Source organism: Oreochromis niloticus, linkage group LG13, assembly GCF_001858045.2.
Source record: "Oreochromis niloticus isolate F11D_XX linkage group LG13, O_niloticus_UMD_NMBU, whole genome shotgun sequence".
In the NCBI taxonomy this organism is placed as follows: Eukaryota; Metazoa; Chordata; class Actinopteri; order Cichliformes; family Cichlidae; genus Oreochromis; species Oreochromis niloticus.
The window spans coordinates 9775434-9846253 of NC_031978.2; the positions used below are offsets into that span (position 1 = coordinate 9775434).

A 70820-nucleotide genomic window follows, 5' to 3' on the forward strand; every position below is an offset into this window, starting at 1 on the left:
CAACTCAATGCTGAGTCACCCAGTGCTGGCTATTAGAAACAATTGACCGCTGGCTTCACTTTTTTGACCCAAAACCTCAGACGTTACTGAATGTAGCTTCCAGGTTACTAAGCCAATACATAAGCAGCAACCTTTTTTACATCAGTTTTAAGGGGTTTTTTTGTTTTGTTGGGGGGGGGGTTGCAACCAAGATGACAACAGTTCAAAGCAAAGCTCTCACCGAGTCTTTCAGTTGTTCTTATCAATACCTGGACCAAAAGAGAGCTCAGACTTCTATCAGAGCAGCTACCAAAGAACCATGTGCTCCAGGTGAGGCTTGAACTCACAACCTCGGCATTGCTCTACAAAGTACTGTCTTATAAGTACCGCGCGCTGACCGATTGCGCCACTGGAGCTTGTTCGCGAAGCTTGCTATTCATGTTATGACATTCTTACCAGAGGATTCAACGCTGGCTACTAGAGACAGTTACCAACAACAACAACAACAAATATGCCCATACATGAGCGCCCATCCTTGTAACATCAGTTTTTTTTTGTTTTGTTTTGTTTTTTCTTGCAACCAAGATGACAACAGCAAAAACCAAAGCTCTCACAGGTGTCCATCTTTTACACTGATAATGTCACTGGCTTCACTTAGTAATGAACATTGGAAAAGCCAATACAATTTGCCCTCCCTTGTCATAGACATCTTTTTACAACCAAGATTGCAAAAAATGAAACACTGCCTGATTCCACCACCGGAACTTGAGTGTGAGGTCTTTTAGTCAAGTTAAGACATTCTGACTTCTTTTTGCCACCAAATGAGTTGCCAGTGCTGATCTTTGGAGAGAGATATCAATCATGTCTTGATTTTTTAGGCCCTAAAACACAGACAGAATCTGACTGTTGACATAGCTTCTGTGTTGGAAAAGCTAATGCTGTAGCACATCCTGTTTTTCCTCAACTAAGATGACAACATCGACAACCAATGGGTGATGTCACAGTATCTTTTATACAGTTAATCTCTAAATGCTGGGTTAATGATTTGAAGAGTTGGACCTTGAAAGGTCTCACTCTCAAAGTAGAGTGAGCTCAGACATGCTCCAGTTAAATCTTGAACTCACTACCTCAGCATTGCTGTACAGTGTACTGCTTTATACTGTATTTTTCGAAATATAAGGCGCACTTAAAATCCTTTAATTTTCTCAAAAACCGACAGTGCGCCTTATATATGAATTCTGGTTGTGCTTACTGACCTCAAACCAATTTTATGTGGTACGCAGCACTCAAAAATCTGTCAAAAAATTATTTAGTACGACTTCGGTAAGCTACGGAGCCGCACTGCTTGATGGATTGCCAGAGCATTACGGCTACTGTAGTCAGGAGCCTCACAGACTCGGAGTAATCTGGGTCCAAAACTCCGTCTGCTTCAGGATGAACACTGCAGTATCACTGAGAGTTAAGAACTGTCTAAATTCTTTCATCTTTGTTAAAAATTATCAGCGTTGCTGCTTTACCAGGTGTAACAACCGGGTGTAACAATTAAGTACATCCAGACATCAATGAAAACAGAATTTATGAAATTTAACAGAGTTAGAAATAAGCAGGAAGTTAGCTCGCTAGTTTCCACCTAAACATGATATAGCATGTTCTGACTGAGAGATTTCTGAAAAAAATAAAACGTACATCTCTGCTATCACTTCCAACATACATTAAGACAGAAAACTAAACAGCAGTGACTTTTGTAGGGTTACTGAAGTTGGACTAGCTGGTATATAATGATGTGCTATGTCATTGCTAGTGACACAGCTTTGTTAACATAACATAAACAGTGAAGCTGGAGGATGAATGCTAATTTTTTTCCACTCCATAATAGTTAACGTGAGGATTCCCGATGGTTAGGGACAAATGCAATCGCATGGCAGGATGCTGTAAACGGATCAAACTTCAGTCAGGAGAACAACTGAGATAATCTATCCACAATATGAGGTTAGTAATTAATATACTGCAACAACATGGAACAACATGGCTTATAATCCAGTTGCACCTTATGGTCCGAAAAATATGGTAAGCCATGTGCACTGAGCCTGTAGATCAAGATAAGCCAACCTGATCAACACTAGACTGATTAAGGGTGCTGGTACAATTACTATGCCTTACTACACACTGCAGACCATTGATGCCCCACCTGGAGGAGTTGCACACTTATGTTAAGGTAATACATTCTTTCATTTAGATGACTGAAATGGACCTTTTTTAAATGTTGGGTGTATTGGTGCCTTTTGGTTTATTATACAGCAAATATCTGTTAAATAATTTCGCTTATTACTGTTGCATGTCATAAAAACATCCACAAAAGTCTGTCTCTGATTTCAATTTGAAAAATTCAGAACTTAGAGATGTTTACATTTGCTCATTAAAATCCAATTAGAGAAGCAGTTAATACTAATGAGGTTCACATGTTAAATCACAGCTGCTCTGTGGCTCTGAGTCTATTAACAACCAAAGGGGGAAAAAGACAAGGCATGCATAATAAGTTATAAAAATGTTTTTTACTAAAACCAGTGTGTCTGGAGTAAAGACTTTTTTTAATGGGGTCAATGATTTGCAAACTGAAAAGGTTATATTCTTGGAACTACAGATATAGGTACTGATAACTAGGTGATATAAACTGAGCTGCAAAGCTTGAACTAGAGTTAGATTGAACAAAATAATTCCAGAAATCCTGACTCATTTTGCAAACAGAGAAGTCGCCTACAGCTGGCTGGGAGATAATTTATCATTGGTTTCACTTTTTACACCTTCAGGCACAAACAGTCATGGATGTAGCTGTCAAGGCAGGAAAGCCAGTGCAGTAATGCTAATCCTGGTAACATTAGGTCTTTTACAACCAAGATGAAAAAAACAGAAAGAAGTACTTTCTCAGTAGTCCATCTTTTACACTAGTGATGCCTGAATGCAAGTTTCATCTTTTATAAAGCTGGACCATAAATGGTCTGTGCCTCAGCAATTCAAAGACATTCATATTATTGTGTTTTACATCTGATTGCCTCAAGGCCTTATGACATCCTCCACACTATGCACTTGAACATACAAAACTGATGAAGACCTCTTTCATTAACTTTTGAGTGTTTTAATCAACTTCGTTACCAGTGTTGGGTGTAATGCGTTACTAAGTAACGCGTTACTGTAATTAAATTACTTTTTCACTGAAAAAGTAGAGTAACTAATTACTGTTCATTTTTAGGTATTTTAATTAGAGTTACTTACAATGTACTTGCGTTACATTGTCAAATAATTAAACTTGCTGAATATCATTATTTAATTTCAATAATTTATCTTCTAAACGTAGAAGTAAACTCTGCCGCTTTAACATCGCTGTAGTGCAGGTGCACATCATTTCACGCCAGTTTGCTGCATAGTCGTATTCTAAAGCGGAAGATGTCGGACTCGGCTGAAGCGTGTGGCTGTTTTATGAAGTGGACATATTCCCGTCTCTTCACTTTTCTGAAACAAGCAGACAAGAATATTACAGTAATATGTAAGCTATGTCCTGGGGAGAAAAAACTATCGGCTGCTGTTAATAGCACGAGTAATCTACTGAAGCGCCTGACGCGAGAGCATAGACGAACACTTCTGAGTGATCCTTGTTCATCATCCATGGATAACACCGCGGCAACTCCTGCTAAGCAGACAAAACTTGATTTTACTTCAGCAGCACAGAAAGCGTCTGAAAGTGAGCTTAAAAAATGATTGCAGGCTACATTGTGGAAGACATGCTACCGCTGCGTACTGTAGAGTCTCCATCTTTAAAAAAAAATTATTTATTATTTAAAGAGTTTAATTTCTATTGTTTGTCCACTCAAGGTTTATAGGGATTTTAAGAAGTATTTAGTTAAATTACTTATTTAGTAATTAAGTTACTTTTCTGACACAGTAATTAGTAATTAATTACTTTTTTAAAGTAACTTACCCAACACTGTTCGTTACAATCCCCCCCCACATCCCCTTTGGCCTCTGGCTTTAAGTTATAAAGTTGTTTTGTGGCCTAATAATTATCCTTATTGCTGTTTTAGAGAGGAGCGGTGCTTCAAAGGATAGTTGCAGATTTCTGTCAGAATCTGCAGATTATACAGTACAAATAAAATGTTCACGTTTCTCCAACGTTGTCTTCCCAACAGTTTCACTAACATCTACACTGGATGGCCAGGAAGCGTTCACGATGTCTTCTCCGGCGCTTCTCCGGCGCTGATAATTGGCATCTGTCTTGTGTCAGTGACATAAAAGACGGATTTAATGCGACATGACCATTCAAACAGCAGCCGCTTTCTAAAACATCAGCTATGTATCGAATTCAGTACCACATAAGAAAGTGACCTAGATCGGATTTGAAAATATCGGATTTGTGCTGTTCAAACAAGCAACCAAGATGAAAACAGTTCAAAGTAAAGCTCCTACTGAGTCTTTCTTTAACACTGGTGATGCCTGTTGTTCTTATCAATACCTGGACCTAAGACTTCCATCCGAGGAGCTACCAAAGAACACATTTGCTCCAGGTGAGGCTTGAACTCACAACCTCGGCATTGCTCTACAAAGTACTGTCTTATAAGTACCGCGCGCTGACCGATTGCGCCACTGGAGCTTGTGTGTTTGGTGTGCTAGTTATGTCAAGACAGTCTTACCAGAGGATTCAACACTGGCTATTAGAGACAGTTACCAACAACAACAACAACCAAAATGCCCATACATGAGCGCCCATCCTTGTAACATCAGGGTTTTTTTGTCTAGTTTTTTTTTCTTGCAACCAAGATGACAACAGCAAAAACCAAAGCTCTCACAGGTGTCCATCTTTTAACACTGATAATGTCACTGGCTTCACTTTTTAAACCCTAAACCAAAAAATAAAAAATAAATAAACATTGGAAAAGCCAATACAATTTGCCCTCCCTTGTCATATACGTGTTTTACAACCAAGATTGGAAAAAATGAAAGCAGTGCCGTCTCAGTATTCCTTCTTTAACAGTGGTGATGCCTAAATGCAAGTTTAATCTTTTATATAACTCAGCCTTGAAAGGTCTCTGCCCTGGTGTTTCAAGATGAACTGAGGACATCTGCTCCAGATGAGACTTAAACTCACAACCTCAACATTGATCTGCAGTGTACTGTCTCAGAAATACAACACATTGCCTTATTCTACCACCGGAGGTGGGGGTGCACACATCCACAGGGTTTATACTGGCAATGCCGAAAAAGTTGTTCTTATCAATACCTGGACCGAAAACAGTCTCAGAGAAAGCAACCCTCAAGAGAACAGGTGACGTGCCGCAGTTGAATTGTTTGTTTTGAATTCTCAACTTCAGCATTGCTCTACAATCTACTGTCTTATAAGTACTGCGTGCTGACTACCCACATAGCAAGCAGGTCTGGCCCGGATCTGGTATCAAGCCGGCACTGCTGGCTGACTTCTGGCATGATAAGACGTATATCATCCAGATATGGGCCAGGCCTTGCATAGATGGCACTGTCTATGTGATGGCATGCCATATCTGGCCCGATTGTGGTTTGGTGTATGTGGCCCAGGCCCATAGAAAACAGGTCTTCCCCGGATCCGGCATCGAGCTGGCACTTCTGACTGGCTGGTGTCATGGCAGGGTGTATGTCAACCAGATGTGGGCCAGGTCTGGCTATGATGGCGCTATTTATGTTCCTATTTTCCTATTTGAGTTAGAAGACCCAAATGCCATGTTGCAATACTATATTGCTATGGTAGCCAACATTTCAAATGCAGGTTTGACAGATTTGTGGGTGTACTCTTTATCCAAAACCTAGTAACAGTTTACTCATTGTTACCAGTGTGTGACTGTCGCTCAGGAGTTAGAGCAGGTCACCTACTGATTGAAAGGTTAGTGGTTCGATCCCTGGCTTCTCCAGTCTGCATGTCAAGAGTGTGAATGTGATGCACTCAGTTTAGAGAAAGTGTGTGTGAATGTGGCATGTTGTGTAGAGCACTTTGAGTAATCCGGGAGACTAGAAAAGTGCTATTTAAGAGTCAGTCCATTCACTGTCTGAATAGAGTTTTGTCATGTTGGTTTTGCAGTTTTGCATGTTCTGGCACATGTTGTTATTACATGGCTTGATTAAGGTACACATTAGGCTGACATCTGGGACCAGAGCTGAAACTGTTCTGGGCCAGGACAGGGCCAGCAGTGTGTCTACAACTGGCCCGTGGCTGCACACAACTTACACATGGCCCACATACCGCAAAGAATGAGGGCCCTTTGGTGGCCCAGATCAGGTTTGCCAGAAGTAGTCCACATATGGGCCAGCACAGGACCACCAGTGTGTCTGCAACTGGCCTTGTGCTGGCCCATGTGTGGGCCACATCTGGCAAACCAGATCTGGGCCATGTGTAAGCACATTGTGTGGGCCAGATCCGGGCCATACCAATTTTGCTATGTGGGTAATTGCACCATTGGAACTTGTGTGCAACACATGCTCGTCAAGACGTCCTTACCTCCGGATTCAATGACGATACATTCATGATGCCTGAATGCAAATTTAAACTTCTGTATAACTCAGTTGTTATTTTATGTGAAGACAAGTAGTTGTTTGATATTTCATTCTTGTGATCCCCCATGACTAGAGTATTTTAAACACAGTGAAATCTCTTATTCTTCTTTTAATTTTAATGTGCATGGTTTTGCAATAAAAGGAAAGCTAGTATTCGAAACATCAAATTATGTTTGATGTTGGTACTGAACATCAGCTCTGAAGAAGAATGAGGATAACAGCAATTAAACCAAACTCCAATGAGTGCAAATGCCTCTCACAAGTAACTCAAAGATTCTTTTGATGTTTTATAGAGAAAATGGAGCACATAACGAAAGAATACAGACGAGTATAGTTCATTTTCTTATTTTAATAATCTTCAGAATACAAAACTATAAAAATTTAATTCAGCAACATTAACTCTGTTCGTCACCTCCTCTTATTTTGTCTTCTACTCTTTGCTTTTTATTTTTTTTTAATTACATGCATATATTTGATTTCTTTAATAAATCCAGTTATATTATTAATATTTCAACACAGATAATACAAAGGGAGAAACATAAAATATAAGAATGCATTTAATGTATTTAATGCAACTAGCTTTGTATGTTTGTGATGAATTTCATTCTACAATAACAGCATTGACACCATATTCTCTAAACTGTTGAAAAAAATGACCCATTCTTTTTGTGAAGATATAATCACTGGCTTGACAACATTATTCTGAGGTTTGAGGTTAAAAGAATATGACTTTTGTCTAGTTGATCACTTACTCTTTGAATTTTAAATTGTGTTTATAGAATATAAGTTTTAATTTGTTTATGTTTTTCCTCTGCTTTAAAATCTATAGCTCTCCTTTACAAAGTCGTAACTAATTTCACAATATACTGTATTAATGCAAAAAAAAGAGGAAGGGATACAGTTTTTCACTGTGACCTCAGGTATGTGCTGTGTGAGTTTTTGTATGTCAAAGTATTTGGTATTTTGATAATGTTGCAAAGCAAGAAAGTCATGCTCTCACATACAGTCAAGACCAATTCTGACCAATCTAATGTGACATAAATGCATTATCCAACAGACAAAGACACACATAGACAGTCAGGGACATAGATGTGCACAGCAGATGGAGTGTACTACTTTCTTGCAGGTCTGCTATTCACTCTTCAGAAATATTTCCATCGGATGGCTGACAGAATGGCATGGATGAAGTACAGGAGTGTGGCCACGAAGGCGAACACCTGAAGCACAAACAAACACAACCAAAGAACATACTTAAAGCCAAGTCTATCCTTTGCACTATTATTGGTGTTTCAGTTTGCTTTTTAATCCAATTCTGGGAAATCCATATTTGCTTTATTGCCAAGAATTACATGGAATAGGTATAAACGCCAGTTAGCTTAGCTTAGCATAATAAGTGAAAGGAAATTCACATGAAGTTTCCACCTCTTTAAGCTAATAATCAATGTGTGTTTGCAAGTACCCTTGGCTCCATCCATACTAACTAGGTCAATGATTAATGTTGTTCTGCATGTCCTGTTTGAAGTGAGCAGGCTCATGGGATTTGGGTCATGTTGAATTAAAAAAAAAAAAATTTTAATCTACTTCTACCTGCTGTAGTTTGGTTCTTTTTAGATAATATACTGTTTATAGTGGGGGTGGGCAACCCCAGGCCTCGAGGGCTGGTGTCCTGCAGGTTTTAGATGTGTTCTTGATCCAACACAGCTGATTCAAATGGCTAAATGACCTCCTCAACATGTCTTGAAGTTCTTCGGAGGCCTGGTAACGAACTAATGTGTGTTGACCCAGGGTGATATCTAAACCCCGCAGGACACCGGCCCTCGAGGCCTGGAGTTGCCCACCCCTGGTTTATAGTTTATTGTGCAATTTCTGATCACTTTATCTCAACATTATTATACTGTTCAAAAGAATTAAAGGAACATTTTTAAAACAAATCAGATTTCAATGGGGAAAAAAATCATTCTGGATATCTGTATTGATATGACCTAGGTTATGTGTTAGAAATGAAAATTATTCTCAACCCAAAGATGGCTGAATTCAAAAATTAATGTAGCAGCCTAGTCCACTTTACTGAAATTTCATTGCAACAACTCAAAATGGAACTCAGTATTTTGTGTGGCCCCCTCGTGCAGACGCATGTGCTCAAGATCAGCCTTTTTTCATCTGTGACAAGCACAGGGCACCAGTGGCGGACCTGCCAATTCTAGTGTTCTATGGCAATTTGCACTCGGCTCCACGGTGCTGGGGGGACACGGTGTTGTAAAGTCTGTTTCTGATTATTTGGTAAGAGATATTCACACCAGTGACATGTTGGAGGTTGTTTTTTAGGGCTCTGGTCATGCTCGTTCCTCCATGCACAAAGGAGCACAAATGCCAGTCCTGCTGATGGGCTGGGGGCCTTCTACAGCCCTGTCCAGCTCTTCCAGGATAATTGCCTGTCTCCTGGAATTTCCTCCATGCTCTTTGACTGTGTCTCCCAGACTTTGCTGGAAGACAGTAAACCTCTGACTATGGCATATATTGATATGCCATGCTGGAGGAATTGTTCTACTTTGCAAATTTGGTAGGGTCCAGGTATATTTCCTGAGTATTCAAAAGAAGTCAAAATAGTTTTAAATAAGTTGGTTAATTAAATATACTGTATTAAATAAAAATAAATTTTATTTTGGACAGCTCATATTGTACTTACCACAGCAGAAATGTAAGTCCGGTAGAATTTAAGGTCAATGTCTTTCATCAAGACGGTGATGTAAGCCAAATCCACCCCTGCACTTAAAAAAAAGAGCGCTGCCAGGCCATGGTAAGCAAAATCCTTCAGAAACAGAGATTAAAAAAATATTACAACATGGTCATAACCCATTAATTTTTGTAAATTTTATTCCCTGTCTGATTATTGCGTCTCTCTTACAGCAGCAGCCCAGTGAGAACTGTTTTTATGACCTCCCGCAGCGAAGATGATCATCCAGAGGAAGGTCATGACAAAGCAGAAAACAGAGACGAACATCACCCACCCCAGAGGGTTCGGTGGGGCCACATGTGTCGATGCAACAAGAATCCAAACCAAACCACCAAATACCTGCAGAGGTGAAGAAGAGAGAGCGTGAATGGAGATGGCACATTGAATTCTAGGATTTATGAGAACTAATGGGACTCCATCACATTCTTTTTCTGGTGAAGAGTTGGACATATTCAGTGAACAGGAATCTACAACCAGCACATTTAACCTTAGTTTACCTAAGCTTAGCTCAGCTGGGCTTAGGTAAGCAAGAAGACTAGAAACAGTAGCAGTGGTAGCAAAATGTGAGCTTTCTAAAAAAGATAAAATATGTAAAAAAAAAAAATACACATTTAAGATTAACTTGAATTGAATTAATAACAACTAAATTGATTAGTTTGCTAATTTATTAAACATTACGTGGTAAATTATAAGAAGGCTCTGTAAAAGCCATTTCAATTTTATTAAACTAAAAATAACCACAAATATGACCTAACTGCATAATGCAAAACACATAAAATACGTTAATCTTGCATAAAAAGCAATCAGTAATTAAAGTCTTTAAAACAGGTGGTCGTGTGGGATTTAAAATATAACACTGTTACTCTAAAAGAGCTTTATCCTGTGCTTACTGTGCAATATGGATTGTTCTGTACAAGTTGTCCTATTAGCCAAACTTGCCATAAAAAGAGAAATTACATCCATCATTTAAGGATTTCTGTAAATTATCTGAGTATGAAGAAGGGCCACAGTGCTCAATAGCTTCAGTGATGTAATTTATTAACTCACAATGTTGGCATTGCTCTGCAGTGTACTGACTTTTAAGTACCACACGCTGACCGATTGTGCCACTGGAGCTTGACTGATGTGGAATTTATAACCAAGCTAACTCATAACTTGCAGTTATTTCAGATTGCAATCTAAAATCTTAAAAGAACATGTTTCCATGTGTTCATTAAAACCCACAAAAGCCACAACTGGGACATCACAGAACAATGACGTCAACAACTGAAATTCAGGGGAAATCTAAAAATTGCTGCTTTTTCCAGTGTGATTTTTTAATTTAATAAACAGATGTAGCTAGCAGATGGTGGAAGCTGGAATGGATATACTTTCTGATATTACAACATCATATATAAAGCAATCACCAAATTAGCTTCAACTTTAGTGTACTTCAGAGCAATGCTAAGGTTAGGAGTTCACGCCTTACTGGGAAAATGTTTGTTCCTCTATTCAGACAAAACACCTCAAAAGAAATCTCCCACATGTGGGACTAATAAAGGTTATCTTATCTTATCTTATCTTATTATGCAAATGTACTGTTTATAAGATTGGGGAAACCTGCAGTCAGCTGAGACTGAAGAAGTCACTTGGATGAGTGACAAAACGTTTCTCCCACAAAACGCTACGTCCAGATGAACAGAATCAACTTTTGGAGATTTACTTACCTGGATGATTGAAGATGCATCAAGAACTCAAAAGAAACGTTTTTTCATACAGGGATCAATTTTTCAATTTTGGGCTTATCTAAGACTAGTGGAAAAAAATATCTGAAATACACACTTAAGCCCTGCGACAGACTGGCGACCTGTCCAGGGTGTACCCCGCCTCTCGCCCTATGACAGCTGGGATAGGCTCCAGCGCCCCCCGCGACCCTGGAAAGGATAAGCGGAAGCGAATGGATGGATGGATACACACTTAAGGGTTTATTTTACCACACTTAATAAACATTGATGTAATGTTGATTTTCAACAGCCCATTCAAACACTAATCTCTGTCTCTACTGTTTCTGTACAATGTGTTCACCTTATCAGTCAAGCTTGCCATCGTTAGCTAAGCTTAACGTTCATATATGATCATTTTTATTTACCGGTAGTCTAAACTTAATTAAAGTTCCTTCATAAGTCAAGAGCTCTCTTTTACATTCTAATATCATAACCAGGAAATAAAAATAGGCAACAGTGCATGAATATAAATATCAAAAATATTCATTTGACTCATCGAATATAAAATAGTGGCGTTCAAAGTTTGTCAAAGTACTTTCAACGAAAAGCAAATCAGCTGCAAAGGAAGTCATACCTTTATGTTGATTAAACAAATATTTCTGTTTACATGTGTGGGTGGAGGAGTTTCAGCTTACCCAAGCATTAACCCTGTTTTTTTCTAATCTCTAATCTCTCTGGAATTTTTTTGAGTTTTTTGTAGCGTTTTTCTCCATCAAGTGTACATTTAACTAAGTTAAAAAAATGTTGGTAAAGGCGCTGTCACTGTATTTTGAATACCATCAGCCCGTTCTGAATCATACATCACAAAGCCTAAAAACAGTGCCAACAGCAGTACACTCTCTACATTCAATACAGAGTCCAATGAACAATGTGTTTTTAGTCTTTTTCATTGAAAAAGATGTGAAAAAGAGCCAAACATGCAACATATTGCAAGTGTAGTAAATCAACAAGTGTCATGAAACACAAGGACATTTCGCTGACAGCTTAAAAAAGGGAGGCGAATATTATGAGTGTAGTCTCTCTGTTTATTGTGCCAGCAGGTCACAATAAACAGAGGTATCCATAAATGTATGGACATGTTCAGCAACAAAATTAGAAAATTGTGGTATTTTAACTATTTTGAATTGGTACTACATGTGCTAAGAAACTATCACGAGACTTTTACACCACCAGGAACCTGAACTGTTAAAATAATGCAAAATGTATCCATGTTTTCACACTGTTTCGGCCAGATTCAAAGCTTACAATAAATTCAAGGCTCCTTGGGACGCACAGTGCTTTTGCCATCTTCTATTGTCCAATTTTGGTGAGCCTAGCCTGGGTTGACACCGAGTGTGGTACTCTGGTGCTTGTCACCCGTACTTTACTTCGATGTTAGGCATTTAGAGATGGCTGAACAAATGGTTATTTTACTTACTGTTCCTTCAGCATGAAAGAGTTCTCTGGCATTTATGTTTTTCTGGCCATTCTCTATAAACCCTACACATGGTTTGGTGGGAAAATAGCAGCAGATTAGCAACTTTTAAAATACTCAGAGGAGCCTATCTGGTGCCAACAACCATTCCGCTTTCAAAGTCACTTAAATCGCCTTTCTTCCCCATACTGATACTTTATTTAAATTTCAGCGGGTCATCTTGACCATATCTGCGTGCTTAAATCCATTACATTCCAGCCACAAAACTGGCTAATTAGTTCGTTAATTGTTAAATGAACTGTACACTTTGGAACAGGTAAAATAACTTGTTAATACAGCAAGTTTTTCCAGTGCAGTTTAGTCACCGGTGGACTGAAACCGCTCATAAAGGGCTTCTTACTGCATTCACATTTTGTGGCAACGTTAGAAACTCGTCAGTCTTCAAGATATTAAAATGTTTGTGTGTTTTTTTAACTGTTCTCATACATTATGAGAGCATGACTGGCTGAGCGGAGCCAAAATAAACAAACTAAAACTTTAGCGAGGGTATTGGTTGTGAGAATAAAACATCTTTATCTGTGCAGTTTCGTTTTTTTCAGTTGTTATACGAGTGTCCTTTGTAATCAGTCAGGGTGAAGAAGAGTCGGCCGCATTCTTTCTTATTAACAGAGACACAATATAAGTGAAATGTGAGATGTGAAGAGAGATGATGCTCCTCCCACATGAAGAATTTTCTCCACTGACTCTCTATCGCCAAAGTGTGCATTTTTATCCTAAAGAAATATGGCTACTATATGGAGATATAGGCCCACTGAGATATAGGACCACTAAATTATCAGAAATACCAGCAGCTAATTTAAGTCCTAAAATCAGAATTTGTATTTTGGTGAAAAGCAGTTTGAGTTTTGTTCATTCTTAAACTCACACCCAATACATAGTACTGTTACCAATTGTCGTTTTTCCTGTAAAAATAGTTTAGGCATCAATTTTAGGCTTATTTAATATGAACTGGTTGCCATGGCACACCTTAATGAAATATTAGTCGTACTTTAAATACTTTAAAATGAGAACTATAATATTATAACTGCATCCTGAAGAGAATACTTAATGACCTGAAGATCATAGTCATTGTTGTCTGTCATTGCCCACTTACCAGTTCAGGTATGTAAAATATATCCGGCGCTGTGGTGCATATTCCCAGTCCACTGGGCAGGCTCCCCATAGGCTGAGCAGTTGTTGCAGCCATCTCTGCCTCTTCCTTCTCCCAGTGCTGATTTAACAGTGAGCACCTTGCTCTTTCCTCTGGACTAACGGTGCGGCGGAATGACCCTTTTAAGAAAGTCAGGTGAGCAGTCAAACCCGTTCTGCTATTGTGGGGGAGAGATCCCTTCCCACAACAGCAAACCAGACACACCCTTCACCTTACAGCACTGAACGCTGCCTGGAATTTAATGTGAACTGGTGACTTGTGACGGGGCTTTCAAAAAACTTGATGAGAGATCTTGTGGTCACAGGCTAAGTTGAGTCTATTGATTCAATATCTTTGCTGTTGCTATTGAGTAAAGACACACTTCACTGACTTTTCAGTTTCCACTAACTTTAAACCCTTTCTTTGTGTTAGATAAATGCCTCAAGCCTCTATTTGTATTGCACACAGTGAATTTAACAGGTTTCTTTTCAAAATATAGATTCTAATGATTATGGGTTAAGATAGTCTACTTTGATCTCACAGACACAAGGCTTCATTTTAAGCTGCACTAATCAATAATTTATTTCAACAATGGATCAAATGAGCATGCCCAGTGTGAGGGCTGACAGACCTCGCATCTCCCTTTAGCATTTATAGCATTTCACCATGTTTCTAGTTGCTGTTTTGGCTTATGGGCTCAAAGTTTTAGTGTTCTACCTCGTTACCACCCCTGGTATTGGTTCCCAACAACAGTAGGCAAACAAAAAACTTTGTTTGCAACTAGCTGGTGGTGGAGCATTTAACTGCTAACATTGGATATTTTTCTAGGAATTGAGTTTCTGTTACATCAGCTCAAAGCAGTCCGGCTGTTCTTCTCTGACCTCTGGAAAATCCCAACAGGTCAGCAGTTTCTGAGATACTCAGACCAAGCCATCTGGCACCAACAGCCCTCAAAGTCAGTTAAATAACCTTTTGTCCCCATTTCTGATGCTCAGTGTGAACTTCAGCAGGTCGTTGCCTATAGATACGATCCTGAATGCACTGAGATGCTGCCATGTGACAGATTGATTGGTTATTTATGTTCACCCACAGTAACAAAGAGGCCAATAACATTATAGCAGTCCCACGCAAGGGACCATTTTTAAATAGAGCAAAATGTAATATTGGAATACAGTGTTAGTTAAATTACAACATCCAGTGTCTCTTTATCAGGCACCATTTTACTGCTAACTTCAAAAGCATATTTCCCGATGGTGTGTAATACTAAAAACACTCACCTTACTCTATTTTATTATGTAGGTGAGTCATAAAGGGAGAACAATAAACCAATGGGATGGTTCACTGACTCCTTATTATATTTTATAAAGGGTACAACTGGTATAAATTTTCTTAGAACATTTACATCTGTATTAAATCTGTATTTTACACCATTTGATTGGACAATCTTCACCGGCCTGTAGTTTTAATCAGTCAAGTCAAATTGGGATTGTATAAGTTTTTGTTTGTTTTTTAGAGAGATAATTTGTTATCTTCTTTATCACTGTGCAATTAGAAGATTTACCTGACAGCTCATGTCTGTTGTTACATAGTATTTCATTGTTCAAAACAATGAAAACAATGAAACTGACGCTGCTTATTTTCTCCCACAACATGTGATCTCTGATTCACTGCATGACATGCTGTCAGTCTTTGCTAATGTTGACACCCTCAACAAACAAAACACATAATGTTCCAATGTCCAATTCCTTTATTTCACAATGGAGATTCCAATACAAAAGTGTGAAGTGAATCATCTAGACATTTACATTATCATATTTCAAATAGCCAGCCATGCCATGCATAAACACCAAGCCTTTGAAAAAGGCACTAAATCTAGTGTATTAAAGTTGGTTTAAAAGGCTGTCAGCAAGGAGTTTTCTTCATTCATTCTAAAACCACGGAGTGAAACATGGAGGGAATTGAAGGATATTCCAATCACAAATCAAGTGTTTGGCATAGTCTGAGTTTCAGGTTTCAGGTACAAAGCTTTAAAAAATACATTTAAAGTAAATTTGTTAAAAGTAAAATTCCTCTTGAGACCATTTCAAATATGGACTAAGTTAAAGATGAATTTATACTTTAATTAACTCATTGGTCATGCCAGTTAGGTTACAGTTAGGAACAGTTAGCTGCGTAGCTATGTAGATAAAGATCAGAAGTGAAAAATGAATGGACAGCTATATTGTTCGTATTTTGCTGTAAATGTTTTAATGCCTGTGGAAGTGTTACCTCCTTTACAGAAATGAAGCTCTAATAGTGGTTACACTGCAAAGCTACACTGCAGGTAACTGCTACATCACTCTATGACTGAAAGAAATAAGAACACAGCAAAGAAAAAAAATTAATATATCTATCTAAATAAAACTCAAGTGTTGCTGATCCCTGTATCACAAAAGAGAATGTAACATTGTAAACACAGTCAACTATAGACAACAACACATGCATCTGTCAGCAGGTGAAATGTGGCCCTGACGATGCCTCTAGTGTCAGTCCAATCATACCCTTGTAGCGGCTCTCACTTTAGCTGAATAAGAGGGTAGATCACCATCAATGTGATCATTATTTTAGCTTGGGCCATCAAGTCGCAACAGATGAAATATAGGACCCATTCCATTTATCGTTGAGCTTGTCTTCTGTAGGAACTAAAGTCACAATCCTCCTGCTTTTCCTGCTTCCATTTTTAGTGAGAACAAACTAAAAGTCTAACTGTGTCAAGTTGTAGAAGTAAGTCGTGTGATAAACGTTGGAAATATTTAAATGCTGTGGTGCTGGTTTAGCTCACACGATGAACAGGTGACTGTATGCCACAAGGTTAAATGCAGTTCTATTAAACTCTAGCCTAAGGCTGTATGTCTTTCCCCTTTTGTCCCTTCCTCTCTCTACTATCTAATTTAGGCAAAACAGATATATAGCAAATATTGAAATGTCAGCTATCATATTAGGTCATCCTACTAGAAAGATGTGGTTTACTTACAGAAACATCTTTTTTTCTTGAAATGTCTCAAAAATATATTTAAAGAAACTTAGGACATTTCTTGAGTTTTAAAAAATGCATTTGTGTTTTTTTGTGTGTGTGTAATAAAATTTGTGAACTGAGCTTTTAAATCATATACGATTGAAAGTTACAGTGAAAATACATCAAACGTTATGATAATATCATTCCTGCTTCTGTTTAGATTAGTAATTTCATTAGTTATTTATACTCACCCATCTTCTTTAAACAACATTTAATTCTGAAAACTAGAAAGCAAATTCTCACTTCTGGATGGATTCTCAAAAACAACATTGAAAATTCTGAGGTAGGCTAATGTGATAATGCAATTTTTGTTTTAGTGTGTTTTCCACTTTTTCATGAATTTGATGTTTGGGCATATTGATTCATAAGAAATGCACAAAAAGTAACATGAAAGTAAAAATAATTTTGCTAAAAAACTCAATGTGTTTGTGAAAGCTATGTGATTATTCGTTTTTGCTTGCTGGCGACTTTTTTAGGACCTCTTCCATCGAATGGCAGAGAATATGGCATGGAGGAAGTAGAGAAGAGTGGCCACATAGGACATCACCTAAAAAACACACAGAAACACAGATGGATGATGCAGATGGTCACTTTGAGGTACAAGACTTTGGACCACTTTAGAGATTTTAATTTAGCAGTATCATTAAAATTTGCGACACATATACTTTACTTGCATATTTTCAGTATCTTCTATAATTACATTTTCAATTCCTTGACATAAGAGAAATGTTTACACATGTACATTTGTACTGCTTAACAATTTGCATCGTTAAAACATTTTAAAGCTGTATTCTTTTACAACTACTTTTAAAACTACCAAAAGAGTTGGATAATTTCAACATGTTGTGCTAAAATTGTCAAGAATTACGTGATATTATCAGAAATACAAGAACAAGATTCGTATAAGCTATTTCCACTTATTTTAGTAAATAATGATATAATATTACCATCAAGCAATTAATTTATTATAGAAGAACTTTACTTATTTTATATGCTGCTCAAAAAACATACATAAATAAATAAATAAATTGGGGAACAATTTTACAAGTTTTAAATGACAAATTATAAAATGTATGTCAATACAGATTTTTAATTTGGATATCTCATTCTTCATGATCTGAGAGTTCCCTTAACGTTTTGAACAATAAATGTATGTGTTTTACCTACCACTGCAGAAATGTACAGTCGGTATATTTTGAGATATTCATCAATGTTTTGAACTGCCGGAAGTGGTATTAGAACTGGCGCAACTGGTACAAAGGATGGACCTGATAGACTTTTATACAATTCACCAATCCCATAGGTAACATAGGCCAGATCCACTGATGCACTGAGGAAGAAAACCACGGCCACAAAATGATAGCCTGCATCCTGCAAAATGAAATATAGAGAAAAAAGAAGAAGAAGGAAATTTAAAATGACACCTGCGGCAACAGTACTAACCACCGTGCCACCATGTTGCCCATTTACTTCATCTATCCACTATTAACTGTTTATCTAATTAGGCTATTAATCAGTCAGTGGGAGTGTCTAACCAGTGCTGGCCAGATGCTGCTCTGATTTTTTCCGCAGAGGAAGATGAAGAACCAGAGTGTCGTCATTATGAAGCAGAAGATAGACACAAACATCACCCAGCCCAGAGGGTTAGCCGGATCAACTTTAGCCGATGCCACCAGGATCCACACCAAACCACCAAACACCTGCAGGGTCACACAGAGGAGGGGAAAAGAGACAATGATTAATGATATTGCAATTCAGTGGCTTGATTTCCACAGAGAGGAAATTCTACACACCCACTTTGTAAAGTTTTTTATTAGAAATTTATAGTGTTGAGTGTAAGCTTTATGCTATTTTCCAGCCCTCTGAAAGGTTATTCAGAGCTTCATGTAAATTGGTACAGTGCCCTTTAAACTAAGGCTTGGTCGCACAAACACACATAATGGCCATGTTGTCACACTTGGGTGTATTGCCTCAGTCTTTATGTCTCCTCCTTTGGCAAACATTACGCTTGAAAGAGTGTTTGGTATTTAGATGGAGCATGAACCTCCCACCATTTGTTCCTTGATAAGAGGCACATTAAAATGCTTTACCATAGGTCACAGATAGTGTGCGCAGGTGAAACATTTTTATTCATTGTCATTCCTTTTTTTTAACATGCAACAGAAATTTTTGACTATGTCACGTTAGACCACCTTCACAGAAGGACGCTAATGTAGGAAAGCTCAGGTGTGAACAATAACATTTCTACATTTTATTTAGCACATTCAGTTTCAAGGTCCTGATGGCTTTCTGAGACACACTCCAAGACACTCTAGGAATAAACTTCTGCTTTCACACTAGGACAGGTGAACATGTTTGCTATGGGAAATATCTGTTTTTATCCTGTCTTTAAATTGAATTCAGTCTTCAAGCCAATCAGCATCAAACCTTCAAGTATCAGGTGCGCAGGAGCAGAGTTAGAGGAAACGGCAGCTGAGGCTCATTCAACTGGCATCTTGGTGTTCTAGTGAGGAAATTTTCCACAAGTGCCAACAACAAAAAAGCCCTTCTGCTTCTCAATAGCTCAGTAGCATATCATATCTTCTGGGAGATAAAACAAAAGTATTTTTCAGTTTTATACTTCTTCTCAGATGAGTATTTTGGGAGGATATCTGTAATAATTTTTACTATTTCATTAATAGTAGATACCCAAGAGAAATTTAGTCAATTTATTTTAGGTAAAAATCTAAAATGAACATTCTCCATCACTTATTTAATCTTCTGGTTTTTCAGCTAAAACGCTACTTAAAGGAATCTGAAACAGGTCTGTTTCTATTCAGAACTGGTCAAGTCTCCTCAAGCTGTCTAGTTAGGTTAGTTAGGTATAACGTAATAAAAATAATAAGAACTAAAATAATAATGCTTCCCATAAAAAACAACAAAATCATGTTCAGTCAGCTGTGCAAACACAGGGAGTTATGAACAGTGTTATTCCTAATCAATGTATTTTTTTAGTCAATGCCCATGAAGAACATGCAATGTCCTGGATTAAAAACTGTGACAGGCAAACATTGCTCTACTCTGCTCATTCATCTCAAATGGTCCTTGTAAGTATATTAAAAGTGAGAAATGTCTCCTCCAAGTAAAATAAATAAAAATAACTGCATTTACTTCCATTTATGTAGCGCTTTTCTGGTCTTGGTGGCCACTTGAAGTATGTTAGAATGCTTCTTAGCTGTCATTGTCAGTTGTTGTTTAAAGGATCCACATCACAAAAAAGAGTAAAAAGATGAATAAAGAATACACAACATTCATGATTTCATTTTTTTAAATGCAGTTATTTTACTACTTGTCAATCTTATTTGTACAATGTCAGATTTTTTTTTTATTGTCAAATTGTGATGTAATAACTGCCTGTTTTTTTCTTTAAACCTTTAATAGGTGAAACTCTCTTTAAAGAAATTTCTGACAGTTAATCATGAAGGAAATGGAGAACAGAGAGTAGCAAACAATAGGAGCAGGAGTCTGTTACTGTGCTTCTACATACAAACATTGTTTTAATATATGGACAAATATTGCTTAAGCCTTATCGCAGCTTATCTCATCTAAAACCACACAGGGCAACCTTATCCTTTTCAGATCCATTCCAGGTAAAAGGGAACACACCATGAATATACAAATTTATGCAAAAATATATGCAAAAAAAACAGGTGGGTGGGGCTTCTGTGCTCACAATCAAAGCTTGACTGTTCACTCTGACTGAAAACAAACAAAACAAAACCAAAAACAACAAACAAACAAACCAAAATAGGAAAAATGTTTATAATAGAGCATTTAAGTCAGTGTGAAGACTAAACCTAGGTTCACTTGTCTGTACAGCGACCTCATAATTTTTATCAACTTTTTTCCATCTTTAATGTGATAAAATTGTTTGGTCGTACAGGGCGAGGTAGGTTTGGATAGATTTAGTCCCTTAATAAATGAAATCATTATTTCAAAACTTTGACTAATATTAAAATTTGTTTGATCATCTGAAGTCTTTAAGTGTGAAAAATGCTTTTTCACAGCACAGCATGCACACCTGAATGGGTGGCTGGCTAAACCTGGCTAAACCTAAATCAGGTATAGCATCTATATCTGTTGTGACAAATGTGTTGCCGTGACTGAATCGAAACTGAAATCCATTGTTGTCAGTCTAGACTCAATATAACTGCTGTTTCATGCCAACGAGGCTGTTGAAAGCGTTTGTGGAGTATACCTTTAAATCAGCTGGACATGGATCCTACAACAGGCCATGTGGTCTGAGTTTATGGTTTCAGTGATTAATTGAAATAACCAAGCTTCAAGCTGAAAACTATTGTTAAATATGTTTGTGCGTGATGGTAAGTTAGCTTTGAGTCTTTGAGGCACAATTTATCTGAATTTCAGTAACGGGACCACACCTCACACACTCCCCTTCCACTCATATATCGCCAAATGTCCTCCTGCCCTACTTGCAGTTTGTTCTTATTTCTGTGCCCCACCCTCCCAGTTCCTTACTTCTTACTTCTCACGTCGATACCAAGAGTATTCCCTGCCCAGAGGGCCCTGAGGCATTCACCAAATCGACAACTTTGCTTACTCTGTCCGCCATTTTCTATCAATAAACACTGTCCAGTGAAGTGTGATCCCTGCTTGTGAATGTAGGTTTAAGTACAGTTTCAATTCAAAAATGTTAAAAACATCAAGCATCTTAACTGTTGAGAAAATTTTCACTTCATTCCTTCACTTTATTGCCATTGCTTGCCTTGTGCAGGTGTTTTTTTCTCTAGCGTTTCTTTTTTTTCCCCACAGTCCCACACAGTACACAGTAATTCCAGGAAAATGACTTTGAATGGTTGCCAAAAACTAAGCCAAACTCACCCTCATTTGTCTTTTTGTATCCGTGATCAGTTTAATTTACACTGACAAGAAGAGTAGGTCAACTTTATCAGTAGATTTCCATTCCTGTGCAGCAGCAAAAATTTCTGGCACAACTTCAAATACTTCCAAGGTGCATAGAGAGGATGAGAAACTAACAACGCAGGAACTCCAGCAACACTTAAAAGTAAAAAGGTACAACTTTAATAACTGACCAACGCGTTACTGCTTGTGGCCTTCATCAGGCTTGTGAAGCATAATGTTTCATGAAAAGTGAAAGCTATCCAGTAATCCATGAGGGTTTATGACTGCTTTGATATACACTTCACTGCACTTAAATCTAAGGGTTACAGGGGCCTTTCCACTTGTGTCATGCAGATTTAATCTTGTGTGTTGTATGCATCAAAAGAAAACGTAAAGATAAAGTTTGGGTTTGGTATTTATAGCTTTAGTGCTATTTTAATGAGGGGCATGCATGCAGAAAAAAGGTGACAACTTGTTTGCTTTAATTCTAAAATGTCACAGAATACAATGTTTTTTCTTTGTGGTTTGAGCAATATAGAGAATGTTTTAGCTAACAAAACGTGTCTATATGACATTATGAACAAATAAGAAGTACTAATACCTACTGTATCCCTGCACTCTCACATTTAAAGTTAAAGCTGTTGCGCAGGTTTAAAGATATTGTGCAAACTTTTTTTTAGCATAAATTTAAGAGATACATATTTTTAAATATCAGTCCTTCTTCATTAACAGCTCAGAGTTAATACTGAAAAAAAAAAATTTGTGGATTGAAAAAGATCAAAGCTTAATAATGTTCACTTTTCACTTTTCAATATAATACAGTCCAGTCAATCATCACCTGTTATATCCATGATCATAGAGGAAAATCATGGTGAAAGTGAAAGTGAGGATGCCAGCGACAACTGAAGTATTGTGCAAACTGCACAAATATATTTTATTCATTTTGAGGATATAAAAGTAGAACTAATGGCTGATTAGTGTGCACTACAATTTCTAATAAATTGCTTTTGAGAGTACATATGTTATTGCAAAATGGCTACTGCATCACAGATGTTTTCTGACAAATAAAATGTATGTTTTATTTGATATTTAGGGTTTTTCTGTTGCTATGGAAACAAATTATTTTCACCAAAAGGGCTGCTTTTGATGCGTGAACTTCACTTATCAAACTCTGGTTCCAGCTGACCAGCAAAACAAGACAAGAGAAAAATTCTTATCAGAATGGAAACTTGCCTCAACAGAGAAATGAGGAGAACAAGATGTTACTTTTAATGATGTTGACCTGATTGAATAAGGAATGACATAAGGAAATTAAACAGACATATGAAAGAGAATAAGAGAAAAGGCTGTCAGTGCAAAAAGAAGACATGTCTGAACCAAGAAAGAGGGTAAAACTCAACATGGAAAAGTAACACATCCCTCCTAACAACACAAATTACAAAACAAGAAACTCACAAACTCGGGGATGAAGAATATGTCAGGAAAACTGGTGAAGATCCTTCCGCCTGATGGCAGAGCATCACCTGAGGTGGTGGAAGCCATAGTCCAAAACACAGTGTGCAAATACGTATGGGGTTTCTTAGAGAATGAGACGTGTAACCTGTTTTAAGGTCCCTTTAAACACTGTCTTTCTCTCTTGTTTTTCCTGCTGCACCTCCCTCTATTTCTCCTCTACTCCACCTCCCCATCCATTCCTACTGCTCAAACTACCAGTTTGACAGGAAGTTTTTTTTTTTTTTTTGGTTTTGTTTATGCAGCAGGATGATGTATTACGACCCTCTTTGCACGTGTGTGGTGCTCTGTGCAGTTTTTATGTGTGAGCCTCCATTTCTGTGGTATTTGTTGATGATTCTCTATTAATAGTTCCAATCTGTTTACATGCACACAAAAAGGGATGTTGAAGCAACTCTAAGCACTGTTCTGGATATAAAAGGAGATTCAGCTGAACGTTAGAGTAATGCCCGCTTTACTCCAGCTCTCACTGAAATATGATCACTTCATTTTAAAAAAAAAAACCACACAGTGGGAGCCAAATGCAAATGCTGAGGCTTCCCGAGCCAGTTGGTGACATGGTTGCTGCTTCTATCTATAATCACTTTATACTTGCAATACAATTTTTAACTGCTGTAGGTAATATTAAAATAAACTCTTATCCAGCTATCTGATCAGCCTCAAACCATCAAATGGGTTCCAAATTAATTCTGCAGCGTCACAACAACACCAAACATACAAACAAGACAATTCACTGTTTAAGAAGAAAAAGCTGTTCTGACCTCCACACAGTATAGGTGGAGGTCAAAATCTTGCAGCCAGACTGGGATTACAGAATATACATAAGCATAAAGCATTTGGGCATGATGCTTGGAAGCTCATTACCAAGTGCATTAGACATGAAAGTCAATCGACATGTGAGTTGATTTTTTATGTGAAAGATTTTTTAAGGCTCTGATGCCATTTTATATGCCTGCCCTGTTAATCATATAGTCACTGACAACCAAGTTAATGTTTGCTTTTGACTTTGTGTCTTAATGTGTTTGTGTAGGACTGAAATGCATTTCTCTTAAACTAGCGTCTTTTATTAGCTGTCTGCTGAAACTGCAGAAGTTTCGGTCTAAAAGACTGGGTGAGGAATGCACAGACTGAAGTTTTGTTTGGTTTGTTAACATAAAGTGCACATGAGTCTGAACAGGAAAGAATGGAGACTTAAAGGATCAAACGCACAGATAGATGAAGAGGTCTGAAATGAAACAAGAGAACAAGAGAACAAACATGAGAACAACCAGCAAGAAACAGGGAAGTTGGGAGTGGCAGGAGTTAAATTGATCAACTGTTACATCATATGTTTCCACTTAGCAACATTTCAGCACTTTGGAGTGCAGCACTTTTGTTCCTCTTCCTCTTTTTCCCCCCTTTAAAACAAGGTAATAATTATTTGCTGTAGGTTAAGTCTTAGAGGTTCTAGCAGGTGAATTTCATCACCTTTAACTCTTTAAAGTCATTAAACTTATATGAATCCTTTCAACTAACTCAAGTGACAACCACAAACTGTGAAGTTACAATATATTGAGAACAAATAGGTCTCCTTGTGCTTTCATTTCCGAGCGTGTCATCAAGTCAAACTGTCAAACACAGTGTGACGGTTTCCAGTATGAGGGATTAAAACACTTCACCATATGCAAAACATCTTGTGTGAGACAAGCTCAAGACCCTTCACCTTTTTTAATCACAGTCTGTAGTCACCAAACCTGTTTTGTTGCCACAAAATAACAAATAACAAGAATATTAACAGCATATGAATTTAAATTATTACTGCTACACGTGCATCACATGGGTGTTTCCATGAATTTTACTTCCTATCATAGATACATTGATTAACGGTGGATAATCTTTTTGAGTTGTAAAATCTGAAGCCTAAATATATCTGAAGAATTTTAAAAGAATTCTGATACACTGTGTTAGTAATAATTCAGATCAGGGTTGCAGGTGGGCTGGAGCCTATCCCAGCTACCATAGGGCAAGAGGCAGGGTATACCCTGAACAGATCACCAGTCTGTGACAAGGGTAAGCAACAGACAACCATTCACATATACATTCTCACCTATGGACTATTTAGAATCACAAATTGGGATAACCCGACTAACAGCATGTCTTTGGACTGTTGCAGGAAGCCGGCAAGAATGCACACGAGCACAGGGAGAACATGAGACCAGTCTCTGCCTAAGATTATGTGTAAAGAAAAATGTGTGGAGCAATACAAAAAAATTAGCATTTTTTAAAGATATAATCAAAGTGCAATTTAAAGGTGAGTTCAGATCAATCCATACACAAACAGCACATACCAAATTTCAAATTTCTGATCTACTGATCTTAAATGATAATTTAAGATTGACATTCTGCCTTCGCATTTTAATATTAGGATATATTAAGCAAAGTTTGCAAAGGATGTAAATTTTTGTATCTAAATCCATACAACTTATTTATAAACTTGTAAAAAACAAGCCTTTGATGATAGCATCATATTGCTGTAGGCAATCACATGAAAAGAGCAGTATGATTATTAAAAAGAAGGGGTCCTTAGATGGAACCCTGAGGTACCCCTCTGTGCTGACTAATCATACTTCACACCCTATTGCACAAATAGCAGGGAAAACATATCAATGCATTCTAGGAAAAGTTTATCCAAAAAAAGATCATGATTGACTGAATCAGAAGCATTTTTCATATGAATAAACACTGCCCCTCATACCTATACATTTGAAGTTAGCAGCATGCAAAAAAAGGACAGGTTTAAAATAGTGCCGTCAGCATTAATCTCGTTAAAATGACGTTAACCGCGTTTAACAACATTAATGCTGACAGCACTAGTTTAAAATAGAAATAAAGGTTTTCATAACTTGGCTCTAAACTGAACCACTACTGCTTCTCAAAAAAAGGAGACCTTTCTTAATAAATAAACAGCTAGTGGTTCAGGGTGTTGCTTGTTTTCATTGGAAACTGACAGCCTACAAATTTTCACAACAACAATAACGTGCCTAATATGTGCTTTGGAACTTTGGAAGATGAATTTCTGAGTTAAAGATTAGAAATTCCTGGAAAAAAAAAACATGGGTACAACTTCAAATTTCCTGTAATATTAACAGCATAAATTTCTCTCTCCTCAGTAACACGTTTTACTTGACTATACTTTGATTTACTACTTTCCAAACTAGTTGCATAGCAATGAATTAGAAAAAAAGCTTTGAAATTAATGTCTGTTTTCTTGTGACGTATCTTCTGTGATTCCTGTTTAAAATGTAATTTTAATATTGAATGGCGAGTCACTCTGTAAGAGTAGCTTTCAAACTTTCCACATGCATGTTCCCTCGTTCAGTGACAGATACTTGCTTTGTTCTGCTGATGCTGACACACCCTCTGTCAACCCATTTGTCCGTTACCCTCTGCTAAAGCTAATATGTGTGTGGAAACGCTCCTGTGTAACAACAAAACATAAGGTCAGGTACACTATCAAGTGAAACTGAAGCAAGGATTTTGCCATGGTGATGTGATCCTAGTCCAGCGGTGGGCAATCTCAGTCCACGAGGGCCGGTGTCCCTGCAGGTTTTAGATGTGTCCTCGAACCAACACAGCTGATTTAAATGGCTAAATTAGCTCCTCAAAATGTCCTGAAGTTCTCCAGAGGCCTGGTAACGAACTAATCATGTGATTCAGGTGTGTTGACCCAAGGTGAGATCTAAAACCTGCAGGGACACCGGCCCTCGTGGACTGAGATTGCCCACCCCTGTCCTAGTCAAACCGACATACAGAGAAAAATGCTGTTCTGTTTGTTTTGTCCAGGCAAGAACAAGAAGCAGAAACTTCTATTGTTTTTTTGGCGTCACCAACACTTCTTCATTTACAGAAAATATATTTTATTTAGTTTTATTTGGACAAATAATTCTGCTGAGGGTTAAATAATAACAATAATATTAAATAATATATTTAAATATATGACTATAGTATTAAAGTATACATATTAGTATTATCCACAGAAATTAACCCTTATTTAAAGTTTTCTAAATAAATCCCTCAAGCCTGAAAGGCACTTCACTCAAGGATAAACCAGTGTTGTGTTTACACATACCAACGAACCAGATTTTTTAACTGGCACTTTGCTACTAGCTGTGTATCATAAAAAATATCATTGGTTCCCATTTCTTTCTTTAATTAGAAAAAAAACTAGGATATAAATATGCTGTTTGACAAGCATAAAATTGTATTTTGGCACCAAGGTGATTCCCGAAGCACTATTAGCTCAAAAAACCTAGCCTGGCACAGTGTGTCACATGTCCTCAAATAAACTGAAGAAACTGAGCAAGTGGAGTACAAAAGAAGAAGTGGCAACATGAGAAGCTTGAGAAATACCAAGTACAACACTACCATATTCAGAACAATAGGTAGGAATTTAAATCCGACCAAGGGCATGCATCCAGTAAGGGCCCCCAGTCTAGGTCCACCCATGCTACCCAGGTTTACTCAAAATATAATTAAGAGACGCATAACTGAAGCCATGCTGCCCTTTGCCCATAAGCTGAGGAACCAGGGCACACTGATGAGAAGTGGGCTACTGGAACAAGCTATAAGTGGACAAGGCATCAGAATAGGGAATTGGTGGAGTGCTACTACGAATCTAACCCAGCAAAAGGTGATACATGTAAAAAGATGCGGAACCTATGGATTCTTTGACACCCAACATCTACACTAACATTGAAACAACTCGTACCTCAGTGTTCGAACATTCAGAATAAGCAAGTGCTGTCACAACTAGAGATTTTCAAGGTACAACACAAATGTTATGGCAGGGCAGAGGTATAATCATGCTCACACTCTCAGATTGGGTACCAAGTCCTCAAGAACAACTGGTGGTCCCTTTTAACAGCAAGGAACCTCCAGCAGAATCTGGCTCAGGGAGGGGCAGCTATCTGCTGCGACTGGTTTAAGGTGAGGGGAGAGGGGCAGTAACACAGAGAATGAAAAACATGAGTGAACTAGAAACAGTCAGTGCATCATGGGAAAGTCATAACAGCCCAGACTTATTGTACTGTAACCAGTGCAGGATTCAGGTTACCCTATATGCTTTATCAAAAAGGAAAGTTTTGAGGCTAATCTTGAAAGTAGAGAGGATGTCAGTCTCCCAAACTGGGAACAGAAGATGGGACTATCTCCGATGTGGTGATATTGTACTATGAGGTCTTTAAGATGTAAAGAGAAAGATTTTAAATTTGATTCTGCATTTAACAAGGAGCTAATGAATGGAAGCCAAAATGAAATATGCCCTCTCTTTCTAGTACCTGTCAGTACTTATGCTGCAGCATTTTGTATCCACTGAAGGCTTTTCAGGGAGTTTTTAGGACAGTCTGATAATAATGAATTACAGTAGTCCAGCCTAAAAGTAATCAATGCATGAAGTAGCTTTTCAACATCACTCTGAGAGAGGATGTTTTTTAATTTAGAGATATTGCACAAATGCAAGAAAGCAGTCCTACATATTTGTTCAATACATGAGCAGGTCTTGGCAGAAACACCAGAGGGGCAAAACACCCGCTGTTGGTATAAACCCAAACGTCATCGGGGTAAAAGCACATTAAAAACCTTAAACCGCATCCTTTTCATCTTTGTGCAAATAAATTTTTTCTTCATCTGATTAGTTTGATATTTAACCTGCACAAATATTGCATTTTAGATGTGACTTTGTGGCAAACATAATCTTAGAATAACTGTTTATGTTGTAGCTATCATATTGCAATATAAAACCCCCTCAATCTTTACCACAAGACAAACACACAAGACAGAATAAGCAGCCTTGAGAGAGACACACCTTGCACTAGATCCTCGATTCTGGATCTAGTTACAGGATACGCGCGCACACACACACACACACACACACACACACACACATACACATACACATACACACACACACACACACACACACACACAAATACACACAAAGACAATGACAAAAATGCACTGCATTTTGTGTCCTAAGCCTGGACAACAAACCCACTGCACGTCCCAGGACTCAGGACTCCCTCCATGCTGTGAACTCTAACTTCGAGGTAAGAAAGAAAGAAAAGTTGAACAAACTGCACCTATACATAGTAAACTTGACCTTTTTTAATTTACACGTTTGCTCTACTAAGCTTCATAGGATTCATTCTATAGCTGATAAATGACCTATACCCTCAAACATCATTGAATGCATTACAAGAATGTGTTAATCATAACTGGATGTTAAAGTTTAATAACTAGATATGTAGTAAACACTGTGTGCCTGAAAATGCCTGAAGCATTTTAATATCTTTCAGCTCTTTTAGTTTGCTAACTTTCCATTTCAAGCTGTGGCTACAACTGTAGCTTGCCTCCACCAGTGTGTGAATGTGTGTGTGAATGGGTGGATGACTGGGTATGTAAAGCGCTTTGGGGTCCTTAGGCGGGGCTAGTAAAAGCGCTATACAAATACAGGCCATTTACCATTTACCATTCCATTTGGTTAATGGTCCAAAACATCTAAAACTTGTAGTTTTTCGGGGGTTAATGGAAAGAAAGAAAGAAAGAAAGAAAGAAAGAAAGAAAGAAAGAAAGAAAGAAAGAAAGATTAGAAGAATGAAAAGAAACAAATTAAAACTACAGTAAAGATGTAAAACACACAGGCACACATATATATACATTCTAACCCATTCACCTAGAAATGTTGTGCACAAGCTCTAATTTCTAACCAAAATTTGTATTCATTTATCAAATCAGAATGGAAAAAACACAAGGCCATTTCAGCCATTAAAAGATAGTGAGTGTCCGTTTCAATTAAGTGAAAGCACATTGAAAACATGTCATATTCCAGCACATCATAAGGTACACAAAGTTTCTGTTTCACAAACTGAATCTGTGATCATGATAATTCTAGATCCTCCACCTTGAATCTAATTTTGTCTTTTTATAACACTGATAGGACATTAAATTTGTGTGTGCATATTCTAGCATTTAGCTACTTACTGTGTGAAATCCCCACCACTATCACATCTTCTACTTCTTCCTCCTTAGACAATAGTCCACCTGGGACACAAAGAGAACTGGGTGAGAACGTCTCAGTTTTTCCATGTGATAACAATCAGGTCTACAGGTTTACAGTTTTTTCAGTCTGCAGTCTAGTATCATTTATATCTACACAATGATGGTCAGTGTTGAGTGACCTGCAGTGGAGTTAATACATTGTCTTCACCTCTATAGTTAGCAAAGTGAGCTTGACATGGCAAAGATAAGATTTTTGTTTCCTGTTGACCACAAATTGAAAAAAGGAGCATCTGACAATACACCACTGCTTTCATACAAAGTCACATTTGACTGTTTTTTAAACAAACTCTTAATACCATGAGATTTGATAATGATGATGATGATAAGACATACTTTATTTATCCCATATTTGGCAGATTGGCTACAGGAGTTGAAATGATGATGAAATAATATTACACAAAATAGTCCAGTGACCTCCTCTCCACCACAGCATTAAAAAGTTCCAGTTTGCAGCCATTCACAGAGCCAGCCTCACTAATCGGTGTATTCAGTCTGTTTTTTTGTCTCAGATGCGGCTCCCTCATCTGAGTATCTTGCACTTGCCGCAACTGAGTGATGTTTGATCTCAATCACTGTGCTGCACACTTGAAAAGATCCAAAAGACCCCTTTCTGTATAAAGCCTCTGTGTTGGTTTGGTAGTTCAGCCAGTTGTCAATGTGGAAGCCCCGATACTTTTACTCCTCTACCACATCAAAATCCTGTCCCAGCATAGATACAGGTCATGTAGCCATCTTCTTCCATCTGAAGTCAATCATCATCTCTTTGGTCTTACTCTCATTCAGAAGCATATGATTTATTCCAGACCATTAGTCCCCTGTACTACTCCTCCTGCTCATCACTTATATATCCAACCACTGAAGAATCATCAGAGTATTTCTGTAGGAGTCCCCCATGGAGCCCCTCTACTGCCCACATACTGCCTTACATACCTGTCTGTGAGGTAGTCGGTAATCCATAAGATGGGGGACACGTTTACCGACATTGCTTGTAGTTTCTCTCTCAGTAGCAGCATTTACCAATGTCTGAATTTTTTTGTTATTATGAAACCATCATATATCAAGAAGAAACATTTGAGCAAACCCAGGAGCTAGATCATTTTTGCCTCGCACCCCTGTCAAACAATTTTATTAAAGTGACTGCAGGTTTTTTTTTTGTTGTTGTTGTTTTTTGCATGGGATGTTTATGTGGGGGTTTTTTTAATGGTTAAAGTCTGCCCCTTTCCCAACATATGGAAAAAAAGTATTCTATAGCAGCTAGTGACCATTAACTAAAACATACAAAGTGTCCACAATAGTTCAATATTGTTTCTCCCCCTGGTACTGGAAATGTACTCAAACGCATGTTAGATGATCCGACCCATGCTGACTAACTGTACGTTATGAGGTTTCAGAAACACTATTAAATGCCACCCTCTGGATTCTGTTTTTTTACAGTGTAGCCTCACTACCTCTCTATAGATACACAGTAAAATTATTTTCTGTTTAATCTGTAAGACTTCAATTTCATTAATTATTATTTTATTCTATTATTTTACCGTCTAGATACCATGGGAAAAACACATCTTGCTCATTGCTACTGCCAATCAAGGGATAATCTAAAAGCTGTAAATATAATTCAGGACCAAACACTTCTCTGTCCCTACTGGGCTTCACAGAGAGTTTCTTTTCCCTTTGTTTGACACAGCCCTGGGATATCTTACTACTATTACCCTGATGGTAATCCAGTTTTTTTTTTTCCCAAAGCTTAACAACGCTCCAGTCATCAGGGACAGCGTACAGCCACCACAGCAACTGCACTGGAATGTGGAAATACAGGATGTGGAATATGATTCACCTGCAAACAGTGAACCAACAAAAGGCTTGGTGTGTTTATACACATTTAGGAAGACCACTTTAGGTATTGGGCTGGGGACTTGGAGTATCACTTTGGGAGGGCATAAAGGCTTTATAGTCAGGCTTCAGCTGAACAAGACTGAAGTTCAAACAGAAGGTTAAATGTGTTTTAGTTTCAAGGTTAAGATCATGTTAGACGATGAGGGAATTTAATAAGAATTACTAACATGCTGATAGGTGTTTGCACTCTTTGTTATTTTGGAAATATTCTAACTGGCTTTGTTGCTTTTCTTGAGTAGCATGACATGGCTGATATATTCATGCCTTTAGGGTACAATTAAAGTTACCGTAGTGGGTTGTCAAATACACATGGAGAAATAAAATCTGCCCTTAAGGTCCTCCACTCACCAATTAACAGGCTACATATTATTCCTTTCTTTTTTATTCAGAATGTGTTGGGGGATATATGTGAAGAGTTTAAAGCAACATTTCCTACCATCTTTATATTACAAAGCCAACATTCTAAGTAATATCTATTTTTAAAGGTCTTATCTCACAAATTAAACCCTAATTTTCATATTTTAAAAGTCTGAACTGTGAACCATGATTACAGAAGCCTCAAATACCTTTCAAACAACTTTTTCAGATTTTATTCCTAATGAAATATGTTTACTGTGACAATAGATATTTTATCATAAAAAAGTATGTTGAATTGCTGTAATAAACGTTGCTTTAGATGTGAAGCCGTAACCGACTGCACCCAAACTGACCCAGCCTCCTAGTGCTCCTGGCCTTTTATACCAGGCTATAAAAAGAACACAGCGGGCCAATTATTAACTCCTGTAACCCTACACTACACACCCTCACAAACAAGCACACACACACACACAACTGATGTTGAAATAATGGGTGGGGCTCAGTACCCAGTGAGATGACAGGGGTTAAAAAGCACCTTTGTGGATGTAAGTAAGTGATACGAACACAACTTCTATCATGAAATTTAAATTAAAACATGCCAATAATGTTCACAATAATGTTACCATTACTGGCATTAGTGGCACTTTTTAAATCCTGTAACACATTTTTTATCTTTAAGAGGAGGAATGTTGATTCTGTTATTAAATACAAAATAAATAAAATATTTTATTTCACAGCTACACAGACTACGATCAGTGCCTCCGGTGAAAATACGGACATAAAGACGTGTATGCTCGGTAGTTTAGCAGAAGCAGAAAGGAGGTAAAGCGTGTTGGACAAGTGAGTTTTGTCTTGTTTTCAACAAATTCAGTGAAAAACTAATGAAGAATTGCCCCATCTTATCATAGGTTTTATCTTGGTGTATCTAAGATGTGATATATTATGATCGTCTGTGCCATGGACCTAAAGCTATAATAACTACATGAAAGACTAACTAGGTTATGGTATGTGATATATTGTAATGAAAAACAGCTACTAAAGAGGAAGCCAGGTCTTGCAAATTTCAACCATTGCTGGTTTTGGTTTTCTTCATTAAAATTTACTAAAAATAATAAACATATGGAATATTGCAAGCTCTAATCTTTAATTATTTTCAAAATATATGTAAAAATTAGGATAATTAACTTCAACCAAATAGCACCTTCAGCCAGAGGGAGATGACGTTATTGTCACCACGCCACACGGAGAAGGTCAAAAGTCAACTCTGTAACATCAAAAGCGAGATGCGTGTGAGCGCCATCAACAAAGACATCAGGACCTCCTGATTGGCCGGTGTTGTTGCGTTGGTTTTTCTCCAGCATTGTGTAGATGACTCTTGCGCGTTGCTCCTCAGAGAGCGGGTCCGCCCAACGATAACAGGGCAGCGATGGAGAGTGGAGCAGGAAATACACAGATGACATGTAGACTTTAACAAACTCCAGTTTTAGATAGGAGAGGTCCCTCTGTAAACACACAGGGAGAAAGCTTTATATTCACATTTCAGAGTAAGTCAACCAATCTATCATACTAACAGCATCCTCTACAGGTCTGTGCTGGTATTACGGATCCAAAGACGCACATCCACCATTTCAGAGACTGTTACTGACTTTAATTAAACCATTCTTCAAAGCTACCTTTTACCTAACCAAAACGTCCTATTTCCTCTTTGTTCCCAAAAAGAAAGCAGATCCCCAACATGAAACGGGATCTGTATCCCAAAACCCTGTTTCCAAAAGAGTTGTAATAATGTGTAAAATTGAAATAAATCCAAAGTGCTCTGACCTGCAAATCATTCAGTCCCTTATATTTGCCTAAACATGACAAAAAGACATATTAAAAAGCTGAAATGGAAAAATAGCTTAAATGTTTACATGTTTCAAAATAGATGGCACAGGCCTGATGAATATATTTACAGGTTTTGCATATGCTTCCATCCAGACACAGGGGACGCTAGACCACCAAGACAACTACACTTAAACTCAAACTCAGCAGATATTTAACAGAAAAATACAGTTTCTCAGTCATTTTATAATGACTGTCATTATACTATTTAAACAAATATGTAGTTCAAATAATTTGCATTCCATTTTTTTATATTTACACAGGGTCAAAATGTGTTTGGACACAGAGCTGTATAACTACACACCTACACACACACACACACACACCTTTTGTGCTCTGTTCATGTTAGTCTCAGCATCCAGCCAGGCACTCTGAAAGAAACACAGTTATTTGAATATTCACTTTTTCTTACCATCAAACAAATGTGGTGGGTCATACCAGTTAACAAGCTTTAAACTCTCTCTATATAATCACACATTATTTTTACTATGAGAATATTACAAATAATCTCACAGAAATCATCTTCAACAAGCAGAATGTAAGCTGTGATGACAAAACAAAGGAGCAGTTGTTGAATCTTATTTGAATGACAAATGTGACTTTTCTCACCCTGAGAGCATCTAACAGGTCTGGCTGGTCCAACAACACGGGAAAGGTTGAAAGTATAGGACTGCATATTAGATCTGAAAGGGAGAAAACAGTGTTAACCCCAGAGCTGTGAATGTGATCGATTTGGATAAGAACCACTGACAGTGCAAGCTACCTGCATTCTGCATTGTGGGCCTGTCCATCAGCAGTGCGTCTGCGAGCAGATGCCTGTGCAGAACCAGCAGATGGATGCAGTTTAGGCAGTGGAGGAGAGTATCTGGAAGGACACTGAAAAGGAAGAATATACTTATCACAAACATATACATACATGCACACAAAGACATATCTGAGATGAGTCAGGAATGTGTACAAATAAACAGAGGAAAGCTTTATGGATAAGATATTCTACTGCAGGTGTTCAAGCACAGTGGCAGTCTTTTCAATGATCTTCTAACCTGAGCTGTGTTTGCGTCCGGCTGTTGGCTGATTTCAGCTTAACAATAAGTTTGGGCTGCCGCCTGGCTTGGAGCATCTGCTGGAAAACACCACTTGGAGCTGAAAGGAGAGGAGAAACAGTGATTAATATAACATAAAAACTCTATTACTTTGGTTTTGTTTTTTTCCTTTTATTACTTTAAGATCAAAATGTACTGAGTCTGCCATTTCTCCTTACATCCTCTAGTGGCTGACGCCTCCACTGCTACATCCTTCTCATATGGAGTGCCACCATTCACAGGCAGTTCATAGGTCCTGTACGCATTAGATTATTAGATTTTTTCAAGTGCACATTTCATAATGTCAGTGCTTTTGTGCTAGATGTCAGTTTACTTCATTAGTTTTTTCAAACTGTAGTTGTCTAAAGAAAAGATATTGTGATATATTTTTGCAGCTTTTTCTGCATATGTACCGATGACTGTAAAAAAAACATTAATATGTACCTGTTCGGCAGAGGATTTCCTGCATCATCAGTCAATTTGAGGAAAGCCCAACCACAGCTTAGGTCTCCTCTCTCTCCAGTAGACTAAAACAGAGACAGACATTTTCCCACAAAGTTGAGATAAAAAAATGTTCTTTCCTTTTATATATTTGTGTAATTCACAAAATTGTATGCGCCCTTACATTTCGTATAAAAGTGACTCCTAATTCAAAGAGGATCCCGAGGTCAGGCGACGTGGAGTTGCAGCGCAGAAAACAGTCTCCATCCAAGACGGTGGGTAAGATACCGGTCACCTTGAACAGACATACACATACACACATGCTGAATTTCACATTTCTCACAATTTCTTTTTTGCAGAGCCTGAGTACAAAGAGTCTGCAATCCAGTATCTGTTGTAAGGTTGCAAACACAGCAACCTCCTCCTACCCTCGGAGAGAAGCTCCAGGTCTTTGGGCTCTTGGCGTTGTAGGTTGCTCTGACTACGTGGATGTTACTCAAAACCTGAAACACAGTGAAGCTCATGTTGAAAAAAGCAAGCGAGAGGGAGAGAATTAGATAGAAAGAGTTAAATCTGAAAAAAAAAAAACTCCATAAAAATTTTCCTGTGTTATGGCAGAAACGTGTTCTCTGTTGTCTGAGTTGAGCTGAAATGTGACTGTTTCATAAGCTTACACACTTAAAGAGACCAATACATGATTCCTGCCACTAAAGTAATCAAAGTTATGAATTACTTTGTGTAACACAACAACCGAAGTTGTTTTCACACCTCACTTTCTCTACATGATAAACCAATGCTATTGTAGTAAATGAAAGAAATTTGTCAGCATGACCTCTTTGGGATTGAATTGTAAGACACCAATGTGTAAAATTACAGAAAAGGTTCTGCTACCTCATTGATCAGAATCTCCGGTTATTACAAACAGAAAGTTTATTCTAATTCACAGAAAATGTGGACCCACTGAAAAAAAATGAAATATAGAATATTTGTAGGGCTTATTCCAGCCCCTAGCCATAATGTTAGACACCTCTGTTTTACCTAATACACTAAAAGTATTAATAAAATTAATTATACTCTGAAGAGATTTGAAGAAAGTAAAGAAGTACAGTAAAAAACTACAGTACAAAAGAACGTAATAATGATCGCTCCAACCAAGGAAGAATGGAAGCAAATGTTTCTGTCTGTAATGATGACAAAGTGTAGCGCCAGTGGTATAAGCTTTCTGCACAAGCAAATATGCTAAGCCATAAACTCTAGATGTGCAGATAATGTTGAAATAGCTCTTTTTAAAGACTATTGTAGACCACTTTATACAGCACATTGTAGACTATTTAGAGTGAAGCAAAAAAGAAAAAACTTCAAATAATGATGCATTCAGGATCTTTCTCAGTACTCTAAATGTTTGTGACTACCTTTCATAGTCTGTTGCATAAATTTATGTGTTGATTAATTGTTTGTAAAAATGTGGTTTTAAATTATTTTTTTCATTTTGTCATGGACTATAGTGTCTAAAATAAAAGTATACAGAGACAACCATGATACCTGAGTTCCGTCAAAGGCACAGAGGCGGACGTGCCGGCTGAGGACTTGAACACCAACCCCAGGAGTAGGAATCATCCTGCAGCTCCACAAACTGAAACAAACACTCGTGTTGACCTGCCGAGGACGAACCTACACCACAGGAGATTCACACAGTTCATGACTATAGTCGCTAGTAAGTGTCAGAAACACAGGGACAAGCTCACCTTGCCAGTATCTGGGTCCAGGAAGAGGTCCTTAAAGGAGAGCTGTGATTGGCTGAGCTGAGGCTGAATGTAATGACTTCCTCTGTATGTTATACCTAGTAAACGACACAAAGGGTTACAGCTTTGCCCTTAAAGTCATGTAGCATTGGCTTGTTAGATAAATATTACTATTTACAGTGACAGCTGTGCCTATCAATACGGTAACAATGGGGTAAAAATTGTGCATTCAATCTACTGTATCAAAATGATAGACCACAGTAAAAGTACAATAATTTTACCTCACTCACCCAGTATAAACTCTTAATTGTTAAAGCCTGTGCAGTTATGAACTTAAATAATTTTAAGTGTCTTTTAACCCAGTTCCTGTATCTTACAGTGTCAGCTGTTCAAGCTGTTTTAAGTGTTGGGTGTCATCTTAGTTTAAAGCCTAATTTCCATTAAGATGCAACAATTTGTATAATTGTTGATTTTTCCAAATATAAATGTGACACATCCTGTGATTCCTGCTTCACTAATGCAAGGACTTGTTACTACCTTGGAACACATTACTTAGAATTGGGGAAATGTAATTCACATTTTTTTGTTTTGCTTTATAGAAAAATTATACATTGACAAAGTAAGTGGCAGAAGTTGAATAACTGGCAATGAAAACACTGTTTTCTCCCAGCCCTATAACAGCCAGTTAACCTGTAGGACAGGGGTGGGCACCGAGGGCCGGTGTCCCTGCAGGTTTTACATGTGTCCTTGAACCAACACAGCTGATTTAAATGGCTAAATTATCTCCTCAACATGTCCTGATGTTCTCCAGAGGCCTGGTAACGAACTAATCATGTGATTCAGGTGTGTTGACCCAAGGTGAGATCTAAAACCTGCAGGGACACCGGCCCTCGGGGCCTGGAATTGCCCACCCCTGCTGTAGGATGATGTCAGGCAGCACTAAGGGAGGCAGGTCTGTTCACCACCAGTGGACCAGTAAGCTCTAGGATTTACTGAATTCTACCAGTGCTTCCAAAACTGCACAGATCCCCCATTGTGGGCAGAGTTTACTTCATATTAATTTCTGAGTTTATCCTGTCTCCCTCTTTCTCTCTCTCTCTCTCTCTCACACACACACACACACACACACACACACACACTTGCTGCATAATGACCTTCCTCCACCAGTAATTTATTGAGAGTTGATGGTCTGAATCCTGAAGGTATAGCACCCATGGCGGAGAGCACATCTGTTGCATCAATCTGTCACAGACACACGATAAAACCATAAAACGTATTTAATACAGAGCTAAAGATTGTGAATTCAGTATTTGCTGTTGGGAAAATTAATAGCAGTTTTAGTTCTTATAGTTATAACTGTAGACTACAGAAAGTCGCACCTCACTCAGAGCCTTTTTGACTGTACACCAGTTAGACTGTGAAGCACTGTCAACAAAAACAAAAGAAAACAAGAATAATTATGTTATTCATTCACACCAGCAAGTAATATTTTTATGTTGCCATTAATCTGGATAAATGTAGTTTTCGAGGTGATCTTCCTTTTAAACAAAGTCTCTCAAGCGCAGGGAAAAACAGATCCTGGAAGTTTAATGCCGTTAAATAAAAACAAAATAAAAAACTTTCAACCTCCGTTTGTCTGGATCATCAGTTAATTCTTCACTATCTTGATCTTCCTCCTCTTCCGACTCCTCCTTTTCATCATCATCTTCTTTTGAATCATCGTCATCATCATCGTCATCATCAACACTAGAGCCAATCTAACACATTATGGTTACATTTAAAATATAATCAGAAATCATATCCTGTTATGATCTCCATTTTTTGTCAGTCTATACTAATATTAAAAACACGATAAATAAAGAAAACTGCTGCAGGCTGCATTTTAATGTTCTCAGTAATGTTTTATAATTCCTTCAGCTAAACACTTGTCTAAATGAAAATTCATAATGTTGGACTTGCTATCGTTGCAGTTTTTGTACCTTCAGGAAGGTTTTTGGAACCACTCCTCTGCTGCCTTTAGTGTTCTGAGCCAGCCACCATCCATCTGCTGTCTTCCTGATAATCCTCAACACCTCCCCCTTCTGAAACAACAGGCCACGGAACACCATGTAGTTCACATAACTCACACATTTGTAACAAACAGATGAGATCAAACACAGTTCATCACAGGCAGGTCTGGAAATCAGATTTGAGGATAAACCTATCTTCCTAATCAGTTAAGTACTTGATTAAAAAATAACCGGCAATGGAATAAGATTCATTTTGTCCCTTTCCAATTCTGAAATATTTATATAGAAATACATGACCTTACATTATTTCAAACACTTAAATCATTCATCATTCTGAAAAATTAATTACTTTATATAATATCAAATTGGATAAGTGGAAAAAGATGAATGGATGGATGGACATAATGATTAGTAAAGCTTATAAATGACACTACAGTGCACTAGACTGTATGCACATGTCCACCAGACACATCACAGAAATGTTTAAAATTAAATAGGTATATAGTTTTCAGAAATATGTAAATTACACTTTTTTCTTAATTCACGCCTGCAAGACTGCAGATGGTGGATTTGGATGGCTAGAGCGCCCTCTTCTGTCGAAACTAAATATTATACAATACCGCTTTTAACATCCAAGGGGAAAGAATCCAAGCTCTAAAAGTCCTAAATATATTGCTGACATCAAGGCTGTTTGTATTTTACCCGAACAGACAGATCTCCTTCCTGCTCTCCTTTGAAATCACTGAGGACCATGTAGATGCGAGCATCTGACTGAGATGGCGGTTTCAAATCTCGCCTCTCATCACTGCCAGTGTTGTTATCATTTTCTACATGCTCTTCTTCATTATCGTTACTGTCTTCGTCATCGTCTTCTTCAGCACTATCTTCACTATCTTCCTTTGAAACATTACTGTGGACCAGGGAATAGTTAAGTGAAAAAAGGTATTCTTTGGTCAGATTTGTCATTCATTTGTCATTGAATTTGTCAGATAAACTGATGCTTTGCAATGAAGCATGCAGATTAAATTGTGGGGAAGTCAAGCCCCTGCAGCAAGGACTGTAAAGTACATACACAGATCAACAAAAAAACTCTATCATCCCAGTTTTCCTTCTTTGCAATTAGCATACATTTCACTAACCCTGCTTCAGTGCTAGGTCCTGGTGGCGACAGCTCCAGAGAGAGAGTTTTTAGACGCTCCAAGATGTTTTGCACTCGTCGCTCCTCTTCCTGTTTCCTCTGATCATAATTCCCCACTGGAGCCAGCTCATCAGCCTGAAAGATCAAGCACTAGCTTATGATGTCTAATTAGCTACACTGCTGTCAACCATGCAACATTTTCCACAAAGATAAATTAATATATAGATTTGGTGCTGTAAGTAATGACAATTGCCTTCATAAAAACAACTTATATTAGTCAAGTAATATCACTGATTGCTTCCAATTGTTGGCATCCAGAGATTATATTAAATCTGTGTACAATAATAGTATTTGAAAAGGTTGAAAAGTTTCTTAAAGATTAGAAAACTAACCTTGCTCAGTTTCTTTAGTGTCCTTAGTGTCTCCTCTGCTGACATTTGCAGTTTTTGGCATCTGTTTGCAAGTAGATATCAAATTTTCAAGCATTCCATAAAGTAGGTGATTGGGGGATGTGGTAGAGAGGGTCATCATGCTGAAATATCCTTGGGCAGACTGATAGCGAACTCACTGATGTACCCATTGCAGTGTGAGTATGTGTGTAATTGTTAGAAAATGCTTAGTTATAGTTACAATCCTGTATGGATTTGTGCGTGACTGGGCGAGTGACACTTTTAGCAGAAAACACTGTGAGTGCTCAACTGAGTAGAAAGGCGCTATATAAGTACACACAAGGATTTCAATGTTGAAACAGGTGAGGGTGCTTGTCTTAAGAGTAAGGAAGGGCACTGCTGGTGCTCTGCCACAGTTGGTTACCTTCGAAAGGCCTCTTCAGTGGATCCAGCCTGACTCTGGGCATCCTTCTCCAGACTGTCAACCTGTGAAAGTGTTTAAATCAATGTACGGTTAAGAATTGCACAGGACGGTATACATATTGCACATGATTTGTGCAAAATAACCATATTTCATCAGTTCAAATAAAAGTTGGCGTCATCAATAAGCGTTTATGTTGATGATTATGTCGGTTTTTATCTATGTTTACATTGCTAACTCACAGCAGTGCATCACAATGAATTGTTACGAACAGATGCTAATCAATATTTATGCTAGCGCAAGCCACGTCGGTGAAGGGCTTATAAGACAAAAGTGTTTAGAGAAACAGTCACGTTCAAGCCTCGGGATCACTTCATTTCGAAAAACCTCTGGGGGTACATGTGCAACAACTGTATAACGTTCAGTCTAAGCAGTTTGGTGCAATCGCACCTAGGTTTAAAGACGTCATTCTTTAACTGACCTGTTTTTTTATTTCATCCACTTCTCTCTGAGCTAGCTGCAAAGGTCCTCTTCTTTTTAGTGGCATTTATACACTTTTTAGGGTCATACGATCCGTGTGTTAGCTCATCTCCTAGCTTGCTAACTGACGCTAGGCTTCCAACAGTTGCTAGGCAACTGACTTCTTCTTCCTCGGATTATTTTTTTTATTTTATTTTCAATGTAATTTCCCATAACCCTGCTCATTGTGGGTTTATTTTAGTCAGCATATTTTGCTTATGTATTTTTTTTAAATATATATATATATTCGTAACTGAATTAACGCGATATTAATACAAAGGCTTTTCTGTTTTTTCCCGCAATTTTTGGCAGTTTACATCAAGCTACCGCCGCCTACTGGACTGGATGATGAAGCTGTAGGAAAACCTAAAAAGTGGTTGGTAACTATCATCGTATATTTTCTCACTATTCCTCGAAAAATTACTGATGTTACTGCGACTTCATAATGTTGGTGTTGTTTGTGTTTAATGCGCATTTGTTTCAGATTCAGTCCCATAAGGGTAAAAACTGATCGGTCTAAGGCCAAATTTGGGATCAAAAGGCAAAACTACCATTATTGATTGTAATCATATATAAATCCAAGTACTCTCCAAATTCTGATGTAATATATTTGCATTTCCTCTAATACCAGTTTTTAAATGCTAGCTGTTTGATGCTTTTACAGGTTTTATGTCCCAAAAATATAACAAAAGTTATTACTGATATTTTTACTTCTCTTCCAAACTCGAGTGTGACCCTCCCTTCCCCCCCAATAATCCTCAGCTTTTGGCTGTTCGAACCCATCCAGCACCACATCTACAGCTCCGCCATATAAAATTATATCACTCTTTCAAAGGACACTTGCGATGCACAGTTGTGTAAGTGCTTTCAAAAACACCTACAGGGGGCGTACGTTACGTCCTTTGCCCTGCGTGTTACCTTCACTACCACTTGTCATTTTCTTTTCCCCAAATTTCAAATGTATAATTTCAAAACATGCCGTCACTGTAACAGCGTTATTTTTTATAAAAAAGTTTAATCGTCGCTTATGCTTAGCTCTATTATGATGTCGTTCTCCAAGCGTCCTCGCTAAATTGCCCCCAATTTTCTATGTTGCGACCCTTTGCGTGACAGTGAAGGCAGCAAACACTGTTCGTTATGTCATTTATCAACCATGGCTGCACCCATCGCTCTTATTCAAGGTGCGAGCAGAGGACTGGGCTTTGAATTCTGCAGACATATACTTAAAAATAAATCACTTGCTACTGTTGTAGCAACATGTCGAAACCCGGACGGAGCTGCAGAGTTACGGAGCCTGGCCGGCCAACACCCGGGCCGACTGACGGTCCTCAGACTGGACGTGAACCACGAGGAGGACATCCGCGGAGCTGCAGAGAGGGTTAAGGAGAGCTTCGGTCGGCTGGATCTAGTCGTCAACTCCTCGGCAATGCTTCACCCTTCGGGGAAAGGAGAGACCAGCTTGAGGGATGTTTCTGCACAGGTAAAGCTTTGTTTTAGTTTGAGAAGCCACATTTCCGTAAAAACTGGAGTAAAAGTTAGTCTAACTCATTGTCGTGAGTCAAATTGTTGCCTGTGTAGAAAATTCTTGCACAGAATTAGTGCAAAAAACTTGGTGAGACACCATCATCATAGAGCCATTTGATTTCCCCCTATAGTTGTACATACATTGGACTTTTTCTAACAATCTCTGGTGGTCCTTAAACTGTGCTGGTGATGTCTGTGTCCAGCAAGAGTCTGAAATCGGTGACAAACTTCTCGCAATATTACTTATTAAGTACTTTACATTTAGAGCTACTCAAATAGTTCCTTACAACACCAAATTCATTAAATCCTTAACCTAAATAAGTAACTTTTTCCCATTTTCAGGGTATCATTTCCACCTTAACAACCAATACAGTGGGTCCCCTGGTCATGGCCAAGTATTTCTCCCCCCTCCTTCTTAAGGGCAGCGGTGGATTTGGTCAGCAGCCTGCAGAGAAAGCCAAACAGCACAGCGGGATCATTGTTAACATCACAGCGAAAGTGGGATCAATTGGAGACAATGGTATCTGGTGGTTCCGAAACACTTTGTGCATACATGTCATGTAGGCAGCGGCAGTTCCAGACCAAATATACCGGTGGGACTAGTGTTTTTTTTTTTTCATCAGGGCACAGAACAAAAGATTTTTTTTAATGTATTAAGTCACATACTGTACAGGATTGACAATCTGTGTTTCTGAATCCTCATTCTCTGCATCCTCTCCAGCTAACTCATCTGTCTCTCTTTCATCCCCTCATGATCTTCATCCTCTCTCTCTACACTGTTCTTTGTTAACAGGGGCTAAAAAGGACATAACAACTGATGTTGTTCCCAGTTTTCAGATACTGAAAACTGTATATGGCTGAAATTAAAAGTGCAACACCTTTATTTTTAATTTCTTGTTAAAATATACTTATGAAGGGACAAAATGAAATTGGTCTCTAACCCTGTAGGGACTGGCGCATATTGAAACAATGAAGCTGGATTTCATTGCAATGAACAACAGCAGTAACACGCGTGTCAAACACTGACGTCACTAAACTGAATCGTATCATCTCCGTCTCTTTACCTCTTTTCACTTTAGTTAGCTAATTCACGCTAGTGGTCTTCTTTGTCCTTTCTTCTTGTTCCAAAACCCACCGGCTAAACGGCTACAAATTTAAAAGAGCAAACGTGCAGCACCCTAAACAGCTCATGTTGAACACTGCAGCAGTTTAGTTCCAGTTTCTGTGCCACTGCATATCACCATAAGAAATTAATTAATTATTATCTCTTGAGCACAGAGGCCAGAGCTAGCTCTACAGGGGCACTGGCCCCTGTTGGCCCCTGTCTAAAACCACCTATGCATGTAGGCAGCACCCCTTTTGTCACTTAGCTAAAGGACAGAACAAAGTCACAAAGCAGATATTTTTCTTTTGTTATAATGTGCATGCATGTGCAGTGGTACAATGTTCATCTCTAATATTTTCTTCTCAGGTCTTGGAGGTTGGTACAGCTACAGAATGTCTAAAGCAGCTCTCAACATGGCCACTAGGAATTTGTCTATAGAGCTGGGCCGCAGTCGACCCAAGGTAAGTGTTTTCATACATGCTGCATTAATGTCTTGATGCATGCTCAATCATCCAGGTAAGGAAATCCCAAAAAGTTCATTCTGTTCATCTGGTTATAGCGTTTTCAGTGGGAGGAACATTTCGTCACTCATCCAAGTGACTTCCTCCCTTATGTGCCAGGGGTATCGGAACAGCTGAGACACATTTTCTCTAAGCACCGGGTCTCTGTTGGTTTCAAACCCCATAACACACTGTGCCAAAAATTGGTCCACCCCAAGGATCTGGTCCCCTGGCATAAATAAAGTAATGTAGTGTACACTGTTAAGTGCCAGGAGGATTGCCAGGATTTATACATCGGGGAAACCAAACAACCTCTGGCTAAACGGATGGCACAACACACAAGAGCTAACTTGTCAGGCCAGGACTCTGCAGTCTATTCACACCTACAGGCCAGTAGATACTCTTTCAGTGATGGGGATGTACACATCCTGGACAGGGAGGAACACTGGTTTGAGCAGGGAGTCAAGGATTTACATGAAAAGGGGAAAAAAACATCTCTGAGCAAGGACTAAGAAGCTTGTTACTGGTGTTTGTATCTTTCTTTTAGAGCATGGGTTAGGGTATGCCCTTGTACATAAATCCCATAGCCCATAACGATGTGTTGTTTTTTTTCCAGGTTGTTTGTGTGTCCCTACATCCAGGAACAGTGAACACAGAGCTCTCCAGGCCTTATCACCGGAATGTGCCAAAAGACAAGTTGTTCAGCACTGAACACTCTGTGAACTGTCTAATGAGCATCGTTGACACACTAAATATAGAAAAGACTGGAAAAGCGTACAGCTGGGATGGAACTGAACTTCTGTGGTAGAATTTCTAAGAGATGAATTTCACCACTTCTGGTCTTAATGGTGAATTTCTGAGCAGTGTTGAGACAATGTGGAGATGAGCTGGACTTCATGCTATTGCCGTATAAGACATTCGTGCTCAAGTGACAGTTCAGATGGTCAATGAAAAACCTCTTTTACTACCTCATAATTATCCAAAGTGCTTAAATCATCTGTATCACATACAGCTTTTGTGTGAAGCCATTATTGACAATGTATCTGGTTTTGATATTTCATACAACTCTTATGTAGTTTAGCACTGCTCATTTTGATGGTTAAAAATCATGTAATATCTCACTAATCTTGACGTCTTTCCCCAATTCAGTAATATCAACGGGTGGTTTGTATTAAAGGTGTATAAATTATCTGACAGTTTCAAATGTGTGGTTGCATTACACACACACACACACAGTCTTTTATAAGCAACCAAAAGTTGATCTGAAAGTGAAGCTTACTGCAAGGAGAATCAGAATGAAGCTTTAGCAACATCTGGATGTTGGCACAAAGACTAACTCCTAAAGATAAAATAATAAAATCCTTTACATAGGATCTGTAAGATTTTTTTCCTCCACATTAAGACTGAAACTGATAGTGATAAAAGTTAATCCCAAAGAATCTGACTTTATGAGAGCATCTTAGGTGGAAAAACTATTACAGGTGAGGAGAAGGATTTCTAAAAGTGTTTTTTTGCAGATGAGAAAATGGCAGAAAGACAAAGAGGCACAAGATACCATATATTGTGCAAATGCTGAATGATGCTTGTTAATGAAAGGCTACAGGTTAGAGTGTGCATGAGGTGTTATTTGTTGTTGATGCCATCAAAGTTGCACTCAGAATTCCTGCACAGTGAAACGGTGCCAGATATAAAGGTGAAGATATTTGACAACTGGAAAAACACTGGACTGCAGCAGTCATGGCTCAGTTTGTTGCAATCTTCCACCAGAGGTGTGATCAAAAAACAATTAGTGCTTTCACCACGTCATATATTCAGAAAAGGTTAATTTGATATGCAATCATAAGAAAATAAATGCAACTCCCATAATGTAAATAGATTACTGCATTTGTAGGCCTATGGTTCTGTGCATTGCTTTTTAAAACAAGATTTACACTTTAAAAGATTTCACTGCATATAAGATAATATTCATAGTTACACAGTTACTTCTATGACTAGGTGGGTCAGTTTTACTGTCACTTATAAAGCGTGTGTCTTTTTGTTTGTTTAATTGTTGTTGGTCAATAATTGTTAGTCAACCTATGTTTCACAAGTAGTAATGAAGTCAACCACACCTCATCACTGAGGTAGAGGTTTCAGTGTTTTTGCACAAAAGATGGTTTTTAATTTAGAGTATCTAAAATTACATTAAGGATCAGCTCTGAGCCCCTTCTTGTTTATAGTGGTGATGGACAGGTTGCCAGATGAGGTCAGGCTGGCATCTCCATGGACTGTAATGTTTGTAGACAATGTCAGAGTAGGGAGCAGGTGAACGAGAGCCTGGAGAGGTGATGGTATGCTCTGGAGAGAAGAGGAATGAAAGCCAGCAGAACACAAAACAGATGTGTGAATGAGAGAGAGACAGACAGGTGTAACAATGAAGATGGACGGGTTTAAATACCTGGTCAATCATCCCAAACAACAGATAAAATTTTCCATTACAAAAGTGCACAGGAGAGGTGAAGAGAGTGCAGGCAGGGTTGAGCTGATGAAGAGCATCATGGGGGATTTTTGACAGCAGCAAGAGAGAAAGGGAAGGTTTACAAGATGGCAGTGAGACTTGCTATGATGCATGGTTTTGTAGACAGTGGCACTGAAAAAAAGACAGGTGATAGAGTTGAAGATGTTGAGGTTTTCACTGGGTTTGACCAGAGCGGACACGATTAGAAAGGAATATATCAGAGGGACAGCTCAGGTGGTTTGGAGACAAAGTTAGGGAGACAAGGCTGGCATGGTTTGGACATGTGCAGAGGAGGGTTGTGGCATTTTGCACAAACCAAAATTACTTTGAGAAATAAAATAACTATTTTAAAAAAGTAAGCACATTTTAATCCTGTTAACCCAAATTTGTATTTGCTGTAGAGGAATTTAATTAGGTGCCCAAAACATTTCTGTAAAACTGCAACTTTCCAGTTTCTACATAAACCTGGCATATTTCCTCAAATTTAGAACTTTTGCTGTTTTATAATAAGATTATAGCCAGTTAAATTACTGTATTCGTCAAGCTAGTGTGATTTCAACAGAAGTTTTGAAACAACACTGAATCTTTGCCAAAGGCTACATTCAGACAGCATATATTTTTGTTTATGTAACTCCTTTGTGGGTTAGAGGTCCACCACAGTCACAGGAAAAAACCCAGATTTATAAGCTGTATAACAGGGAGCATGACGCCAAAAGGAACAGTTTTAATATTCTTAATAGACTCCCTTAAATATTAGATAGAACTGATTGTTTCCCTTTTCTGTGAACATTTATTTTGAGGGAAAAAAATCTGATGAACCACATTCAGGTCAGTATGTTATGGACACATGGACATAAGAAGAGTAGAGGAGAACCTTAAGGCATAGCGGGCTGCAACTGGTTGACCTGATTTCTACCAAGTCTGGGTTACCGGGATGTCTTTTAAACCTATACTATAACAATACGGTGGAGCCAGTAAAATAATATACCTAACAGTTATTGCATGGTATATGATGTTTTTTGTTTGTTTCCTTTTGTTTTTGGTCCATATCAGTCCATGTTACATTATGTCACTTGTAGTTTCCACAGTGGGTTTGCTCATTTCATTTTTGCTTTTGTTCTTTACAAATGTGTAATTTTACTTTAGTTTGTATTTTTGGCGTTAGTTTCCTTCTTTTTGGTTATTATAATTTGTTTAGTTTTAATTAATCATTATAAGCTCAGTATAACCAAAGCACCATTTAACCAGAAGATGGCAGCAGTACAAGACTCCATCAACTTTTGGGGGGGTAAAATAGTTTGGCTTTATCTTAAATTAGCTGGCCACATAATGGGAATTTTGAGATATGCTTGTCTATTGTGGCATGGTGATCTCAATTATAGTGTAACTATAGTATTTCAAAGAGTGGAAAAGGGGCTGCTATAACTTGTACACACGTGACTGAGACTGTTCTGACAGCTCTGTGTATGGCTTCTATAATAATAGGGAGTCCAATTGTAGGATATTTTATTTATGTATTTAAACCGTTCATTGTATTTATCACGTAATGATGTCAGTTTGTGGTGATGTGTCTGTAATGGGATATTTTATGCATTTCTTTTAAGACCTTTACAAGCCGTCTTTCTGGTTTGCCGTCCATATTAGTTGCTCTAGTCTCTAGTTTCCTTTATCAAGCTGATATTGCTGTTTGACCTTTGTATCTTATCTGAACCGTGCTCATTATATAATGCTCTGTCCATTGTTTTCTCTTTGCCGCAATGTCTTACGTAAATGATTTTTTCTGGCGATTTATTATATTTTATTTTCCAAAGTTTGTAGGAAATGAACTATAAGAGGGGCCTAATAATAAAACACATCAGATACTGATTTTAAATTATTCTGCGGCAAAAAACAAACAAACAAACAAAAAACGCTGCTCAAAAGACAGATTTTTCAGTTGGATGTGCGTTTTTTTGCATGCAACTTCAGGGTCACTACAGTTCATTTTCATGACTGATACATTGACTGGCAGCTTTGTGCGCGCATCACGCGTGGAGAGGACTGCGGGGAATGAGGATGACGGCCAACAGCGACGCTTATAAATAAAGCGCCCACCGCTGCACGGAGTGGTACTGTAGACTTTGGTGAAGAGTAAGCCAGCAGGGAGCGGCCGCGGTTCATTGTTACATCGAAGGCGACGGGGAATGAGTCCATTCTTGCATGTTGTTGTGTTAAAGCGAAGAATTGCGGTGCATCTCCTGCAGAAAGCAGAGAAAACCGGTTAGAGGAGGTGAACGGGTTTAGGCCTTGAGTGGAGGAGCTGATGTGACGTAGCAGTCCACCGACACACACACACGCGCGCGCGCCGGCTGCTGCTGCCTGCCAGGATCTCAGTTTAGGGAAATGACCGCGAGTGACCTCAAGGGAAACACTGTATTTTAGCGGTTGTTCGCAATTTTGTTTTTACGTACATTATAGTAAAATATACGACACAATTTAGCCACATACTTTAGATTAAAATACGTTATGTGAAGACGCTAGCTGGTCGCTAGACTGCCTCATTACCTTGGAAGACGGGCTAGTATTAGCTGGCTAAGCTAAAGTAGCCGGGTTAGACACTGCTAGCGGCTGGGGCTCTTACGTTTTGTTTCCGTCACAGATGCAAAGCTACGTTAGGTTAGGCTAGCTGCTGCCATGGATAAAGCCAAGTCAATGGTGGATAAGAAAGGAGCTTCGGGACCCTTTCATGTTAACAATGGGCAGAGCCAGAAGGTTTTTCACAGTCATGTCATGGTGGCCACTAACGGCAGCTGTTGCAGCAGCAGCAGCAGCAATGCATTCGGCTCAAGCACCGTACCCAGCGGCAGCGGCACGTTTGAAAACATGCATCATCTGCACCGCGGAGATGATGCAGAGTGCAACGGGTCCCCGGCCAAGAGGTGCAGACTACGGAGGAGGACTGAGTCGGTGCGAAAACACAGACCCCGTAAGTTAAAGGGTTTTTCTTTTTCGTTCTGACATGATTTTTCCGTATCTGCTGTCATTTGTGCCAAACATGAGCCGGGTAAATGCAATACCAACCGGCCGGTGTTTGCACAATCGTGCAGTGTTGCAATGAGAGGAATGGAAAAGCTGTCACTCAGCGCGAGTTCTGCCTCATTGTTAACGATTTCTAATTTATCATAGCTGTGTTATCTGCTTCAGATCACACTGGTGTCCGATTAGAATGCGTTAAACTGTTCTGTCCAATCTTCAAGCCCTGCCGTCGCCAGGGAGACCCCCTTTTGTTTTTAATGAACCCTCAGGTTGCATTTGGAGCGCTGTGATTGGTCGGTTTCTGGTGGTGAAAAAGCTCCTGATAAGTGGGCCTGGTTTACCGCAGCCAATAAGCACTGGACTCTTGTCTACAAGAGTGAGGGTGAATGAGCAGCAGTCCCGCCCCATTATTTACCGAGTATGTTCTGATGATGGGAGTAGGTTCATCCGGGTAAAGTTGGAAGTTTTAACAGAGAATATGTGAAAGTCTCGTTTTATTCAACGAGTAAAGTCTTTTCAGATCTCCGGGACTGACTAACACTTTCTGCGGAGATACAGTTTTTAACATTTTTCAGTTGTTATTATTATTATTTTGTTCACTCCGTGAGACGATATCTTGCAACATTATGAAACTCATAAATGAGAAGAAACCTGGTAAGTTTTAGTTGTCTTTTATTTGTTGGTACTGAGGATATCTAGGCATTACAATATATGTAGAATTACTCTTAATTACATGGACATAACAGTCAGTAATGCTTTCGTGCACAGCTGACTGCCAGCCATACTTAAGCATTCAGTGAAAGCCATTGGGTTTGTTATGGCTGAGTGTGACTGTCATGGTAAATCTCGTTACTGCTCTGTGGAGATACTTGCGGAGTGACCACATGGGCTTTTGAATGCCTTTCTTTATAAGTAAGCATGACGGCATTGCGTGAGTCTGTTAGTGACTATTTGGGAGAGACAAAGGCTGATGACATAGTTCTTGGTTTTCAGTGGATTTTTTGTCACTTTAACCCGTTACAAGCTTGTTCTATATTAATCGCCTCCCTTATGAGATCTCAAATACACTAATGTACACATATTTTTAAAAAGTGCTTGGTTTTGTTTCCTTACTAAGAAAACTGTTACCTGTTGTTCTTAATGCATTGCATTCTTTTTACAAAGTGACTAGAGTATAGAAATATATTTAATTATGCTCTGATATTTAAAATTCTTTCATTGTCACTTTGTCACAACATTTTTATAGTACTGCTGCACTTTACTCACTGATGGACAGAAATCAACCCATAAAAAACGTTTTATTATTAAAGAATGACATTGCAATCTGTTTGAAAGACTTATCAGAGAATAAATATTATCAGTTGTTATTCTGTAGGATGAAAAATCAAGTACAAAAAGATAAGACAGAATAACTTCTTTTGGTTAGATGTACCACTGCATATATATAGTATGTATTGAGGTTTGTATCTGTGAGTGATATGAGAAAAGCTAATCAGAAATTTTGAAAATCGCTATGATAAAATGTTACTGTAGACTAATATAACATACTTTTTAGATTTCACATCTTGATCTGGCTTTCTGTGATAACTGATGCATAAATCATAAGAGAAGTGGTGCCACTGGAAAGAAGAACCTACACCAGAATTAGCCCAGATTACAACATTAAGGACTATTTCATCTGTAAACTTTGAAATGTCCGGTCAGAGCTGCTCTGCTTAATGGTTGAGTTATCCTTGGATGCTGGCCAGCCATTCTGTCAAACCAGGATAACTTTCTAAGCTTTTCCTCAGTGAGGGCTGAACCTGGAATGTGTTCCCCTCAGGGGTGTGATTTTTGAAGTGGTTTAAGGTTGGGGTTACTTTCGGGTAACACTGCCTGTAGTACCCTTTATTTGCACCGGAAGCAACTTGGCAGCAGTTAGTACACGCAGTTAACAACAAAGCTGAAACTTGTCTTCACAGTTTTTTATTAGCTAATGTTTCAGTTTGACCTTTTAGTTTTTAACCAGCACATACGATTTTATCCTGTTTGTTCAAACAGGCATAAAGAGATATTTATACAAGTTATACAAGAATGTTTCAATACAGTGCAAATATACGAGTAATTACATCCATTACTGAAGTGCACTGTCACCCTCACCCCAACCAGGTGTGGCAGATAGTTGTCCCTCCCTGAGCCCAGTTCTACTGGAGAATTCTTTCTATTAAAAGTGAGGTTTTCCTTCACCAAGTGCTTGCTCAGAAGGTCATCTGATTGTTGGGGGTTTCCTCTGTATTATTGTAGGGTTTACACTATAAAGCGTCTTGAGGTGACTTTTATTGTGAATTGGCAATTCAATAAAATTGAATTGAATATGTTTTAAGCTTTGTTAGATTAGTGTGAGGATCTCATACCAAAGTTTTCCTGAAACTGTTCTGGCATTTGTGTGCATGTCCCTTAATTGAGGGTGTAGTAATTGTCAGTTTTATTTTATTTTTGCCACTTTAGTAACAGAAAACAAATATATCTCATATATAGGAGTGTCTCAAAAGCATTCTCACAAATGAAACCTGTGATAGTTTTTGGATATATTCAGGTTGCGACTTTTTCATTTAATGACAGAAACAAACAGACAGACAGAAAAAGTAACCGTGTCACACCCAGTTTCAATCTCATTTGGGTCATCCTGTTCAACCTGAGCATAATTTAGTAACATAGTTGCACTGATAAAGAGATACATGTACAGGTTCATCCAGGTGTGCCACAGGTTCAGTCAGTGTTCTACTACTGCCTTATTTAATGGATTGTGACTAAGACATGATGACGAGTTTCAGTAAATGTTTAGGAAATTTGGGAAGGTGGAGATTGTTTCAGAGATAATGTAAATTCAGATGAGGGGAAGTGCTTGACCTATGAAACCCAAAATCCAACCAAAACTTCTTCTCCAGACTGAAACTTCTCCTCCACACTGAAACTATGTGGAGTCCTGCAATTCTTCTGATTTCCATTTCTAAAGAGTAGAAAAGTGCCATTTGCCTAAAAATGTTCCCAAGGACAGCACACTTGGAGGGGTTTTCACCCAACAAAAACTTGCTCCCATGCAGTCCTCCAAAATCCCAACTACAAATTGCTGGTTGTTGATGATGTTGTGCAGTGGTTGAAAGCGGATTGGTTGACAAGTGGACCAGAATAGAGGACGGTGTTTGACAGGAATGGGACAAGTGAGGGGGAAAAAAGATATAATATGAAAATTACGCACAGTGGCTGCAGTGGACACACTTGGCTTCACTTCTATATGCTTCTTTATGCTATAACTTTACTCTTCTCTTTGGCTGGCTGACAGACCAGCAACAGCTCAAGGAAGAGTAGCCCACAGACCGGTTGTACCACTGCCTCCATCAACAACTGACAGGTAGAAAGTGGTCAGCAGCTGTTTTAAAATAGAAATAAGTTGTTTCCAGGATTCGTTTGTGTGTGTGTGTGTGTGTGTGTTTTATATCTGTGGTATACAAAATTAATTGCACAAAGAATAGTCTGCAATGAAAAAAGTAATTTCCTGTGATATCACAAATTGATACTTGCAGTACAGAACCTGGAACAAGGGAATACTTGAGACATAACAAAACACATAGCACATAACAAAACAATACTCTGGCTTTTGTTTATTGAGGTAATACAGACTCAAGGCCAGCCTGCCCATGAGGAAACATGAAACCAGACGGACTAGATTATGTGGTAATAGCAGATGATGCTTCAAATAATAACAAAGATTTCTCAGTAATAAATTGAATGTGTTGTTGTATTGGATATAAAAAATACACATCTAAGTAAAGGTCAAGTGTGGGAAATGATGGATGTAATTAAGTTTTAGCAGTAACATTGAAGGTGATGGTGGTACTTCTCTGATTGTAACTATAATAATATGTTCGTAATAGTAAAAGTAAAGTGGATGCAAAAAGAGATGAAGATAATGGTGAAACACTTAATCTTAAGACTTTAGAATATCCAGAACAAAACATCCTTATTATCTTCATCAGGATGTTTACATCATCCCAGAATATAAAAAAGGCAAATGTAGCTGAACAGGACAGCTAATTTGTACTTTGTACTGAGTAAATGTATTTATATACATTCAGCCTCTGGTTAGCACTGTAACTTATCAAAATCTTTTAAATGAAAAAAGATATAATCTATGACCTTTTAAAGTAATGCCCTGTCATTACTAACGGTAAATATATTGTCTAGGTATGCAATAGAGGAACCGGACTGTTTTTTTTTTTTGTTGTTTTTTTTGGTGTACCTTTTAAGTCTCTCTCACTCATTTTTGTCATGCGGGGCAAAAGCAATACTTTTGTTGTGTCATTCCCTCTTCTTTTTGCATAATGTGCTTCCACACACATACAAACACCAAGCCCTTCTATGAAACCTGAGCTTAAAGGTGAAGCAATGAGAAATGTTATATATATATATGTTAGTTTTTGTGTGTGTGTGTGTGTGTGTGTGTGTGTGTGTGTGTGTGTGTGTGTGTGTATAAAATCTGTGTATGTCATGGGGACATGTAGTGCAATACAGGTGTTTGTTAGGCCAAGGACCTTTTACCTACATCTACACAAATCACTCTTCATGCCCCAACCTTGCTCTTTGGCTGGGCAAAGTGTGTTTGTGTGATATGGCCCTGTATGCTCTTTGAAGCCTTGAATAAGTCAGGAGTTCCTGACTTCTTGTTTTTTCCATGACCCTGAAATTGCTAAAGACCAACTCTTAGAGAGATTTAAATGCTTTGGATACCTTAAATAACTTTCTACATAATAGTAAAAGAGTGATGGAAACAGCTAACAGTAGTTTTCCTATTTGCCTTGCAGTGAATCAAGTTTCAGTGTGTTAATGAAATCCATCCACTCAACCATCCATTTTCTTCCACTTATCAAATTCAGGGTTCTGGTGGTGCTGGAGCCTATCTCATCTATCATAGTGTGAGGGGGGCAGGGTACAACCTTGACAGACTTCCAGTCTATCACAGGCATGTCCATAAAATTCAACAATAACAAAAAAGTACTCAAATGACTAGGCTGTATATTCATATTTGCTGATAACATCTCTCCCAGGAAAGCATCCTCGCAAGTTGGAGATACAGACACCCTCAGGACAAAACGTTGACACGTCAGTCAGGAAATGCATTTTTCATGAAGTGGAAACTTTGTCCCAACACAGCCAATGTTGACATGTTAGAAAAAGTTGGTGGTAGTCTGTCTTGACCTATTGTGCAAACCTGGCAGAAGGGAGCATTTGTATCAACAGTATTTTTGCGTTTAGTTAACTTTATATCTCTTTGATATTCTTTATTTTTTATATATGCTTTATTTAGTTACAAAGTTCCTGAATACATACCAGGTCTCTTCTTTTAAGAAGTCCAAGTCAAATAGGCAGTGCAAAAGGTTACCAAAAAAACACAAAAGTAACAAAGAGAAATGATAAAACAAGAGATGCTTACACATCTTAATGCATTTACTAACAACTTTAATCTCTGCTATCTATTGTCCCCAAACTTTAGATTTACAGTCTTTTTAGCCTCTGATTTCCACACACAAAATTGATGGTGATTGATGACTATGTGTGCTCTATTAGTTCTGTTTCCCATTGATGTAGTGGCCTTGTTGAATAAAATGTAGCATCCCTCATTGAAATCCAAAGAGGTCCCTTTGTTGCTCTTTGCTCTTTTTTTTTTTTTTTTTTTTTCCTGTCCACTAAGCCCACTTTTAGACACAACCTCAGAAGAACGCTAGAGCTTAATTTTTAATTTTTATCCTCTCTAAGATTGAGTACATTTATGATAGACTGAGGTGGTATGGAAACTGTCCGGGTGGTCTGTCAAATTAAAATCAGATTTTTTTTTCCGTTTTAAAAAAATCATGGATGCTGTGTTTTTGGGCCAGGGGTAGAGGGACCTTTCCTACTTGTGATCAGCTTGAAGTTGAAAAGCTAGTACTTCTGACTGAATGAGGCTTCATATAGTACAGATAATCTGCACATTTGTGAAGGCTTCATTAATGCTGAACAATATGTAAATATTTTATGGAACCGTGTCTTCTTCAAGAAAGGGCTTGTTTAGAAGAATAATGCCACACTAAATTCTCCATGTAATACAACAGCATGGATCTTTAGTAAAAGATTGGGGCTGGCAATGTAGTCCTGTCACTTACTGAAAACATTACAAAATGAAAAGTATAACTGAATTGCTGAGCAGCTCATATCCTTTCTCAAGAAAAAAAAAGAGGTCAAATCAATTCCCAAATAGTTAGAGAGTGTTGTTAAATAAATGCAATGCAGTATCATGTAATCAAATGGAAGCCACAACTTCTCATTTTCAACATTTAATATCTTGTCTTAATGACAAAGTCATTTTCAATTATTGCATTGTGGCATTACATTTTGTACATTATCGCCAACAGGCTTCAAAACAGGGTTACAGTTTTCTCTTACAACGTATTTGTGATTTTTGCCTCTTGTTCAAGACAAACACCAGTGTTGCAGACGCTGTGCATGATACTTGGCTGCCCATGTTAGCAATTTCAGTGCTTCAGGTTCAGGACATATAACATCAACAGAAGGGGCTGGAGCTTGAAACACCAAGCTTGCAATTAGTGGACACTCTGCTGTACCATCTGAACCATAACTGACATCTTCCTTACTAACATTATTATTGTGGCTTAAATGTAGTTTAAAGAATTTCCACAATGACAACATAAAACCCTAAAAAGGGAAACAGGAAGTTTGTAGTTTTCACACAGATCATTAAAAAGTCACAGCAGTGATGTTAACATAGTTAGAGTCTCCAAGCAGCTCAAAATAGACTAAATTAAAATCCTTAGATTATTTATGTTTATTTCAGGGAGGAAGTCATGATTTTTATACTGTAATGTTAAAAAAAAATATGTTTGTTTGTATAAATTTAAATTCTGAATTTGAATCATGTCATGTACTGCTTGTGAGTTTGTTCTTTGGCTGGGGTTATGGAGAAAAACATGATTGTCACTTGAGGCAGACCCTGTCATCTACCCTGGCTGGCTGGCTTTCGTAACCTTTCCTTGCAGTGTTGCCTTTCATTTTGTCACAGTGGGAGATTTCATTTCTTTGAAGGTGGAAGGCAGAAATGCTAGTAACAATCCATAATACTTGTGCAATTTTACTTTTCTCTTTTAAACCATTAATCTTGATCTCAGTGGTGAGAGCTGCTGTCTCTATTATAAGCATGTATTTCCTGTATTAAAAAAAACAGAAAAAGAAAAAAATATTCTCTTTGTTTGGCAGGATAAAATGATAGTAATGAATCTAAGAATCATTAGTGTCACACTCAACAAGAGGAATATTTGAGTTAAAAAAAAAAATCTAGCAGGTGAGATTTCCACAGCAGGCATTGGAAAATCAATGTCTGTCAGTTCTTATTTACAGACATGAGAGCAGGTCACTGGGTAAGAGGGCACAGTGGCAAAAAAGTGCACTAGACAATGAATGTGGTGGTGGGTGACTAAAAGAGGCATTAGCCACTGTAGTGGAGTTGGAGCAGGTGTAGCGTTGGGCTATCAACAGATAACCTTAACAGGGTTAAAAGTCATAGAGTTGGTTTTGGTTCCTATTAGTTAGCTCAGTTTTCAATAGGCAAAGGTGTAAAAGTATTGCATGAGTTTACATTGTTCTGTGCAAATCATTTTATAGATATTAAAAATAATGTGAAACCTGAGTAACCTTTGGTTACGACAGTTTGCTGACATTAAAAGCAATATCAGTGGTATATCATTTACAAAGCCTATCCTTTATGTGTTCAAAAGAAAGTAGATTTTAGTAGGTGTAAAAGTGGAGACTGTGACACAGTTTCACCAAAAGTGAGATGTTACACTGAAGAGATTAATACTGAAGTTACTGTTGCGCATTCACTTTACTGACAAACAGTAAACCGTATCGTATAAGGACACATTCCCCCTACAGGACCTGCTTGGCCAAAACCATTCCACGAAGTCTTGGTGCACAGTTTTTGTGCTGATGTTTACTCTGAGAGGGTGGTGTGGAACCCTGTAGTTATTGAGTCAGCAGAGCACTCGTGACTTTTACACACTAAGATCCTCAGCTCACAGCAACCCTGTTCTGTAAGTCTTTATGGTCTGCCATTTTGTGGCTGAGTTGCTGTGGTTCCTAAACCCTACCACTTTGCAATAATACCACTTACAGTTGATTGTGGAATTTTTACAAGGGAAGACATGCAGCAAACTTAGTTTTTGCAATCTTGGCATCCTGTTACAGTACCACACTCGAATTCAGTGAGCTCTTTAGAACCACACATTCTTTCTCAAACATTTTTAAAGACAGACTGCATTGTTAGGTGCCTAATTTTATACACCTGTGTATAAAACCTGTGGATTTAAAACACATGAATTCAAAGATTAAGACATTTGGCCCAATACTTTAGTCTGTATAGTATGTCAGTTTGACATAATTTACCATAAACATTAGATTGAGGGTCACATGTGCATATGCGTGTGTTGCTAACACTAATTGCTAACAAATCATAAAGGATGACCACTTGTCAAAGGATGATAAGTCGTCATCCTCTGAAGTGGAATCCTGAGCTTAGCTGAAAGTGGACTTTGCCTCAGTAAGCCAGACAGTCAGTCTGTTCCCTTCACTGGTCAGTTGTGAAATAGTCACTCTGATCATCATGCAAGGGCCAAGGCGCAGAGAGGGCAGTGAACAGTTGCGTGCTGACCTTTTTAAGTCCAAATGCTGGTAAATTAGTTCAGTGTTTAACTACTACTGTCATAAAGGTAAAGAGTCAAAGATATCAATGTTCTAAGTCTGATTTACTTGGATTTGAAACAGTTAATTGATGAATTATTTATGAATGTTGTATTTGTATGTTATTGTTGTATTTAATGTTATTATTCAGAGTTTTTGAAATTGATAGGAAACTGATGACTGCAGGCACACGCACTCTTTACAGTTAAGTGATTAATCATTTGCTGAACTTCTATTCAGAGGTAGCTGCTTCAGTAGAGAAGCTTACTGATCAACATTTACTCTCATTGAAGCTTTGAAATAAAATGTGTTCTTAGCATCTAACAGTATTCAGTGAGCAAAATCCAAGTTTATAAGTCTGAAATCTTGAATTGCTGATTCTATATTTACAGAGAAATATATAAACAATTACTTAGAATGGAAATCAAGCTGATGTATAAAGTAAGGACACATCGCAAGTGTCAGTGTTTGTGTGACATATCTCATAATAAACTGATCAGCCAAGGAGTTGTAGAAGAAGCTTCATTTGTTTATCATTCGTGTTTCTGTAGGATTTTGTTTACATGTGAAAGGCGTATTATATATTGTCTCAGTGTGCTGTTTACCAGTCATGTACTAAATGATTGGCTTCAACACAATCTTTTGTTCAATGCTGCCTTCCACAGCACCACAGCAACACATAGTTTATGTGAGCATGGTTGTCTTGAACACATGGTTTCCATTGTTCCAAATAACACACTAAATGATACAGCTGGTATTAAATGTCATGTGTGAAACCTTCCTTTTCATATTTGTCTTACCTCTCTACAGCACAGCAAAAACTTAAAACTAGATTTGAGGTATGCTGAGTGTTTTCCTCTGATTTAGCTCTGTGTAACCTCATTTTGTTATCAAACCATTCTTTACCAAGATTTCAACCAGAACTTTTCTCTTTGCTGAAGTGCCAATGCAGTTAGCTTATAAATATGGCAATATATTTTGTACGTCTTGAAAAATACAATTTGATGTATTGTTTTTGGAGGCAAATATCCATTGCTTTGTGGTGAATTAAAAACATCCTGCAGTATCACTTATGTCATCCTGGCCATGTAAATGTTAATTTAATTAAAGTGACTGACAGATGAGAAACAAGGGGAAGCTATAAGGAGTGGAACAGAATGAAGTTGGAAGAAGATGGTGTTCAGTAAAATAAAAAGCTCAAAGGACAAAAAGGAAAAATGTGTGGTGAAAGGCAAAAAACTCCAAATGAGAGAATGCTGCATTAAGTTTAGATGGAGGAGGGGAGGAAGTGGGAAAGGTCGAGAAAGGAAGATGGATGGTGTGTATGAGACTGTGATAAAGGCTGAGAGGAGAAGCTAAGGGAAAAAGAAAATAGGAGGCTGAACAGTGTATGAGATACCGAGCGAACGGGAGATGATGGGGAGTGGTAACTGTTTCTATGGCAATCTTGTGCTGTGGTAGCTTTTTTTTTTCCCTAGCCAGTGGTGCCAGAAGATTTTCATCTTTTTGTTCTGAACTCAGTGTTCTACCCCAAAAAATGTTGTTGTTGTTTTGCAGCATTCGATGTACAGTGCTCCTACTAAAACCATCCTGGAAGCAACATTACTGTCTTGGCAATTTGGATATCTTAACTGCCTTTGGGCAGTTATTTTGCAACTCCTATCTAAATGAACAGGGAGACATTAGTAATAAACTCCATTGATAGAATTACTGGAATTTGCTTCATTTCCTTTATTCATTCCTTGATTATGATATCCATAGGCTTAGATAATAATGAGCAGATGTGCCTGCCACATCACAGTTGAAAGTGTTATGATTCTCAACTGCATGTATCTGTGCAGCAACACAGTTGGCTCATATGTTTCCTGGTTTAGCTTTTAATTGGCTTTTGGCAGAGGGATTGGGGATAAATGCCTTGCGGTTATTGAGTTCTTTCATAGATTTCTATTAAGGATTATTACTCTGAGTCTCTGGTGCTTGTTTCATGCAACTTTGGTCTAGAGCACATCATGGTTCAGGGGTATGTCCTTATCATTTGCAAAGGAAATAGGCTTGTATTTATTTTTATTAACAGAACAACCAGAATTCAATATGTTATGCAAAAATGTCTGCATAATGTCTTGTTTTTTTTAAAAAGTAACAGTTTCCTTGTTTTTCCATTACCTTCTCCAGCCTTCCCCTGGTTTGGTATGGACATTGGTGGGACTTTGGTCAAGTTGGTGTACTTTGAGCCAGTCGATATAACTGCAGAGGAAGAACAGGAGGAAGTGGAAAACCTCAAGTCAATCCGCCGCTACCTCACCTCAAACGTTGCCTATGGTATGACTATTTACACAATTTATGAGATGAATTTTGTTATCAGCTTCAAATTCAGCTTTTGGGTTGAGTGTTCAAAAGAAATTAAAACCCTAACACAAATCAGGAGACAATACCATATGGTAAAAATTATTCTTTCCTCATTCAGGTAAAACAGGTGTACGTGATGTTCACCTGGAGCTGAGGAATCTGACCATGTGCGGCAGGACAGGAAACCTGCACTTCATTCGCTTCCCAACACAGGCCATGCCCCGCTTTATTCAGATGGGACGGGATAAGAACTTCTCCAGCTTGCACACAACACTGTGTGCCACTGGAGGCGGGGCTTACAAGTTTGAGAATGACTTCAGAATGGTGTGTGTGCAGTATATCCATGATAACATCTCAGTATCAGTAGTACTGATTAAACATTATGACATAATTACAGTGAATAGTTGATTAATCAAATACTTAGTTGATTGAAAATAGATATGTGGTGTATTGGTTAACACATTCCTCTAACATGTTAAAGTTCCCCAGTGCAAGATTGGGAGGGGACACAAATCGTTCATGTCTCAAAATCTGTGCCAATTCAAATATGCAGATTCATCCACGGTGATTACCCTTTGCAAATAACGGCAGATTTAGAGTTTGTGCAGTGACTCTTTATATAGCCCACGACGTAACCAATGCAAGTAACCAGCACTATTGCAAGGATTCATACTTTGCGTGGTGCAATATGTGTTAATTAAATTGTGGTCATGTCCTAGTATTTTAGAGTTGTTTTTTTTAAGGCAATCGTCCCTCAAGTTTTTCTACGTCTTTGTCCATTTTAATAGTGTCAGCAGTCTCTCTCCAGGAATTTGCTGGTAATCTTGACTACTTTTATTGAGGTTTTGATTACTTCTCATATTGAGGTGACGTTTAGTCTCTGACTGATTCATTCAAAAGTTGCTGTGAAAAAGTAGTTGGGAATACACAGGAGTAACCACCTGTACTGAACAAGCAATATGAATTTACATTTCTAGGGAGGTCAATATCAGTTTATGGCATATTGGGTTTCAGAAGGGGACTTTTTTGTTTTGTCTTTAGCCCCCATTTTTGATATGTTAATTCAAACTCTAGATAAACAATCAAGAAAATGGTTAATAGATAAATAAATGAAGAAAAAGTGAAAAAAATCTAGGTCATTTGTTTACAGAATCGTGTTTCAATGTAATTTCATCAGAAATTCTTGCCCTCCCTCACAGTACCTTTTTACCTAAGTTCATTGACCTTGTCTGCACTTCAGCAGGATCAGTGAAATCTCTGGCACTGCACAAACTGTGCTAAATGTCATCAATTCAACTCCAATGTGTTTTAAAATATGTAACTAAGTCTCAAGTCTACACTGTTTTTTTGTTTATCTCTCAAAGTCATAGCTTTTGTATAGACAAGCAATACTTGTACAAAGTATGACACAGACTTGTGAACATTTAGTGATTGTCTTAACTGCTGATTTGTCTTAGCAGTCACAAAACATTAATGCTGTGGCTCATAATTTTTGTGTTTGCACACTTCCTTTTCCAGTTTCAAGTGTGCTGTCATATCTCTCCTTACAACAATTATAAATCTTTGTTTTACCCACCATGGCCACCATATACTCATGTTACTTGCTGTAACAATTCCAACTCAGTGTTGTTCCAAGCTATCAAATAAGTGGTTCTACTTTTTTCAGTGTTATTCTTGGGCTCTATTATTTACTACAAGCAACAGGTCTCTTCTTAATCTTTACGCCGATACCATCATGCCAGTTTACAGCAATTACCACGTTGTATGCTTTTATAGGAATGTTCATAGCCTAGTCTGCATTTGGATAAGGAAATTTTAAGTTTTAAAGGCCATTTTCAGTGAGGATTTGAAAGTCATTTTAATACTATACAACTGACAAATCAAGGGTTACAAGAATGTTTTACTTTAAATCATCAGGAACAGTTTAGCAGATAAAATAGTGCCTTCTCAATGTTTTAAATCTCCTACGTTTGTGAGCAGATGGCTGACCTGGAGCTGCTTAAGCTGGACGAGCTGGACTGCTTGATTCGTGGTCTGCTGTTTGTCGATCGGGTAGGCTTCAACGGACACCCTGAGTGCTACTACTTCCAGAACCCATCAGACACCCAGAGCTGTGTGAAGAAGCCCTGCACTTTGGACAACCCCTTTCCTATGTTGCTGGTCAACATTGGCTCAGGGGTCTCCATACTGGCTGTGTACTCAGAGAACAACTACAAACGGGTGACTGGTACCAGGTGAGGAGACTGGGAACCTCTTTAAGGGTGCACACAGAATATTTATAAGCAGAATAGAAGAATATAAATTTTAATGCACTTGATTCTTTAGTCACAGGAAACCGACAGGGAAATCACTCAAAGACTGTGTAAAACAAAGGAAATAATGAAAGGAGTGAGCCATAGATTTCTAGACAGAGGATGAGTGAACATAAAAATTCAAATTAGATACGTTTAAAGATATTAAAAAATCAGATCAAGAGATTACTGATACAGTGTGTCTACTGTCATTTAACAGGCAAGTGATGGTGTGTAGAACAGTCCATGTCAGTAGATGACAATACCAAAACGTTATTAATATATGTATTAATCAAGCTAAAGTAAAAAAACAACAACAACAAACAAACAAAAAAACTGTTGCTAGATGAGGCTGAGAGGATAAAATACCATTACTATAGTTAAGTGTTTATTTTTATTTTTCACTCAATAGTAGAATATACACATTATTCTACACATTAAACTTGTTTAAGCAAATAATGTTTCTATAACCTGTCTGTGAAATAAATTCATTGCTTGAAGCAAAATGTATTGAACAAAAAAGTGCCAGTGATAGAAAATAGGTCCTGTTTTGCCCAAGTGATTTCCAACCTGATAAACAATAGAAGGATTATAGCTGTTTGTTGTTGTGGTGAAGTCCTCTGAAGTCCTACATCTGTGTCCTTTGAACATGAAGTTCTGCATGAGAAGTATTTGCTCAAGAGTGTGTGCAAAAGGTGAAGGTGGCTCTTTTATGACTTTAGTAGATCTGGCAGATATGCCAGACTCAGTTGCCTGAGTTGCGACAGTCACATTCATTATCACCTTGTGTACCTTAGTACTTACATAATAGTAGAACTAGATATGATCATTGAACTATAAAAATTTGTAAGAAACTGAAGTTGCTTCTCTCCATTTCGTGTTGTACAAAGAGTTTTTTTTCTTTTTAGATGATATTAGATTTACTCAGCCTCCTGATTATTCTGTTATACAGTGAAATCATATTTTACCTTATAAACATTTTTTTTTTTTTTCAACTACAGTTGCTGTTACTTCCTTGTTCTGTAAATGGCAAGTGTGTCTTATTGCGGCTACTCACCGTGACATCAGAGTGTTTATGCGTGTGTGTACAGCCTCCATCTGAGTCTATTGCACTGTTCCAGGAAGAGAAACATGATCAAACTGAACTCACATGTTGTGGGTGTGAGTAGTGTGGTCAAGTAGAGGCACAAAGGCTTTATACATTAATGTTGTATAAGGTATTTTATTTCAAAACAACTGTCTCATGTTGGCTCTGTTTCTCCTCTCTTATTCTGGCACTAACTAGGTGTTTATTTTGTAGCATATTTTAATCCAATGTATTTATATAGACAGTTTAAAAATAACCTTTGTTGTACACATTGTCTAGCAGCAAATATCAGAAATATATGCAAAGAAAAATAAGATAAATTATATGGAGTTTAAACAAAGACATAAAAGTATAAAAACATAGTAAACTAAATCTTTAATACTAAAATGGCCAGCCACCCAAAAGCCATAAAAACCATAGATTTTTATTACAAGCTTTTCGTGCTTTATTTTTACAGTTGAAGCATAATGTGTGAGACATTTTGTTGGCCTAGGACTTGACGTTTGTTCCATGTTTGGAGTTCGTATGGGCATTATTTGTACTGTCACTGTTAAAGTGTTCACACCTTTTCTATTGCTTCTTTAAACTTCAGTAGCATTTTTCTCCCTTCTTTTTCTTTGATCTATAATTTATGTTGTTTACACCCTTTCTTTTTCTTGTCTTCAGTCTCGGAGGTGGTACATTCCTGGGGCTTTGCTGTCTGCTCACTGGCTGTGAGACGTTTGAGGAGGCTTTGGAAATGGCTAGCAAAGGTGACTCTACAAATGTGGACAAACTGGTGAAAGATATTTATGGGGGAGACTACGAGCGATTTGGCCTACAGGGCTCTGCTGTAGCATCGAGGTACGATCACGTTTTTTCTTTCTATATTTAAAGCTTCTTGTTTTGTTTTTTTTAGCGGTACAATGAAATACAGACTGATCCCAGGAGTGTTTGTATACATACTATAAAATAGGTCAGTAAACAATAAATATAACAGTGTGATGCAATGAACAGAGCCGTGTTTGGTTTTTATTACTGAACTTTGACCAGGATGCCCATCTTTTATTTGTCTGGTTGTCCAATGTCTTCACTTCTGACATGATAATGAAAACCAGTGCAATCATGTGAAGCGGAACTTTTTAATTAAGTACATTTCATGATTCAGTAGCTTGTAGAACCAGCTTTAGAAGCACTAACTTGAAGTAAGCATTATCTCTGACTATCTGCATGACATTAAGAGACCTGTCCCACCAAGTCTGGACTTTGACTGGGCCATTGCAACAGCTTGATTGTTTTATTTCTCAGATGTTCTGTGTGCTTGGGATCATTGTCCTGTTTTATGTCCAAATTGGGGCCACGTTTTAACTGTTAGATGGATGGCCTCACATTTGACCCACTTGTTCAGTCTTTTTCTTATTGTAGTGAATTTTAACATTTAACATGCTAACTGAGGCCTGTAAAATCTGAGATGTAGCTCTCAGGTTTCTAGGATGTCCACTCCTAAGGAATATTGTGGCATTGTGTTAAAACTAACTTGAACACTCCAGAACAGCAAACTGGCAAACCATCTGCTTTTATAGAGGTGATCACAACTGCAGATGATTTATAAACAATTAATCTGTTGCATTTGATTAGGAGAGTCTGTCTGTTCTTTCTGTGGAAGCAATAAGAATGTACTTTAGTTTGCACAATGTTGTGCAAAAACTGTCTTTTTCACATGACTGTATGTGACACTTGTAATTTTTGTAGCAGATGTTATAGGAGCTTATTTCAGCTGGCTGCTGTGCTGGGCTGCATTGTTACTGTTAAAATACTATTTGGTTATTGTAACTATGAAAGATTAACAAAATGGGGGGGGGGGGGACACATTGTAGATGCAGATACAACACTAGAGTAAATCCTAATCTGTGTCCCTGATTAAAAGCTGGAAAACCTAAACTGATCTTTACTCACTAAAATGCACACCTGATTAATCAATAATCTAATTGTGTAAAGTGGATGAAATTTGCTTGGAACTTGATGAGTGAGCTAAAAGCTCTGATTTATGTGCTCACATAAATTGCTCATTTAGCACAATGAGTTAAGAGGATAAATTATCCAAAATTGTGTGGACATTGTTTAATTGCAAAAAAAGCAAAAACATATCAATAAATGAACAGTTAGTAATAAATATTTTACACACAGGCTCATTTGCTCTGGTAAACTGAATTTAGCATGTATACAGTAAACCTGCAGCTCTGGGTCCAAAGTTGTTCCATAAAGCATTGTAAAAACACATGTAATCACAGTTATCAAGTTCTAATCGGTGTTTTGTTATGGTGTTCTTTTTAGTGATTTATTGAAACACACACACACACACACACAGTGACAGCTGCTTCAAAAGGTTTTTGAAGAATTTACGGGTTCTCTTTTTTTTTTTCTGTTTTTTGTTTGTTTGTTTTTTTTAATGTGAAGAGTCAATTAAACTTTGAGGAAAATGTCTTTTACAACTTGGGGTTTTTTTAATGGTCTCTCTTATAGTTTTGGTCACATGATGAGCAAAGAGAAGCGAGACAGCATCAGTAAGGAAGACCTGGCCAGAGCCACTCTGGTCACCATCACTAATAACATAGGATCCATAGCACGCATGTGTGCAGTCAACGAGGTACACACACACACACACACACACACACACTGAGTCGGTCAACTATACCCAGCTAATCATAACAGCCATATAAAGGTTATGTAATACAGATACTTGCATGATTTTATCTACTGTTTCATAAACCTCTAAGATAGTTTCTTGTTGAAGTTCTTAGAAACAGACACCCAGACCAGAATTTAGTCATTGCATCACCCATCGACACGCCTACACCTAAACTACTCTTTACTGGCTACTCAGGATTACCCAAAACATAAAATCAACTTCAAATCAAATTGTTCTTTACAAACACATTCACAATTTACATCTTATGGCTTGCTATAGCTATTTAACCATAGAAAAGAGAAGTTCTTTGTTGTCGTGTGTGTCTGTGGTGTCTGTGGGGTGGAGCTTTCTTAAAGTTTTTTTTGTTTTTGCATTTTTAGAAATCCAAATATATTCCTTAATTTTAAGTTTTGGGGGGTTTTTTGGTAAGGTTTCTGGATTTGTTTATATTTTAAATCATACTGATGGCTTGGAGTTTTTTTTCGTGGCAAAAAAAAATCACCAGATTTCTTCCCAGCACACTTGTGTTGTAATATGTTGTAAATAGCCAGCTGTAAGCTAGCAAACAATTCTGGGATTGGGGTTACTGATACTATGTGACAAAAATTATTAGGTTTAGTAGGCAACTGTAAAATTAATTTAAAAACCAAAACAGTAGCAGCTAAAGCTGAAGTAAAGGATCAGTCTGGAGTATTTCTACATGCTGTGAGCTTCTTTACAGTGTTGCCTTGTGGCATGGCGATCAAGCAGCATTGTACAGGGCTATCACTGCATGCAGAGCTGCAGCGAAGAAAAACGTGCATATATAGGGTTAAGGAGGGTTTCTTTTAAATGACTTCTGAAAGCCTTACTAATAAAATTAAGACCCCCATTTTATCATAAACAAAAATCTTGGTAACTGGATTTCAGTCCTGTATTTGACCATTATATTGGCATAGAATTGTGCTGTTTAAGCTACATCGACCAACACAAAGTTACCCTGCTAAATTTTCAGGTAGAATTACACACTTGCACACAACACAGCAGGATGTTTTGCAAGATTTTTTGTGTCTTTGGTATTCTACCAGATTTCATCAGTGTTTGTTTATTGGTTCTCTAGCACCACCATGTGGTGGTGCTAGAGAACTCATGTCCCATTATTTATTACTTTATTTTATTTATATTTTCTTTATTATTGTATTTGTAGATAATATGCCTTTATTATAGTCAGTTTTTATTAAAATTTGCATGACATGGATTAAATGTCAATGTCATAAGAAAAATTTACCTTTAAAATGTTTCATTTAACCAAGTGAAAGACCTGAGATTTAGTATCCTTTTGCTAACCGTGTCCAGGGACAGAGGGGAGAGAAATACGAATCATCAGCGTTTCATTATCAGAACAAGTTGTGAATTACTTGTTTAAGCTCTGCCTGATTTCAGATCAGTTTGTTGGGTCTCAGTTTCTCTAAATTTAATTTTTTTTTTTCTTTTTCTCATAAGAAAATTGAGCGTGTGGTGTTTGTTGGGAACTTCCTCCGTATCAACACAGTGTCCACCAAGCTGCTAGCCTATGCCATGGACTACTGGTCCAAAGGCCAACTAAGAGCCCTCTTCCTTGAACACGAGGTGAGCAGATGGCTATCCTCTTGTTAAATTAAAGCAATTATTTAATGTGTTTATAATAATTATAATCATTATATTTACCCTCAGAAACAAAGCACTGGTTGGTTACATGATAAAAGCCTATAAAACATATATTTATGTGCTTGTCTTTTTGCTCCAGGGTTACTTTGGAGCTGTGGGAGCACTGATGGAGCTGCTCAAGACAACAGAGGACCCCTGAAGGAAATTCTGTCAGGACAACATCAACTCTTGACAAGACGATGTCACCTGCCCTTGAAGGCCGTGATGTCTTAATGCTGTGACATCATCAACTTTTGAAGCTGCTGACAGGTCCCATTCGTAGAGGCCACAAAAGGAACACTAAGAGAGAACACAGAAACTGATAAAAGCCATTTTTAATAATTTAACACCTGTAAATAACAATGACCTCTAACATTCATCTCCTAAATTTCCCATCATCCCCCTATCATAGAGGTTTTAATATTGTAATCTTTTATTTATGGTTTCCGTTAATGGGGTCTGCTGATTCATGTAATCAGCCCTATGTCAGGAAGCAGAGACACAAAGTATTTTAGTGTATTTTGTTATTGTGTTTGTGTGAATAGCTACTGTAGCATTACATCCTGGGGACAGTAGTGCGCCGGGAAACAATTTGTGCAACAGTTCTTTAAAATAGGATGCCTTTGCAGAAGAGTTAACTGCTGAAGGAGGGATTTGTACCACCAGCAACTCAAGGAAACATCACCGGGGGGTTGGGCAGCTGTGGTTGCCGGTTTGTTGCACAAAAAGTAGCCCATTGCTCTACTGTTTCTGCTGAGTGCACTGAAGCCAAAACCTGTTGAGATTCATACTTTACCTGCCTCCTTCAGCTCCAATGGGAAGCAAAAAAACAAACAAACAAAAAACGGTCTTTATTTTGCTCTACTGCATATGGCCTTTGCTTTTTGTTTGTCTCTCCTTTGTCTGCCTATATGTAAGCAAAACTAGCACCACCAGATTGCCATGCATGCATACTCAACCTGCTGAGTTTAGTGTTAGGTGACGGGACCAAGACGTTGTCTTCCAACAGACTGCAGTGCATCATTGATTTCTGTTCTGTTCTGACTGGCATCGCCAGAACTACTGTTGAGGACCCAGTCTGACTCGGCTACTTGTGTTTGTGACGTATGAAACACTTGATCTAATCTTTATATTTCTTTCTGTTTTTCTTTAATTTCCCTGTTTTCTGTCAGTGTCAGGAAGATGGAAGCGTCATTCATCCTTTTCTGGCTTTTCTGCCACGCTGCTGCCTTGTTTGGGTGTTTGTAGTGTGATTTTAATAAATGTTCAGA

The 70820-nt window shown here is 38.0% G+C and overlaps 5 protein-coding genes and 2 non-coding genes across 11 annotated transcripts in view; 2 read left to right on the forward strand and 5 right to left on the reverse strand.

Moving 5' to 3' along the window:
• Positions 1–301: 301 nt before the first annotated feature.
• On the reverse strand, positions 302–395 carry trnai-uau (transfer RNA isoleucine (anticodon UAU)). Its single transcript has 2 exons — positions 358–395; positions 302–337 (listed from the first exon to the last, which is right to left on the reverse strand). It is a non-coding gene; the product is annotated as a tRNA-Ile (tRNA).
• Positions 396–4527: 4132 nt separating this feature from the next.
• Positions 4528–4621, reverse strand: trnai-uau (transfer RNA isoleucine (anticodon UAU)). The gene is made up of 2 exons: positions 4584–4621; positions 4528–4563 (listed from the first exon to the last, which is right to left on the reverse strand). It is a non-coding gene; the product is annotated as a tRNA-Ile (tRNA).
• A 2262-nt stretch (positions 4622–6883) lies between these two features.
• On the reverse strand, positions 6884–13797 carry malb (mal, T cell differentiation protein (MAL blood group) b). Its single transcript, XM_003438317.5, has 4 exons — positions 13614–13797; positions 9455–9622; positions 9236–9358; positions 6884–7766 (listed from the first exon to the last, which is right to left on the reverse strand). The coding sequence occupies exons 1-4, from the start codon at positions 13704–13706 to the stop codon at positions 7692–7694; spliced, it is 459 nt and encodes a 152-aa protein (XP_003438365.1). The 5' UTR covers positions 13707–13797; the 3' UTR covers positions 6884–7691.
• Positions 13798–15378: 1581 nt separating this feature from the next.
• On the reverse strand, positions 15379–23269 carry LOC100706613 (myelin and lymphocyte protein). Its single transcript, XM_003438223.5, has 4 exons — positions 23062–23269; positions 18240–18404; positions 17872–18075; positions 15379–17251 (listed from the first exon to the last, which is right to left on the reverse strand). The coding sequence occupies exons 1-4, from the start codon at positions 23146–23148 to the stop codon at positions 17177–17179; spliced, it is 531 nt and encodes a 176-aa protein (XP_003438271.1). The 5' UTR covers positions 23149–23269; the 3' UTR covers positions 15379–17176.
• Positions 23270–30140: 6871 nt separating this feature from the next.
• nphp1 (nephronophthisis 1) lies at positions 30141–42314 on the reverse strand. 4 transcript variants are annotated; one of them, XM_025897617.1, is made up of 21 exons: positions 42048–42314; positions 41570–41631; positions 41149–41209; positions 40758–40891; positions 40321–40528; positions 39589–39690; positions 39236–39366; positions 38989–39034; positions 38749–38851; positions 37613–37707; positions 37410–37538; positions 36296–36370; positions 36052–36162; positions 35871–35953; positions 35606–35682; positions 35388–35487; positions 35108–35220; positions 34954–35027; positions 34671–34715; positions 33665–33965; positions 30141–30195 (listed from the first exon to the last, which is right to left on the reverse strand). In XM_025897617.1, exons 1-20 carry the CDS (start codon positions 42111–42113, stop codon positions 33693–33695), a joined length of 2088 nt encoding a protein of 695 aa, XP_025753402.1. In that variant the 5' UTR covers positions 42114–42314; the 3' UTR covers positions 30141–30195; positions 33665–33692. The 4 variants fall into 4 exon arrangements, with proteins under 4 accessions (XP_025753402.1, XP_025753401.1, XP_005473693.1 ...); XM_025897618.1 differs by lacking the exon at positions 30141–30195 and adding an exon at positions 34285–34313 and having other exon boundaries at positions 33829–33965; positions 42048–42312; XM_025897616.1 differs by lacking the exon at positions 30141–30195 and having other exon boundaries at positions 33586–33965; positions 42048–42313.
• Positions 42315–42998: 684 nt separating this feature from the next.
• zgc:65997 (C-factor) lies at positions 42999–46405 on the forward strand. Its single transcript, XM_003438221.5, has 4 exons — positions 42999–43565; positions 43952–44129; positions 45081–45175; positions 45831–46405. The coding sequence occupies exons 1-4, from the start codon at positions 43239–43241 to the stop codon at positions 46020–46022; spliced, it is 792 nt and encodes a 263-aa protein (XP_003438269.1). The 5' UTR covers positions 42999–43238; the 3' UTR covers positions 46023–46405.
• Positions 46406–49722: 3317 nt separating this feature from the next.
• The window catches only part of pank1a (pantothenate kinase 1a), a 24967-nt gene continuing 3869 nt past the window's right edge, over positions 49723–70820 (forward strand). The window contains exons 1-8 of one of the 2 annotated variants that reach the window (XM_003438220.5): positions 49723–50676; positions 61665–61811; positions 61957–62162; positions 63819–64072; positions 65883–66059; positions 67719–67842; positions 69367–69492; positions 69650–70820. The exon at positions 69650–70820 is cut by the window's right edge and continues 3869 nt beyond it. In XM_003438220.5, coding sequence (XP_003438268.2) covers positions 50385–50676; positions 61665–61811; positions 61957–62162; positions 63819–64072; positions 65883–66059; positions 67719–67842; positions 69367–69492; positions 69650–69709 — 1386 coding nt within the window. In that variant the 5' untranslated portion in view covers positions 49723–50384 and the 3' untranslated portion in view covers positions 69710–70820. Of the gene's footprint in view, positions 50677–51120; positions 51381–61664; positions 61812–61956; positions 62163–63818; positions 64073–65882; positions 66060–67718; positions 67843–69366; positions 69493–69649 lie in introns of those variants that run through there. The other variant, XM_005473634.4, reaches the window with a different exon arrangement.

Excerpts from the sequence above, each read along its gene's own strand:
- malb (XM_003438317.5), bottom strand. The coding sequence starts at position 13,706 with ATGGCTGCAACAACTGCTCAGCCTATGGGGAGCCTGCCCAGTGGACTG. Across the intron at positions 9,359-9,454 it reads GTTCTCACTGGGCTGCTGCT|GATTTTGCTTACCATGGCCT; the intron begins GTAAGAGAGACG and ends CTGTTTCTGAAG. Across the intron at positions 7,767-9,235 it reads GGACTTACATTTCTGCTGTG|GTGTTCGCCTTCGTGGCCAC; the intron begins GTAAGTACAATA and ends TTTGTGCTTCAG.
- LOC100706613 (XM_003438223.5), bottom strand. The coding sequence starts at position 23,148 with ATGGCTTCCACCACCTCAGGTGATGCTCTGCCATCAGGCGGAAGGATC. Across the intron at positions 18,405-23,061 it reads TATTCTTCATCCCCGAGTTT|GTGTTTGGTGGTTTGGTGTG; the intron begins GTGAGTTTCTTG and ends GTGACCCTGCAG. Across the intron at positions 17,252-17,871 it reads GACTGTACATTTCTGCAGTG|GTGATGTCCTATGTGGCCAC; the intron begins GTAGGTAAAACA and ends TGTGTTTTTTAG.
- nphp1 (XM_025897617.1), bottom strand. The coding sequence starts at position 42,113 with ATGCCACTAAAAAGAAGAGGACCTTTGCAGCTAGCTCAGAGAGAAGTG. Across the intron at positions 36,163-36,295 it reads CCTGGAGCTTCTCTCCGAGG|GTGACCGGTATCTTACCCAC; the intron begins GTAGGAGGAGGT and ends TGTCTGTTCAAG. Across the intron at positions 35,028-35,107 it reads GCCCACAATGCAGAATGCAG|ATCTAATATGCAGTCCTATA; the intron begins GTAGCTTGCACT and ends TCTCCCTTTCAG.
- zgc:65997 (XM_003438221.5), top strand. The coding sequence starts at position 43,239 with ATGGCTGCACCCATCGCTCTTATTCAAGGTGCGAGCAGAGGACTGGGC. Across the intron at positions 43,566-43,951 it reads TGAGGGATGTTTCTGCACAG|GGTATCATTTCCACCTTAAC; the intron begins GTAAAGCTTTGT and ends TCCCATTTTCAG. Across the intron at positions 44,130-45,080 it reads GGGATCAATTGGAGACAATG|GTCTTGGAGGTTGGTACAGC; the intron begins GTATCTGGTGGT and ends TTTTCTTCTCAG.